Raw genomic sequence first — 72089 nt, forward strand, 5'->3', positions numbered from 1 at the left:
CCCGGTTCCGTAGGCACATCCGAAGTGAGAAACTAATCCTGGTGATTGTCGTCACCTTCGGCCTGACCTGGCTGCCTTTCCACATTATGAATATGGTGGAGGTGTGTGTAACAAAACCCCTCAAATGGTTCATGGCTTCAAAAAGTTTGAAAACTCCTGGTTTTAAAGAATTCAAATTAAGGCCAGTGAATCGGCAGCATGCAGTTCCTTTGTTTGAAATAAAAATGATAAAAGACATTTAAATTCCTCAACTATCAAACTCAATGTTTGTTTCTGAACAGGTGGCTGGTGCTTTCCTCCCAGAAGATTCTCCTGCAAAAGCCAGGTGAGTAATTAAAACTAGTGCCCTGTTTACAGCTCGTGTTAAGATGTGTTTTGTTCAATTGGATCACAAGTAGACAAGGGAGAAATATTACTGTTTACACCTGGTGTTTTAGGTTGTGTTCACACTTGGCATGTTTAGTTAGATTAAAACGAAGCCTGGTGTGTTTGCTCTGTCAGTGCGGTTCGTTTGAATAAGTGTGAACGCCATCTGAACCCTGGTGCGCACCAAACAAGCGGACCAAGACTGCGGAAAAGATGGGACTCTGGTGCGGTTTGAATGATATATGAGCGCAACACGGCCCAAAGACATGTAAATGAACCAAAAACAGGAAGATGAGACCCTAAAAAGGACAGATTGCTCACGCATATCGTTTTTTTCTCGTCATAGTCATGAGTTTGCCATCACAGTTTGGTACAGGCATCAGAACCGTGTCCCTCGCAGCAGATCTTTTTTGTGTGTATGACGGATTGAGGGATTCCTGCCACTGTTTTGACTCCTTTACACATTTTATAAGCTCCATGCGAGTTCTCAGCTGGTCAAAATAACATCATATGGAGGCTACGCATATACAATGAGAGCATTTAGCCCAGAACACAGCATTGTTTTGGATGTTCGGTAAGGGGAGGATCTATGGGCGGGTAAATGTATGGGTTTTTTCAGATCTTGCGATCTAATGGACAAAATAAGCTCACATGAATGCATACAGAGAGCATCAGCTTTTGTTTCCGCTAGACCAACAAAGTTTAAATGCCATCTGGCTAACGCGCTTCCAATAATTTGTCTTTTGTGGCTGTTCACACATTCGACCACATGAGCGTCTACACTATGAATGCAATCCGGTCGTTTTCGACTATCTCTGGAAGTGGCTGAAAGTGGACAAGCTCAAAATGTTTTAGACCGTGTTTACACCTGTATTTAGCGTTGTCCGCTTGTGATCTGATTGACCAAAATGCATCTTCATACCAAGTGTAAACAGGGCCTAAAAACATGCCATTCTGGATCTTTTAATTCACCGTTCACCGGGAGTATGACAGGAGATCTGACCAATCATAACACGAATCTGCCATTTTGTCCAACAAAGCAGTCAGGAGAGTTAGTAAATTAACGGTGGACTGATGTCTTTCTGCGGTAGAAACATGCTGTTCATACAAGCTTATTTGATGCTATAAATTAACTAGAATGAAGAGATTTTCGGTTCACGAGAACATGATGTGTGGCGTGAGAGCACCATGGCTTGTCGAACGTAGCAACAGTAAATAAGGGGGGGGGGGGGGGGGGGGGTTTGCAAACGCTCAATGTTTATATCTAATTTAATAACTAAGTTATCCTCATCCTCACAGACTCAATCAAATCTGGACATCATTCCGTGGCTTCACCTCCACGTTCACCTTCATCAGCAGCTCTATAAACCCTGTTCTTTACACTTTTGCTGGAAAGTCCTACATCAAACATGAGGGCCTGGCCTTCATGGCACGGCTGTTTGAGAGCTCAGGGATTGAAACCACACGAAAGATCCGGCAGAGTCAGAGCAATCGAGAACGAGAGAAGAAAGATGTTGACCATCTCAAAAATGCAATCAGATTTCACCACTAGCGCTAATGCTAGCTTGTACATTAAAGTAGAGAAACTTAGCAGAAAAGTTCTGTCTTGTTTAGGTTGTTTTTGGATCTTTGCATTTGCAGTCTTTGTAAGGGTGCTTTATGCATTTGTATAAGACTGAATGATGTTGTGCACTTAAGTAAATCTACAATACCACTTACATTGAACTTGTGCTATGTCTTTAAAATAAATGTCATCTGGTTTATTATTTTGTTATATAACAAAAAAAAGAAGAAGTGTGGCGTAGGTATCCAAATACTTTTTAGCATCACTGTATACAGTATTTCAAAGATTTGATTCAGGTGTTTATCCAGTAGAGGGCGCCACACAACTGTGAGAAAAACACCAAACAACTCCTTCCTCTTCACTGTATTTCTATATATTTTCGAGTTCTGAGCATAACCTGCACTATATTTTGTTAAAATTAAGAAGAAGACTTAATTGAAGTAGTACATTCTCAGAAAAGTCGCAACAGCCTAAACAGTTTGGATTCTTCACATTGATGAAAGGTTCACATTTTGTTCTATAACATAACAAGTCATATTTAAAAATTTGAGGTGGATTGTTAACATAGGTTTACCTTTTTTTGTGCTGACTGAAGTCATGCAGATGATGCAAATTTGTTAAATGTTAAGGAAGACACCATCTACTCATTTTGTGGAGTGTGCATCTTTAACAACTTGCACTCTTCTGACATTTAAACTCTTCGGAGTTATAATTTTGAACATAAGCATGAAATAACATAAAAAACTTAATAGATTTAATACTAGCAAACAGATCATAAAGAAAGAACACTTGTAGTACAGAATTGTTCAGGCAGCAACTTACTGACAGACTCATTTGTCGTTTAGCAAACAATGTTCCTTAAGTTTTAAAATCTCATTCTGGTGTACTATAAGAACAATGCAGTGCAAATAGCGACAATATAACAGCACAAAACAGTGTCTTCTGCACCAGAGAGAATAAATGAAAGATGTAACATTTAGTGAGAGAAAGTGAAACATTTAATGTAGCTGTGGCAGATAAAGTATTTTTCTTGCTGAATATTTTGGTCACTTCTTGAAAGTTTTGTTTGTTTTAAATGTTGCAATTCGTGAATACTTTTTTGAGAATTGTATATTTGTTTTGCATGATAGTTTGGCAATAGTGGCACCTGCAGGAGAAAATGAGTAACGTAAGACCAGTACAAGTCATGTGATTTGATTAGCTTGAACAAGGAAAACATGAGGTGCTGCCACACGAATTGAGAGGTGTAAGATTGAAAAGAGTGTTTGATAAGAAGATGTCTCCTAATGTCTCCTGAATCCTGATTGGAAAGCACACGGGGACCCACTTTATATTAGGTGGCCTTAACTACTATGTACTAACATTTTAATTAATCATTTGATACAATGCACTTGTTGTGTACATACATGTTTTTACATTGTATTACTTTTTTAAAAATACCTGCATGTAATTGCATCTGTAATTAATTTCTGTAATTACACTGTTGACCCTTCCCTTACACCTAAACCTACCCTTAAACTTGTCCATACCATCTTTTATGTAAGTACATAGTAGTTATAGCCACCTAATATAAAGTGGGACCGCACACGGTATGTTTGTTTATTTCTTGGTTATTGTTTGTTTATAATTTAAAGTACTATGTGTATTAATTTCAGTTAAGCTATGGGCTTAATCGAACGTCATGGAAAAATCACTTCATCACAAATTTGATTGTAATTTTTTTTTATTTTCAGTTTTTTCATGGTGTCCATTTGATGTGTGTGATGTTGATTGTCCTGAAGACATTAAATATTGAAGACATCTAAGGCATCAGTTGAAGTGTGGTTTTTCTGGTCCGGGGAAAACATTCAGGAGCTGTTATATTTAAACCTGACTAGTCATTTCTTTTATTACAGTAATTAATGAAGACGCACATTATAAAAAAATAATACAGCTGATACAATAAATATGATTTTATCCACTGGTAAATCCAGTGTGATAATGTCTCCACACTGTCTGCTCCTTTTTCTTCTCCTTGTTTTTTCTGTTCGGTGGATTTGACTTCTTTTTCTGCTGTTGATTCTACTACGAAAAAGTAAAGAAAAAACTACATTACTGCACAGTTATTAAAACAACAGATCAGTTTATAATTCATAGCAGCATTCAGACTGGTGAATCACTAGTTGGTCAAACACTAGTTGTATTCAGATTGTATTAAAATCCTCATACATTTAACCAGTTTCACGTACCGATGATGAGTTGTAGTAGTCTCCTTTTCAGAATAAGATGGGGTTTTGATGAAACAGCTGAACTTTCCTGCATCAGCATTTTTCAGATTGATGAGTTTAATGGAGTAGTTTCCTCTCTCATACTCGGATGGGAAAGTTTCAGTTCTGTACTTGTACCGTGGGTCCTGTTCCTCTACTGAATCTTCGCCTTGACTATATCATACACAATCTTGCTATTATTGTGTCTCCAATGCACATCAGTGTCTTGAAGTTTAAGATAATGTTCAGTGGAAGCACAGCAAAGGAGAACAGGACCACCAGTGACACCCTCTACTGTTTGCAGACACACTGAAATGACAGAAACTTGTAAACACACAGCCTGGAGTTTATACATGCATGATTTTAACTTCTAAATGTGTTCAGATGCTCACCTTTGTTTTTCAGCACTGCAAACACACAGATGAAGCACCATCTGAAAAAAACAGAACAAAAATACCTGATAAGATGACCTTGTTGTTAAATATATAATCTAATATTTGTCAGTGGACAATCAGTTTATTTTATGTTGGATATTAAGAGTTTTTATATCTATTTCTTAATGGATGTTAAAACCAGGGGTGTAGCACCAATTCTAACGCACACACACAAACAAACACACACACACACACACACACACACACACACACACACACACACACAAACACACACACACACACACACACACACACACACACACACACACACACACATTTGTTTAACTCTTTCCCTGCCAAACACAGAATTTTACGGGTTTCCATGTTTTCACTGTTATACAGTATAGGGTGTACTATTACACATATTCTGAAAGAGTGCAGAATCTCCAGATCAAAACACTGGAGAAAGCACAGAAACAAGCAATATCATATGTAATCATATGCATATGTAAAATAATGCAATCACCAACATTAAACCAACACAGTCTCACTCCCACTCGTCACATATTGACGCTTGGTCAGGACCCCTCGTCGTCACTTTTTTACGTACAGGGCACCCCTTGAAAGGCATTTTTCGACGTTAAGGGTACTGCAGTGATTCCAATGAGACACCTTTGGCGTCATACACAGACGTGTTGGGCATGTGAATGTTATCATGATGTAACTATTTATTGGGTTATAATTTTTCCATTATGACATGTTGGAGTATGATTCTCAATTTAATCAGCCAGCATTATTTTATTTACATTTATTGATTTGTATTTACGCTATTCAAACACGTTTGAAAGTAGCCCAACCCCGCCCCTTAACCTACCCATTTGCGTTATATGATATAAAACACAGAATATAACAGACAACATGCACACTTTATTGAAAAATGTCAAGTATTCCAACTGTTCCGAGGCAAACGATTGATTTATGTGAAGAAAAGACCCAAAAGCGATCTGCGTTTCCATCCGCACCGCGGCGTCACAATGAAGACGCCACATACGGCCATACCCGACGAACTGGGAACTCCATTGCTTTCAATGGGAAACCTTTGCCGGTATTCTATCGGTATGAACTCTCGCTGAAGAAGTCTCATTCAGAATACATTGCGATGTTTGGCATCAGTGCACGTGGGCCACATGTTGGTGAGTAGCCATGAATGTTTGATATAAAGTATTTTCTGTCGTTATTGATCAGATTATGTTCAGTCACTGCATTATATCTTTCATTTCCACTCAGGCTTCGCTTTTCTTTGCTTTCTAAATCAACACACCTTGCTAATAGGGCGATTAAACACTGTCACGTGACGTGCTATAGACCTTTTAAACAGTTATTCATATTTAATAATAACAACTAGTGTAGTTCCAACGTGGCATTTGTAGTAGAAGCACAAAAAAACAACACTTGCCATGCTTTTAGCTGTAACCTTAGTTGTAATGTGATGTTTGTTGTAAATAGACAGTAACCACAACACTTACCATGCTTTTACCACAGTATTGGTAGTTTTAATGTGATGTTTGTTGTAAATAGACAGTAACCACAACACTTACCATGCTTTTACCACAGTACTGGTAGTTTTAAATTGATTTTTGTTGTAAATAGACAGTAACCACAACACTTACCATGCTTTTAATGCCTTTTAATGTAAAATCCAAACATTGTGATGTAAATAGTACTTTGTCCTGTATATAATGTATGTGTTATATATTATGACTTTTTCTCTTTTTTTTTTTTACCTGAAAAGACCAAAAGGTTCTTCTGGACTGTTCATGGAAAAGTAATGGAGAAGACCGAAAGCAGCAACAGCAAATATTTGCAATGGTAAGTATGTGTTGGTTTGAACTCTTTATCAAGCATTTGTTGTTTCTCAAACATATTCTTACAAACCCCATGGCTCAATCAGTGAGAACATATTCTCAAAGTCTTAATAATTCACAAGATTTAACAAGCTGTCAAATTCATATGATACTCGTACATGTTTGTACAAATACTCGTACATAATCCTGCAGCTTTTACTCCGACTCCTGCCATTGGCTACAGCCTCAATTCCTGTACATATTTATCATGATTTTTGTAAATCAGTTGCGCCCCTTCTTGGAAAGCAGTCCCAGAAAGAAAAGTTTATATTAGGTCCAATGTATTCTTTAAAATGATTACAAATTGGGCCATTGGGGAGGTCTCTTCACACCTCATGACCTACCTCTGTTTGCAAGAGTGGAAATGCTCACATAACATCAGATATTCAATTATTTTGTCATCAGTTGCACTGCTGATAACGTCCCGTTTGCATGTAAATAATTTACGTGATCAAAAGATCAATTAAATAATCAACATTTTTAAACAAATGCATATGTGCTATTAAAAATATACTTTTAATAATGGAAATGCACAACTATCAGTGAACTTGTTTCATAAATGTATTTAACATTTAATTATGCAACACTTTTTAAAGAAAGAAACAGTTATGTATGAAATCACAACTTGCATGCAATGTAATGAAATTTCCTTTCTTTCCTTTCGTTTTGCAGGATTACTTGCAGATTACTTTTATGAGCCAACCCTCACAAGAGCTACTAGTTAGTTGTAGCGAATCTTGCCGTAATCAGGTAAATAATATTTTTAGAATATCAGTATTTACTCATGAAATGCTCCCCTGAATCGTATGTAAATTCATTTTATTTTAACTGTCTTAATTTATATGTTTCAAAAACAATAGTAATTGCACATAGAGTAAGTGAGACTTTCTTGTTTTACAGCAGAGAAGAAAGACCAGACCCTTATATCGAAGCAAGCTAATCGAATAAGTCCTTTGTTTAGGGTGAGGAAGGAACATGGCCATCTTGTGCCCAAAGACGACAGAAAAGTGCACAAGTCCATTGGTATGTCTTGTATTGATGTATTGTCTTGCTTTAATATGTAGTACAGAATTTGATGTTGATCTCTCAAAGGACAGCTGTGATCGTTCTTTCTACACTCTAAAAAAAAGGCTCGTAATCATAGGGGAACCTTTTTTAGTGCTATATAGCACCAATTTTGGTGCTTCAGTGGTTCTTCAGCGGTTCTTCAGAGGTGCTATATAGCACCTTAGTCAAAGAACCGGTGAAGAACCTCTGAAGAACCGCTGAAGAACCTCTGAAGAACCGCTGAAGAACCACTGAAGCACCAAAATTGGTGCTATATAGCACTAAAAAAGGTTCCCCTATGATTACGAGCCAAGAACCATTTTTGGTGCAATATAGAACCTTTTTTTTTTTAGAGTGATACTCTGATAAAATACACACCATTATTCATGTCTAAATCTTTTTATAACTCCTAAAATGAGCAAATTAGGTTCTGTATCTTGGATTTATCTAAAATGGTAAATATTTGTTTCCCTTTTTGATACAATTATTATTAAAATGATTGCCTTTTAGCATAAAGGCTGGAACACTTTTGGTCTTCAATTCTTAAAAATGGCACCGTCTGTTTGTCTTAGATAAAAGCAGACATGGATTGAAGGGTTAAAAAAAGCATTTAGTTGGTATAAACTCCAGGTATTTCTCTATTGTTTTGTAGACCATGGGTGGTTCTGTGTAGCTTTGGAAGATAATGAGTTGTGGCATATATTAGGAATCAAATAGTAAATGTTCTTTGAATTATGTGAAATATCTGGTTAGTTTTTTGGCTTGAAACAAGGCTTTATACTCCACAGACTAAAACACATTGCTTTTGTGTTTTAAGATGGATAGCAAGAGAAGGCACACACTTCAGAAGATTCTACAGGAAAAGACTAATGTGCAGCCAAGGAGGAATACAAGAGGCAAAAACTCCAGTCTCTGAGAACTATGCATGGCCATGGGTGCTTCATAAGCATGGTAAGTCTTGTGCCTCTGTACCTATTGTATTGCCGTATTTTAACAATTTTACATTGTGCAGGCTATCACAAGTGATGCTCTTGAAACAAGTGACAGAAGAGTATGTTGTCTTAAAAGAAATCTAGCATCACTGGCAAAGGCTAAGAAGAGACCATGCCTTTCTAAAATATATTTTTAAAGATCTGCTGTTTAAAAGGTTGCTGTTGATATGGGTAAAATATTTTTTGTCAGTACTTGGCTAATATTATGTGCTGCAATATTATATACATAATGCTTCAATGTGTATATTATATAATGTACTGACTGCGGCTTTGTAAATTTAAATTAGGAATGGGCAACTCTGGGCCTTTTGAAATGGAGAGTTTACCTCCAAGACTGATCGAGCATGTCTGGAATTTGTAACTAAAGTCTTCAGGTTTACTTATAGATAATTATAGGCAGGTGGGTTTGAGGTTGGAGCTAAATCTGCAGGACAATGGATGCTGAGGCCCAGAGTAGCCAACCACTGCTTATATCATGCAGAACATATGCTAACCTGACTACATTAAACTTAATTTGAATTGTGTTTTTTCTTTTTCTTTTAGACCAGGACTGGAGAATGCCTGACATTGGGATGTTACAACTTCTTCCTCTGGTTGAGAAAAGGCTACACCACATCAGTGACCACGTCATCTGTTTATCAATTATACACTGTAGGGTACAAGTGGGCAAACTGTTTAGAAGAAGAAGAACAGGATAGAACATGAACATGATAGAGGGAAGAGCAAGAAACCAGTCTAGCTGTAATAATGAATCATTATTTTTCAACACAATATCAAATCTGTTTTCTGTATCATAGTTGACTGGATGGGATTCTGTGGCACTCATTTGTGTGGCTTCAGCAACTGTGAATGGATTAATATGATACTGTATCCTCCAATAAAGAGTTGAGTGATAAAGTATGGTGAATATTGTGTATGGTGTTTTTAAAGTAAATACACATTTTATGAGTTGATTTAGGTTATCTAAGTAATTAACAATATTATTTTACTTGAAACATAAACATTTTTAATCTGGTTATATTATATTTGGTACAACAATGCACCAAAAAGTTGCATATATTTGCATGCTGTGACAATATGCCAGTTTTCAGTGAAATAAAGGGAAGGATTTCAAACACTTCAAGCTTAACTTACGATGATCCATGTTGATAAATCTGGTACATTTACTACTGCATTAAAAATTAAAGCATGCACATTACCGATGTCAGGTACGTGAAAATACATGAAATTTTGGCAATGTCTCTTTTGTTATTTTACTTAATGGTGCATTGTCCTATATTTAATAATAATAGTGACGTGTAAATCATAATATTTGGATTTTACATTAAAAGGCAATAAAAGCATGGTAAGTGTTGTGGTTACTGTTTATTTACAACAAAAATCACATTAAAACTACCAATACTGTGGTAAAAGCAAGGTAAGTGTTGTGGTTACTGTCTATTTACAACAAACATGACATTAAAACTACCAATACTGTGGTAAAAACATGGTAAGTGTTGTGGTTACTGTCTATTTACAACAAACATCACATTAAAACTACCAATACTGTGGTAAAAGCATGGTAAGTGTTGTGGTTACTGTCTATTTACAACAAACATCACATTTAAACTACCAATAGTGTAGTAAAAGCATGGTAAGTGTTGTGGTTACTGTCTATTTACAACAAACATCACATTTAAACTACCGATACTGTGGTAAAAGCATGGTAAGTGTTGTGGTTACTGTCTATTTACAACAAACATCACATTTAAACTACCGATACTGTGGTAAAAGCATGGTAAGTGTTGTGGTTACTGTCTATTTACAACAAACATCACATTAAAACTACCAATACTCTGGTAAAAGCATGGTAAGTGTTGTGGTTACGGTCTATTTACAACAAACATCACATTACAACTAAGGTTACAGCTAAAAGCATGGCAAGTGTTGTTTTTATTGTGCTTCTACTACAAATGCCACGTTGGAACTACACTAGTTGTTATTATTAAATATGAATAACTGTTTAAAAGGTCTATAGCACGTCACGTGACAGTGTTTAATCGCCCTATTAGCAAGGTGTGTTGATTTAGAAAGCAAAGAAATGCGAAGCCTGAGTGGAAATGAAAGATATAATGCAGTGACTGAACATAATCTGATCAATAACAACAGAAAATACTTTATATCAAACATTCATGGCTACTCACCAACATGTGGCACACATGCACTGATGCCAAACATCGCAATGTATTCTGAATGAGACTTCTTCAGCAAGATTTCATACCGATAGAATACCAGCAAAGGTTTCCCATTGAAAGCAATGGAGTTCCCAGTTCGTCTATAGACTGACGCCGAGGGGTATGGCCGTACCTGTGGCGTCTTCACTATGACACCGCGGTGCGGATGGAAAAGCAGATCGCTTTTGGGTCTTTTCTTCACACAAATCAATCGTTTGCCTCTGAACAGTTGGAATACTTGACATTTTTCAATAAAGTGTGCATGTTGTCTGTTATATTCTGTGTTTTATATCATATAACGCAAATGGTTAGGTTAAGGGGCGGGGTTGGGCTACTTTCAAACGTGTCTGAATAGCGTAAATACAAATCAATAAATGTAAATAAAATAATGCTGGCTGATTAAATTGAGAATCATACTCCAACATGTCATAATGGAAAAATTATAACCCAATAAATAGTTACATCATGATAACATTCACATGCCCAACACGTCTGTGTATGACGCCAAAGGTGTCTCATTGGAATCACTGGAGTACCCTGCACGTCGAAAAATGACTTTCAAGGGGTACCCTGTACGTAAAAAAGTGACGACGAGGGGTCCTGACCAAGCGTCAATATGTGACGAGTGGGAGTGAGACTGTGTTGGTATTAACTAAAAAAATCTAATGTTAAGCCAACGTCTCAAGCCAACATCATATTGACGTCAGATTCTAACATCATTAGATGTTGATCCTTTGTTGGTTATAGGTTGCGGTATTAACTAACCAAAATCTAATGTTGAGCCAACGTCTCAAGCCAATGTCATATTGACGTCAGATTCTAACATCATTAGATGTTGATCCTTTGTTGGTTATAGGTTGTGGTATTAACTAACCAAAATCTAACGTTGAGCCAACGTCTCAAGCCAACATCATATTGACGTCAGATTGTAACATCATTAGACGTTGATCTTTTGTTGGTTATAGGTTGTGGTATTAACTAACCAAAATCTAATGTTGAGCCAACGTCTCAAGCCAATGTCATATTGACGTCAGATTCTAACATCATTAGATGTTGATCATTTGTTGGTTATAGGTTGTGGTATTAACTAACCAAAATCTAACGTTGAGCCAACGTCTCAAGCCCATGTCATATTGACGTCAAATTCTAACATCATTAGACGTTGATCCTTTGTTGGTTATAGGTTGTGGTATTAACTAACCAAAATCTAATGTTGAGCCAACGTCTCAAGCCAACATCATATTGACGTCAGATTATAACACCATTAGACGTTGATCCTTTGTTGGTTATAGGTTGTGGTATTAACTAACCAAAATCTAACTTTGAGCCAACGTCTCAAGACAATGTCATATTGACGTCAGATTCTAACTAGCCTGGTTTTACCAGACTCTCGTACATTTCATTTGTACATAGAGTCTGGCCACTCTCCATTGACAAGCGTTTACTTCCTTGAAGGCGGGTTCTCTGTTGAAGTTTAAAACTATTGGATCTGCCAAGAGTCACTCTAGATCTGCCTAACCAATCGCTAACGTTTGGTCGTGACGTAAGTCACGCGCCGTTCGCCTTTGATTCTCACACATTAACTGAGCACACCACCTCAGTGTCAGTGATAAAACCTTGTGCATTCGGATTGTTATTTATTCACGGTGCTCTCGTGGTGCATATCTCGTGCAATCATAATATGATTGTATGCTGTCAATAAAATGTCATATGCTTGGTATGATAAGAATAAATGCTGCCGTGAATAACAGCCCAATTCAAATGTTTACGTGCTTTTCTTCTTTTATTTTTGGAGCGGTGATGAAATATTTTGCTCTTGTAAACACTTGCCAGCATTTAAAGAAATACAAGTCTAGAAATGCAAATTACAGCTCATGCAACCGCACAGTGCTTTGAAAGGGTCAATAAAGGATATAAACAGTGAGTTTTGAAGTAATATATTCTTGAAAACTCAGAGATGTGGATTCAGACAGCAATTACATTACCACACGACCTTGGTGTTTGTCAAAAGCAGTCGATAATTCAGCCTTGGTTTTTCTCGCGGGTGGTGGGAGAAGGACGGCTTCAGCAACTCCTTCACCAGTAACGGAGCGAGCTGAAAAATACTTTTCCCAGACCACAACATCAGCAGTACAGCAGTGATTGTTCTTGCTCTGTGTAACGGGAGTTCGTTTGTTCAGGGAAGAAGGAGGCGGGAACCTGCGAACGTTTAACAACTTTTAATCAAATAATAAACACAAAATGAAAGTAAAAGCGGCAGCCCCTCACGGACGACTGCCGCGCACAAACATAACAAAACACAACTTAAAATCCAGGCCTGGTCCTCTCTCGTCCTTCACCGGTGTCGCTCGTCCTTATATGCCTCCGTGCTCCCTCATGAGAGGACTCGAGACCGGTGTGTCTCGCTCGTCCACCTCGCCACACTGACTCCGGCTTTAACTTCTCGACATTCGTCAGCGCTGCCACACACTCGCATCTTTCACCGCCTCCATTACTGAACTACAACTCAAACTAGCGCACGACATCAACGTCATCGCTCTCAGCCACTCCCTCTGTTCGCTGATTGGACCGGTAAAAAATTGTTCGGGGAAAACCTAAGCATATACAGAATATACAAAATTTTCACTGGCCCCACCACAAAAAAGTAATAAATAAAATAAAATAAGCCCAGTATTGTTTTTGTTGTTTTTGATCCATGTAACCTTAATAAATAAGGTTATGACTCCAAAAACTACTTGCCTAAGTAATAAAATAAGAACAAATAATCAAATTACGAGCAACAGCACAAATCAATACAGCAGAACAAACATACAAATGATGTAGGCTAATATAGGTCTAAACTAGATTTTCAGGTACACAAATAGTAAAATATTACTGCATAGTCTGCATTAAATTATATATCACTGCATATAGATATAGATTAACCCTTATTAAAAGTTATTCCGTCAAGAGTCGTGAGTGATTTTTTTTTCTGTCCTTTGTTATCTCTACGATATTTTCCACTTTCCATGTTATACGGTAGGTGGCGCTATTACACATCTCCTGAACGAGTACAGCATCTCTTGATTAAAACAGGCGAAGAAGAAGAAGCAGCAGCAGCAACAACAACGGTGACTGGTGATATCACTGTGAAATATCCTAAACCATTGCTTTTGGTTCCTTCTAATAATTGCTCAGTCAGTTGTTTGTTGTTTCTTCTCTTTTTTGTGTACATATTCACAACAGACCTAAGTAAATGTTTAGAGATTTTTAGGTTTTAGATTGCATGTTATCACTTGTGTTGCCAGAAGATAAAAACCTGGCAATCTGGGTGACCCATGACCTTCCATCTAGCACCAGAGTATAACCAGTGTGACATCTGCATTAGATATGACGAACCTGACAAAAATTATGATAACCGGTTTATAATGTGTTAAGTATTATTCATTATTTGGACATTTAAATCCTTTTCTTTTTATATCCACAGGCTGATGACAAATGAGATAATGGCCAGTTTCAATATGAATGTAATGCAACGTCTGTCCAACGTTGGAGGTTGATATCAATCTGGTGTTGAGTTTAGAACCCAACGTCAGATAGACGTCAACATCCAACGTTGGATGGACGTTATATATATATATATATATATATATATATATATATATATATATATATATATATATATATATATATATATATTTATATATATATATATATATATATAACGTTGGGCGGACATTGCATTTTGGTTCAAAATGAAAATCGGGTTGACGTCAGAACCCAACGTCAGATTGACGTCAACATCCAACATTAGACGGACGTTGCATTTTGGTTGAAAATTAAAATCGGGTTGACGTCAGAACCCAACGTTAGATTGACATCAGAACCCAACATCAGATTGACGTCAGAACCCAACATCAGATAGACGTCAACATTCAACGTTGGATGGACGTTGCATTTTGGTAGAAAATGTAAATCGGGTTGACGTCAGAACCCAACGTCAGATTGACGTCAGAACCCATTGTCAGATCGATGTCAACATCCAACGTTGGACGGACGTTGCATTTTGGTTGAAAATGAAAATTGGGTTGACGTCAGAACGCAGCGTTAGATTGACGTAAGAACCCAACGTTAGATTGACGTCAGAACCCAACATCAGATTGACGTCAGAACCCAACGTCAGATAGACGTCAACATCCAACGTTGGACGGACGCTGCATTTTGGTTGAAAATGAAAATCGGGTTGAAGTCAGAACCCAACGTTAGGTTGACGTCAGAACCCAACGTCAGATAGATGTCAACATCCAACGTTTGACGGACGTTGCATTTTAGTTGAAAATGAAAATCAGGTTGACGTCAGAACCCAACGTCAGATTGACGTCAACATCCAACGTTGGACGGACGTTGCATTTTGGTTGAAAATGAAAATCGGGTTGACGTCAGAACCCAACATTAGATTGACATCAGAACCCAACGTCAGATTGACGTCAACATCCAACGTTGGACAGATGTTGCAATTTGGTTGAAAATAAAAATCGGGTTGACGTCAAAACCCAACGTCAATCTGATGTTGTGTTCTGACGTCAACCCGATTTTCATTTTCAAACAAAATGCAACGTCTGTCCGACGTTGGGGTCCAACGTCAATCTGACGTCATATTGACGTCCGGTGCCTGCTGGGATGGGTAGTTTATAGTTCATAAGCATTCCCCCAAATATTTTATAGGTTGTACACATTTATTATTATTTGTATACTATTATGGTATTAATTATCACTGTTAAAACAGTCATTGTGCTCATTATTCCAAATCAAATTTTTCAGTGTTTTTTCTTTCTAAAATCTACTTACATGCACCACCAGTAAAATGAGGCTTACTCTGATATGTATTCCGTTTATTAGCAGGGTTTTAATTTCACACAACATTGACAGAAATGACAATGACACTGAAATTGTTACAAGTTTCATCCTTAACACAAACACAGATGAATACAAGATGCTTGCCATGATTGAAATTAATAAGATATCTGAAATGAAATAATGTAAGGCTTCATAAAAGTTTCATGTAACAGAGTAAAAAATACTTCCAACATTGGCTGACTTAACTGATCTGAGCTCTACCCTTCAAAACCCCCTAAAGAACCGAACAATTAAATAATACCGAAAGCCAAGTAAGAAAAAATAAATAAAAATATGGTGGTTGTGTAGGTCCTTCATGGTTTCCTCTTCCTTTTGACTTTTCTGTGAGACAAAATGACAATGACAAATTTGTTACATTTATTTTTAACAGTTACTGGCAACTTTTTTTTTCAAACTGCCAAAAAAAATTTAAATCACAGTTTTTCAATGCAATCTTCAGATTATACACACCTTGTACATCAAGCTCTATGATGGTGTAATTCTGAGCTGGCCCTGTGATGATCAAATGAAATGTCCTTGAATCGTTTATTTGAAGATCTTTGAGTTTGATGGTGAAGTTGCCCTTCTTTTGGTCCTCTGGGAATATTTCAACTCTGTCCTTGTATTCTGGATCTTGAGCTTTACACATGTTGTTGCCCCCAGTTATGTCACACAAAACATGGTTTGCATCGTCTCTCACGTGTAGGCTGAATTTTTCGATGTTTTCCTCAATCTCACTTTCAGGGATAGATACAGAAAGGACAGCCGAATCTCCAACAAAACCAACAACTTTGATCCTCAGAGGAGCCGAGAAAGAACCTAAAAAAAGAGCAAATACACCATTTATCATTCTGCATGTGACATGAATTTCACAACAAACAAAAAAATTTAATCTCACCTGTGATATTCAGCAGAAACACAGAGATGATGTACAAACTGTAGAAAGAGAAGATAAAAGGTTTTATTTTGCTAACCTATTGCAGCCCTCAAACTTTTACCCTCAAATCCCTCCAACATTCTCAATTATTACAGTAACCGAATTAACCTCCATAGTCAACACTGTGCATCATGTTCTTCCTGTCATTCAATAACATTCTTCTATCTATGACATTCTAAACACTGTGTATCTCTCTGTACTTTGATCTCAATTTGATTAACAGCACATTATTTTCAGTTACAGCAGTAAATGTTGATCATCAGGATGCCTTGAGTTGTCAAGCATTAGTTAGTGAATAAAGCGTGGACCAACATGGAACCCAAAATGAATTTTTTACTGAAAATGTACGGAAATTATCAGAAATGAATTAAAAGCACAGGTCTTTATTAATTGTTATTGTTGTATATAACAGATCTACTGTGAAAAACAGCAAAAAGTATAATTTAGTTTGATCCACACACATAATTAGGCCGTTCTGTCTCTGGCCTATAAAGCCAGACCAAACCACCAAACTACATTCAAGCCTCCCAATCAATCGATTACCTAAAAACTGCTGTACCAATTCATGCCTATGGATATTAATCTCATATGTCTGTGTGATGAATATAATTCATGCTACCTTATGGGTAGTAATGGATATTTTCACAAACACTGCAGCTGTTAGCTTCAATGCTACACTAACGATAGCTCATGGCTTTGACGATCACTATGTTTTTGTCTCAAAACTCAAACATACCTGAGTCCCATGGTATTTTGTTTTTTCATAGTAACCACAAAAATCAAAATGTGGCAATTAAACTACTTAAAAAATTTAAAAAGTTTCTTAACAGCAACTAAGTTATCGAGAGCGGTCCACGTTGCGTCAGTTGCTGTCCACGAGTCACACATGCTTGTGCGCATGCGTATGGACGTGACGTTTCCAGGTGGATAAAGACGGAAGTATCTGCTAATTTAATCTACTTTGGCTGACAAGAACTATAATTTGATTAACCATTATTATTAGCATATTATTTGTATATTATGTACTTTTTTATCCACACATTGCTTCCCAAAAGATTTTTGATCCAAAGAGTCACTTAGAAAAAGAGCCTATTTTTTCTTACTACTCAAATATATTTGATGATATATTATTTAATTATTGTACAATATTGTTATAATATTGACAAATCAAATGTTCACTGAATCACTGCTCACTGAATCCAGTCTTACCCAGGTATTTTTTCATGTGTATAGTTTTGTGACAGGTACTATATTAATGAATGAGACAGAACAAACAGAACAGTTCAGCTTTCCAACAAACCTTTGATGAAGAACTGAGCTTGATTGGTGAATTGATGGAATAAATCCTTCTTGATTCTTCAATTGAATTTGAAGGGGAAATATTGTTTGTTTCAGAGGAAGTATATGTTGAATTTGAAATCAGTTTCATGTAGTTCTTTTCCTCAGGCGAAATCTTGCCTTGAAATACCGCAGTCTTTCTTTTTGTCATGTTGTCTTTCAGTTTTAATAAAAGCATAACAGGAATTCCATTTTGAAGATTCTATTTTGGGACCATCCAGTCTTGTTTTTCAAGTTCCTCAAAGTGACCTGCAAATAATGAAGATAATTTTTTTTTATTATTAAATTACTTACACACAGAACTTACACAGACACATTTTCAAATTGTCTTCAAAATGTTTATTACCAACATAAACACAGATGACAGCAGAATATGGATATATTCATATATATATTCATATACAGAAAGAATATGTTAAATTACTTGCTGCTTTCTGGAAACAAAACAACTCAAATAACAACTGATGTTGCTTACCTTGAGGTAATTCACTTTTTTAGTGTCCCATCTCTTTCTCTCTCGTCTTATGTTCCTGTCAGAGTTTTGACACTGCACAGTGGACGAGGAAACACAAATCTTATCTTGTTGTTGGGAGGAGCAGAATCCACCTGTGAAATGAGGAAATGCCAGTTTCTAGAGTTTTCTTGATTTTTAAATACCAATGTATTGGGTACTTTATGATATATTATTGACATTGTTTTAGAAAACATGATCCGAATGTAAGGCAGAGAAAGAAAAGGCCATACCCTGACTGTTTAAATCATAGAAGAATATCTTCAAAACAATACTCAAAGACTTCAGGAAGTCCTGGATGAGACAAGTGAGACCAAATGAGTCGAAGCTTGAAATCCCACTGTAGTTCAGTCCCCAAACCACCTTAAGCATGACATGAAATTTAAAGGTATAGAATATGAAAGACACGTGAAAATGAAAATGGAAAAATGCAAAACAGGAATGCAAAAATGGAGAAATGCAAAACTGGGGAAGGAAAAGCAATGTCAGAGAACAATGACACCATACACTTAAAGGTGGGGTAGGTAAGTCTGATCTAAAACACTTTTGTCCAAATTTGTTTAAACTGTCTTTATATGTCAATACATAATTAAAATTTAAGTACTCTGAAAAAGAGAGTATAAAAATCGAGTGACTCTAGACTTTTTAATCTGCAATAAACACCGCTCATTATTTTCGTTCGGGCTGAATCAAGTGATTGGCTTGGGCGCCTGTCACTCTCTCTCGCTACCATGGTTACCGCCGCTTTTGCTACAGGATCTGCCCACATGCGCGCGCTCCGGTGTTGCCAAGTCGGGCTACTTCAAAAACTGTTGCCGCGGCTGTTTTTCATGTCCGCGGGTTGAAGCGACCCCAATTATGTGATGTTTTGCCCCGGGATTTGCGAATTTTAGCAGGCAGCCCTACCAAAAAGACACATATTTTACCCCCCAAATGCGATTTTTACCGGAGAACGTCTCCGGTTACGTATGTAACCTAGGTTCCCTGAGAACAGGGAACGAGACGCTGCGTCAGCTTGATGCTACGGGGAACGCCTCCAGCGTGACAGGTGTCTGAGCTACAATCGAATCACATCAGTCCTACTGACCGGCGACAGCCGATGATATCATCAGGGTGCGACCAGGAAGTATATAAGGGCGCCTCTGCCAACATGACACCGCCCTTCGTCTTCAGGGACTGTCCGGCAGGCAAACCCTGAGGCATGGCAAAGCGACGCAGCGTCTCGTTCCCTGTTCTCAGGGAACCTAGGTTACATACGTAACCGGAGACGTTCCCTTTCGAAAGGGAACTCGCGCTGCGTCAGCTTGACGCTACGGGGAACGAAATACCAACACCGCCATGCCGAGGGGAGTGCATGCCTACTGGCAGTGACCACTGTCAGAACACACAAATTCAACTGAAATGCCTGAACCACTCCCCCTCTGGTCACATAAGGCTGTCAGTGACAGCATTCCCTACGGTCATAGCCCAAGCTATAAGCCCGAGTAGGAAGCTTCGAACACTTAGAGAAGTTCTACCCAGGCCGCTCAAAGGCCCGGATCCAACCCATTCGAAAGAAGGGGGCTCCTTTAAGGGAATGTGGCTAGGGGGCCCTAGGGCGCCCCAGCCAGCCACTACCGCCACCAAGGAGGCCTAGCTTGGTGCCTTTTTCAACGGGCACTTCAGCCGGGCCATCCCTGTCTGTTCGATAACAGAGCCTCTGGACACTCGCCTCCTGAAGAGGCATCCAGTCCCAGGGACTGCAGAATGGCAGTGGCCTCCTCGGACCGGATCTCAGAGACGGGAATCCCGGAGAGCAGCACTCAGCACAGCGCTTTCTACCCTTGCCAGCGAGGGGAGTAATCTGCTCAATCCTAGGATCTACTGAGCTATTATCAGATAGAAACACTCAGGAGGCCAGACTGGCCTAAAAACTGATCTAATTGGGAGGCCACCCTAGGGGCCTACGACCACCCGATCAGGCCCAGGCAGCTTTGGCTCACATATGACCCTTCCGAAAGGAGGGGAGCTTAAAGGGGGCTGCCCGGTAGGTAAACCAGGTTGCAGGCTGAAATCCCCTCCTTGGGGACCAAGTAGCAGAAGCGACACCAGTCGCGCTAGGGTGACCACTAGCTGTCAGCATCATGCCAGTCAAAAGTCTTTGAACTGAGATCCAAAGCCCCATTAGGGAGGCCTAGTGAGGCCCAGTGTATGCCAGAGAAGCCTGAGAGGTCATGCTCAGGAACTCGCTTAGAGGGAGGCCTGGCGAGGCCTGCTACCTGATAGCAGTTGAAGCCGACTGTCAAAGTAGCTGGAAAACGGAGACTCGTTTTCTCAGGGAGGCCTAGTGAAGGCCTACTACCTGAAGGTCAAGCTACACCAGCTAGCCGAGTATCCTGACTCGGGAACTCGCCCTCAGGGAGGCCTAGTGAGGCCTACTACCTGATAGCAAGCCTCAGGGAGGCCTAGTGAGGCCTACTACCTGATAGCGACCCGTGCTAGCTGTTTCTCAGGTGACTGGAGCCCAGGAACATGCCGTTAGGGAGGCCCGGTGAGGCCTACTACCTTACGACCAGTCTTAGGGAGGCCTGATGCGGCCTACCACCCAACAACAGCTTAGCAGCCCATGCTAGCTGACACAGCGACTGGCGAATGGGAGCCTGCTTCCAGGGAGGCCTAATGGGGCCTACCACCTCACAGCAGGCCTGCAGGGACAGCTTCCTGGTGACAGGAGTGAAAAACTGCAATGTTATAACCTTGGGCTGACAGTAGCTTCTCTGCTGGCTGACAAAAATAAACATCCAACTGCTGACAAGGGTTATAGTTGGGAACTGCTACTTGAAACCGACATCGTTGGGGAGTAATATATATAGTGTACACAAGGGGCCGAACTTTGCAGAGGCCTACCAAGGCTGACTACCTATGTTCAAGGTTGCAGCTAGTAATTTGCCAACCTCCCCAAACGTCGGGACTCACTCGCAAGGAGGCCTAACTCTGAGGCCTACCACCTGACCTGGAGTCTACTGCCAAGACTGCCCCAGCTGGCTACTCACAGCCAGCTGGCCTAAAAATCATCCCAGCCTAGCTGGGTGACCCATCCCGAAGGCCTCCAATTCCTTCTGGAGCCAACTGTACAATGGTGCAATCTTATCGGCAGCGCCTACAAACACTGGAACCTAATCACATTGTCCATAGCAGGGTACTCGGCAAACCAAATGCCCTGTACCCCCTAAACGGGGGGAGTACCACATACGCCACCCACCTCATGAAGGTCCTAGCTTTAATAGCGCCTATCATACCATGTGAGGGCGTCAGCCATGGAAATGCTCTGGCTACAAGGGAGCTCACAACCAAACCTACATAAACAAAAAGGTTGTGAAGTGCTGCTCAACCCGAGCCATGGGTGAGGCAGAATGATACAGAGCTGGATGTGGAGGTACTCAAATCTACCCTGCTTTGTCAGGGGAGTACGACCAACTGGCCATGAAAATTTATATTAAAAAGGCCAGCGCCTGCCAAAAAACTGGCGGCCTCTAAACACTAGCTCTGGAGGGCCGGGTTGAATATGCATACGGAATTTTCGTACTTGCATGAAAAAACGCCTTAACCCTGCCCCACGACTACTGGCTAAGTCGCTATCAATTCTGCACAGCACCAACCTGCATTACTAGCAAAGGCCCCAGAACGCAGGCAAGGGGGCGGGCCTTGGCCGGACTACTCTGCGTAAGAGGAGGCTGCATTAGGGACAAATAATAAAGCTAAGTTCAAAAAAGGAACAGCTACCCGGAGCGCTAGCGCTTCTTGGCGCGCGACTCCGTAATCCCTAGAAAGCCTAGGCCAATCTAGATCTATACCCGAGATCCCGAACAGGGCCACTATTATTGCATTATAGCAAAAAGGGCACTTGAGTAAAGTGCCAGTCATTACATAGATCTGGCCCTAGATCTAACTGTAGTTCTAGCATAGTCTGATCCTGCATTCTCCAGAAATTTATACTGAGAGAAAAAACAGACCGCCTTACCCTGAGGCCGCTACCAGTTAGTAGTTTAATACTAGGAGAAAAAATGCCTAGCCTTTCCTCAGAAAAACAAGCCCCTCTTTTTTTTCTTTTTTTTTTTTTTTTTTGTTTTTCGCTACAAACCCTCAGGAAAAAGCAGCAAACCCAGCGTTAATTCTAACGCATTTTTAGAACTGGGAAAAATAAAGAGGTGTACAGCACACACAGCGTGTAGCATATATAGTATTTGCTGGCCTCCACTAGCACTACTAGCTCAATTATACCAAGCTTAAGCAACTGGTAATCGTTCTAGCCAACCTAACAGGGGAACTACAGGCCCTTTTAGAAATATCCAGCGATCCCCGAAGCCCTCAGCAGGGAGCATAAGTCAGAAATATATGAAATAATTTCCCATTTATAGGGGACTTACCCACTCTCCTGCGGCACACCATGATATCGACCCACAAGCTTTATTCCCATATGAATGCTTAGGTGTAATACTACCACGGGGCTGAGGGAGGCGCACTCACGCACCAAGCCAGGCAGGCCGTCAGAGTCTGACGGATTCTCCGCTCATCATGGGCCCGCCCGGCCTGGTGTAAAAGCACCTGGGGAGAAAGAACTAGGAGAAGGACGCCTCCCTAGTCTCAGCGCGCCCTAGGGGGAGGAGACCTGTCCCAGCGTGGTCTTCTTCGCTGGAACCGACCTCGCTCTCCAGCGCCCTTCCGACTCCTAGTGCGGGAGTCCCGCCTCTTTTGCGCCCTACTCCGCCACTGAGGGGGCGCACGAGAGGCGACACTGGCTCGCTGGTCCTGTCGCTGGTCCTTGGGCCATGACGGACCAGGGCCTCCCGCCTGCCTGGGTGCGGCCCCGGATCTCCGCGGAATGCATGATTTAAATGCAGCTGAGCACGCCTTCGCCTCTCTGAATCTTTCCACCACCGCCTCGACGGAGGTGCCAAAGAGTTCAGAGGGCGAAACCGGGGCATCGAGGAGAAAGGCCTTCTCTTTCACCCCGATGTCCGCAAAGTTCAGCCACAGATGCCTCTCCGTAGCTACCATAGCCGCCATTGAGCGCCCAATGGCGACCGCCGTTTGTTTGGAAGCACGGAGAGCCAGATCTGTGGTGAGGCGGAGCTCAGCCATCGCGTCAGGGGGTAGGCCCTCCCCCTGATCAAGATCCTTCAGCAGGTCGGCCTGGTATGCCTGCAGCACCGCAGTGGTGTGCAGTGCTGCAGCGGCCTGACCCGCTGACGTGTACGCCCTGCCATTCAAGCGCGAGTTGTTTCTCATCGCTTTAGACGGCAGGGTGGGAGCTCTAAGTGTCGATGGCCTCCCCGATGCGAGATAGTTCGCAAACGTCTCATCGATAGGAGGCATCGACACGTACCCAGACTCGGCCAATCCTTCGACATCAGCGAAGCTTCCACGCTGATGCCGAATTATCCTGGCCGAGTATGGGTTCTTCCATGCCCCCACGATCTGCCCGTGCAGATCGGGGAGGAATGGAAGGCTCCCCAGAGGTGATGGGTTATGGCCAGAGAGAAAGCGATCATCCAGTCGACCTGGACGCTCGGGTTCTCTCCTAGCACGCCGCCAATGTAACTCCAGCCTGTTGGTGGCGCGCTCCATAACATCCATCAACTCCGCATACACGGGGCAAGATGGCTGAGAGGGTTCGGCCTCAACCGATTCATCACCACCCTGCCCAGCCATCCTCTGCTCGATTGGAAGAGCATCAGCTGACGAGGAGGAGAGATCCGACTCCTCCTCCGCCAGCCGCCCCTCGCGACCTGGCTGATCGTCTGTGAGGACCACACCCTCCTCCAGGCGATGAGCCAGGTCCGTCTGGGAACCCCAGGACCTACGTCGCCGCTCAGCCTCAGCGTGAGCAGGACCGTCCCCAGACGCTGGCCCCTCTTCCCTCGAGAAGAGGGCCAGGCGAGAGCGGAGCGTTCGGATGGGAAAACGCTCGCAATTCGCGCAAGAGGCTCCCTCGAGAACCTCCCGCGCGTGCTCTTCCCCCAGACAGTACACACAGAGATTATGCGTGTCTTCAGGCGTCAGATACCTCGGACACGGATCCGCGCACTTTCTAAAGTGCCGCGTCTTCTGTGCGCACTTCATCCTTCAACTAACGTGATTCTTTTCTATGTAGTACACCAGACAAGACAGTCACTGAAGACGAAGAAGCGGTGTCATGTTGGCAGAGGCGCCCTTATATACTTCCTGGTCGCACCCTGATGACATCATCGGCTGTCGCCGGTCAGTAGGACTGATGTGATTCGATTGTAGCTCAGACACCTGTCACGCTGGAGGCGTTCCCCGTAGCGTCAAGCTGACGCAGCGCGAGTTCCCTTTCGAAAGGGAAACACGATTGGGCTTGTTTTGGGCTAGTTTTGAGTAGCAATTGGGCGGATTTTGTTGTGAAAACCTGGCAACCCTGACGCACCCGTTTGAGTTCAAGAGGCTGTATTTCTGCTGGACAGGTAATCTTTCATTTTGATTATAAATTTTTTTGGTTTATGTTTTCATGAAGCATGTCTCACTAGCACATGTAGCTGCCTAATATAGCTAACATAACATTACTTAGCATAAAGTTACAATGTTATACACTTAGCGAGCCATTAGTAGAGATGATAAATACTCAATATGCTTAGCTCAAGTTGATCGCTGTCGTGTTGAATTTCGCAAAATGTAACTTTAGATAACAAAATGCATGTGTAAAAGCTAGTACACCGGATCCAGGAACTTTTTTTAGAACTAAGTTAGCTTTAGCTACTACCCTCTGTCTAAACTCTTCTACCATGTTCACCGGGAACTTTACCTGCACGTTTATTTCGGCCCTTGGTTTGTTTTTATATTCTCTACCAATGTTTTTATCTTGTATATGTGTGTGTCATAGACACTGTGTTGTGTGTGTATTTTAAATTTTACCAGTATCGTTATTCTAGCTTGAGAGTGAGTACTAAAATACATCTTATTTGTTTATATTTATAATGATAAAGTTAGATTTTTTTATTACATGTGATTCTGACATGATGTCACTACATGCACTCCGCTCCTTCTTCTCCGCTCGTCTCAGGTAAATAATGCGTCTTTCAGCTGATCGTGGTCGGCGTAGCGCGTTCATGTGTTTTGGGGCTTGGCTTTGGAAAGAGCCCAGAAGGGAGAAGGTGGAGTGAAGGGAAATAATGAGCTGTCTTTAAAACAGTCGTGAGAGGTCTACAGACACTCAATTTTCATACTTTCTTTTTCAGAGTACTTACATTTTAATTATGTATTGATATATAAAGAAAGTTTAAACAAATTTGGAAAAAAAGTTTTTTAACCAAATCCTACCTACCCTACCTTTAAGCATTAAACAACAAGTTTAAAGTGTCTGTCCACACTAAAAGGGAAAATTCCATATAACATATTTGATGTTTAATTAGTATTTATGTGGAGTGGGATTTTATATCTACTGGTGGGCGCATTTGAAACATGAAAAGATCATATCATGTTGTAGATCATGTCTATTCATAAAATATTAAAATATTGATGAGTTAGGCGTTTATTACTGCATGACCACTGAAGCACCTCCAAAACTCAGCGATGGCATGAATCCTCATTACTCCCATTATTACACTTATTTTTTTCATTACATGTTGCTCCAAGAACACATCAATATGCAAATTAGATACAGTGTAGATACATTGTATTGAATGGGAGTACCCATTTATGGCCATTTTACCCACATATTAAATAAAGTAAATTAGTAAATCAATTCATTCCATTATGCATTTCATAACATAGGCCTAGTTGAGAATCATCTTTATTCAATATTTGGTTAAAAGAAATCCTAAAACATAAAATGTTTTTATTATTATTATTATTATTTATATATTATTATTATTTTATTATATTAATTTTTTTTTAACCTGGGGCCTGTACCATGATGGTAGTTTAACAAACTCAGGGTTACAGGATTAGTTCCGAGTTGACAAAACCAAACCAATCTATTCAGGCTCTGTTGGTCCCATGATGCTTATCATCAGCTTTCTCTGTCAACTCAGGCTTTGATCCTGAGTTTTGGAGTTTAGCTGTGACATCAGTAGCGAACAGCCAATCACATGCTGTGGATCAGTGAAACTGAGATTCACTTCTCGCGAGAGAAGCAGTGAGATTGATTTCTCTCTTCTGCAGAATATTAAATGATTGAAAAATATTAAGCATTTAAACAAATTTACACAGCAATAAAAAAAGAGCTGTCTATACAAGAGTACAAATTATTCAATACGTCAATGAAAAAGTTATGAAGTTAGTTTAGTTGATATATAGAGTGAATTGAACATTTAAGCTCACATGTAGTAATTTTTATAACTTTATTTATTGATTTTAAAGCTTATTTGTATGACCTTTATATAGGCTATTTATATTTATTTTAACTATGTGCCTATTAATGATTGATTAACTAAAACGATACATGTGTAATTGATTAAGGGTATAATAATTACATAAATTATATCTAGGTCATTCAAAATTATAATTATAATAAATAAGCATTGTTAAAAGCCAGACACTTTAGTCTTTAATAGCCATTTGCTATGTAGTGACCTTTAGTTTGGAGTAGAAAAAGGGGGAGTGACTTTATTGCATCCGAGGTGTGTCACTTTGCTGACAGCTGATTGGTCCAATTTCAGTTTGATCTCTTATCCAGAACATAACCTGCCCTGGAGCAGGTTAGCCGTGGAGTGTAAGTTACTATGGAGATTAACACTGCTAAAAGCCAAACCACTTTAGTGGTACCTAAAACCCAGGATTAGCACAAACTAAGCTTAAACATATCTGGCTAGCCAGCTAAACCGGCTTCATGGTATAGGCCCCTGATGTCACGGTTCATGGATTCGTTGTGTCACTCTCGTGTGTGTGTGTGTGTGTGTTTTGTGTTTTGTCATTGGCGGAGCCTAGGATTGGTGGCTCTTATTGCACCTGTTGCTGCTGATGGCGCACCAGCTGCGGGTGATTATCTCAACCTATTTAGTGTCTCTGTTTCTTCCTTGTCTTTGTCAGAGCGTTGTTGGATGTTCCCTCGTGTGTCTCCCTGTCGTCTGCTGTGTGTCTGAATCCTTGGTTATGTGTGATTCCTTTCCCGGACCTTCCTCGCTGAGTCCTGGCTGTCCACAGCCCGCCCATGCTGCCAAGGGTCCTCACGTTCTCGAGACCCCTAGACTCTGTCTTTACCTGCGATCTTCTGGTCAATAAAGACTGCTTTTTACTTGCTATTGAATGTCTCTTAGTATCCATCACACCTGAGCCCTGGTGTCAATTACAGTGGGCATTGCATAACATATAAATTTTCTATATATATATATATATATATGTATATGTGTGTGTGTGTTTCTTATTCTCTAAACAATGTAATGACATGAAAAAAAAAAAAACTGTTTTCTGGGTCTCAGAAGGATAAGTTGTTTTAGCCAATCATAATTGAGCTAAATTTGCTTTTGTTATAAATTAAAACGTAATGCAACTCAACTTCAGAGAGACTTAACCTGAATGTAACCTGCTCTGGAGCAAGTTATCCCTGGAGCGTAAGTTACTATGGCTATGAACACAGCTAAAAGCCAAGCCACTTTCTATGTACCTGAAACCCAGGATTGACGCAAACTAAACTGAAACTTACCTGGTTAGCCAGCAAAACTGGCTCCATGGTACAGGCCCCCAAAGTTGCTGTGTTGCAGTAAATAACTGTCAGTGTTTACATGACTAGTCAGCCAGTTTACAAGAAGAAAAGTCTCGACCCCAAACACGGCATTTGGTGGACTTCTGCTACATTGTGAGTGAGGCTCAAAGTAAGAACAAAGTTTCATGAAGGCTATACATTAAAAAAATCCACACAAAAAAGTCTATGTGGTATATTTATATCTTCGTTATATTAGGATATTTGTTTCAATCGGATAGTCATTAGGAACATTTCTTTTTAATAACTCTGTAGGTATTGTGGTCTTTTTTTTAAAGGGGTGATGAATTGAGAAATCAACTTTCCCTTGAGCTTTTGATATTTAAGAGGTCATGGCAAATATAAGAATATCCTGTAAGTTTCAGAGCTTGTTAGTCAAAGAAAAGCTTTTATAGACACCAGACCCTGAAAAAGATCTTGTGCTTCACCCTTACGTCATTGTGCGACGAAACACCGCCTCTACAGAATAATAAGCATGTGAAATTCAGTAGCCCGCCCACCGACTCATGGAGCTGGTCGGATTGCTAGCCAGCAGCAATAAACATGCAGAGGATATCATGATATTGCGCTATTCCTGGTTGTGGAAGAACACAGTCACTGCATAAGCTTTCTTCGGATCCTAATATTAGGAATATGTGGTTGAACTTTATTTTTAATAAAGTTCCAGCTCACGTGTGGATTTGCAGACATATTGAGATTGAAACACAATGCTGTGCCTTCTATATTGGACCCGACAGGAATGGTGCAGCACACTTATGTGAGTAAAACATGTTTTTTATACGTGATAGTATTTCATTGTTACAGATCGTTTGATATGTGTACGATTGTGTATTGATTATGGTTAGAGAGGCTTGTTGTAACGTAATGTGTGTGTCCGAGCGAGGGAGAGTGTGTCTGCGTGTGTGTGTCCGCGTGTGTGTGTGTGTGTGTGTGTGTGTGTGTGTGATATTTTGCGAGTTCTCTGAGCATTTCCCCATGATAATTCCTGGGACAGACGGTAGCTGAAGCTCATTAAATATGCAAATATTATCCAATCCTAGCCGTGGGCGTTTACTTCCAAGTCTTCAGTTCGGCACACCCATCAAATACTAGTGTTTCTCAGAGAGCCTCAAAACCAAGGCAGAAAATAGCCTATTATCATTATGATGTTTTTGAATGTAAAAACCACATAAACGCCATAAGTTGACTTCAGACAACAGTATAAAAAAATAAAAAAGCCAGTTCATGACCCCTTTAAAAAAATTTATTGGCAGCCTTTGTGTTGACAGACCAACATTAACCTTGATGTTAAGCTTTGATTTTTTTTGCTGTAACTTAGATTGTTGAAAAGAAAAGCCCTAAAGTATTAATACCAATGTCACTTTTTAGATGATCTCACATGAGGCGTTGATGTCAAATGTGGTCTGAGTGTCACTTCCTTGTATTGGTTGGTATAAAATCAACCTCTCTTGGTTTCAAAGCTCCAAAATTCAGTTCCATCGTGAAGCCTTTTTGAAAGCAACCAAATGTCATCATGTTAATGCATTTTAGGTGTGGAAACAACACAAAGCTCACCCAGCATCTAATATGTAAGTATTTTATTAGATATTTTGATTGATTTAGAACTCGATAGTATAGAATGTTTCCTATCCTATTTTTTTTTTTATTACTATGTATGTACCTTTATTTATTTATTTTTTCTCGTAGGTCTACTATTATGGTGTCAAGCTGTAGAAATGTTAACAGAACTTACTAATTTGGGGAAAAATGTGGCTATAAACTGTGATCTTGATGAAAATGAGATTTATTGGAATGCGACTGAAACTACCAAACCGTCCAGTTATGATATTGCGGTTATTTTCAACTTCACCAACTCCTTTTTACTATGATTTAAAATTCAGACCGAAATATTCAGTTCAACCTAAACATAGTCTATTCATAAACAATGTAACTGTTGACGAGTTAGGCATTTATTACTGCATGACCACTGATGCACCTCCAAAATTCAGCGACGGCACCAGACTTCACATCATTGGTGAGTGAGAATTCAGTGATCAGGTCATATGGGTATTCAGTGCTTTAGTTGTTTAAATGTAGGCTATGGCTTTTTTTTACAGAATCAACTAAATTACCCGAGTGCCATAATCACACTGTGGTGAAGTATATTGAGCAGAATCATACCGTGGTGAATTATACTGAGCAGATTCAGAGACCATGGATGATTATTATCCTCATATCTGGTCTAATGCATGGTGTTCTGATCATTGTCGTCATTGGTGAGTTCTGTTCTGTAATATAATTTAATTTAACCTATCTATAAAATATGACCATAATTCTAGTCTCTTAGGTGTATGTTGCTATTCTGGAGAAAATGTAAAACATCAAGAGGCAGATTTAGAGCGGACTCATTTTATGCTTCTGGAACAACTTCAAGAGACAAAGACTGGTAAAATGCCGAAAAAGCAAGACAAAATATAGATTTTTTCATTTGCATTTATTTAACTATTCATTATTTTAAGATTTGTTGCTGATTTTTATTCTTTATCACTTTTTAATTCATAAAACAGATGTAGAATAAGAAGATTTAAATGCTAATACTGGTTGCCCTGTTGCTCTTTCAGTATACTGAGGTGTTTTTTGTTTTGTTTTTTGTTTTGTAGATATCATGTAGAAACAAAAATCATTCTATCAAACTGGTAAAACCCCACTGACTGCACTGCCATTCTTTTTCCATTTGAGGTTAAAAAAATTGTGTGATGCCGATATGTCTAAAGGAAATGTGAACTCTGCTCAAGGGTAAACCAGAAAACATGACATCATATGAGTTATTTTTTGTCAAGGGACCAACTCATGGGAACTGATGGTTTAAGTACTGAGCTTAACTTTACACTTTATTTGAGCTAAACCTCAGTACTTCTGCTAAGGAGAACAAAAGATTTGCATGCACAGATTTAATGTTGATCATCTTAAGATTCAATAAACTTCAAAATGAACAACTGTACTGACTGCAGCTTAGTAAAGCAAACAAGCGAACACTCTGAAATGTCCAGACATGTACAACTGTAAAGAAAGATATGTGTTACCTTCTTACAAAACATTTGAAATGCTTAATGACGTGTAAGAACTCATAGAAAAGAAGCTTCAACATCATGCTGCTGTCCTTCACACAACAAAGCCACACCACTTACAGGAAGTCAGACTCTGACCACATTACATGGCCAAGGGCCATGTAAAAATACTACCTCCGTACAAGTTACATATTTAAACATTTAGTTAAACTAATTTCAAATTTAAAGGGTTAGTTCACCCAAAAACAAAAATTCTATTAACATTTAATCACCCTCAGAATGTTCCAAACCACTAAGATTTTCATTTATCTTTAGAACACAAATGCAGATTTTTTTCATAGATAAATCATAAGACTAATCCATATGAATTGAGCAGTTTGGTTCAAATATTCTGAAGAGACACTATATGATGATCATTTTCTTTTTCTATCTACTATAATGCAGTACCATCGTTGGCCTCCAGGGGGAAGACATAAGCCATCATCTATCCAGCCATACATTTTTTAAACCACTTGTCCTGTCACATGGATGCTGGAGCCTATTCCAGTACTTCATCATGCCATAGGCAGAGAAACACTGTGAATTGTTGTCTAGAAGGATCTATTGAGTACAGTGAACTCTTTCCCTGCCATTGACAGAGTTGTCTGGCTTTCTGTGTTTTCACTGTTCATATTCATATGAACAAAATATTCTGTGGGCCAGGACATTTTTTCTGAAAATTATAAAAAATGCTAGTGCTGGCAACTTAAAACAAATGCTGGTGGGGTTAAAAAAGTGAAAATACCCCAAAAAATCAACAGGATACAAGTTTGGAATGACATGACGTTATAGTAAATAAATAATAATAGAATTTTAAAGTCACCATGATATCAAAATTGGCAATTCTTATATTTTAATGGAATTTTTCAGTATAAATGATTTATCTGTGCATATCATTGTTTTTTCCATCGCTAAATTTTGGGTAATCTTTCCTTAAAGTCCCTGTAAAGGCAATTCTGAGATTTTTTTCTAAACACATTAGAAATGTTAGAAATGTATTGCTGAAACAAATTACAAAGACTGTGAATACCTATGTAGTACTGAATTCAGAAGTTAGACCGTTAAACAGTTTTTCACAGTTGCTGTGTTCAGGATTTTCTGGGCGGCGCTAAAACGGTGGCTCGATGACGCACTGGAGCCACCGAGCCTGGCTCCTCCCCTAACACGATCATAACTAGAGCACATTCGCATCAGTTTGCCCGCTCGATCGAAACTCAGAACACATGTTTAGTTTTGACTTTACAGGGACTTTAAACTTGCCTGCCCCTTTAACCGTAAAAATGCCCACCCGAAACGCTATGCAACGGTCATTTTATTACATCTAGTGTAGATGGTGTAAGGTATTAATATGCACCCTTTAGGGGTTGATAAGGTACAAATGTGTTCTCTTGAGCTTACTACCCCAGTGACAAGAGACAGGGACCAAGAGTGCTGAAAAGATGGGTTTCGGTTCCAAAATAACTCTGGTGCAGTTTGAATGATATATAAACACAACATGAACCAAAGACATGGTGAGACCCTAAAAAAAGGACAGAATGCTCACTCATATAATTGGGGGGGGGGGGGGGGGGGGGGCTCCGGACCAAAAGAACCAAGCGAACTGAACTACACCCTTAATCCGTCTCTTTTGTCCACTCTCAACCACTTCTGTCCGGATTTCTTCAAGGGGAGGATAAATGGGTGGGTTTTTTTCTGATCTTGCGATCTAATGGACAAAATAAGCTCATATGGCCGTGCCTGGCAACTTTTGTTTCTGTTCTGATATCCACAAAACCAGCAGAATGCTGTGAGTGTGTGTTAGAAATCAGGAATGGTGCAAGATCATTGTGCTTGGTACTTTTTTCATCTTCAACTTGAGACTTGGGTCTTCAGATGACAAAGTTTAAATTCCGGGATAGTCTGCTTCCCATAAGGAGGAGGAGAGTATGGGGTCTTTTGTGACTGTTCGAACACATTCGACCACATGAGTGTCTACACTACGAAAGCAATCCGGTAATTTTTGAACAAGCTCAAATGTTTTAGACCCCGTTTTCACCTGTATTTAGAATCGTCCACTTGTGATCTGGTTGACCGAAATGCATCTTAATACCAGGTGTAAACAGGGCTTAAAAACAGTCACAGAGGGAAATGTCATCCTTTAATTCAACCTTCGCCATGAGATTGATTGACAGGCGATCTGACCAATCATGACAAGAATCAGCCATTTTGTCCGACAAAGCAGTCAGGAGAGTTGGTAGATTAACATCGGTGGGCTTGAAATTGGTGAAAAAATATGGTGTACTGATGTATTTCCGTGGTTGAAACAACATTCCATGCTTAGTTGATGATGCTATAAATTAATTAGAAAGAAGAGATGATCGTTCATGAGCCACTTGAACAGCGTACAGCGTACTTAACTGATCTTCTCATTTAACCGTGCGCATGACATGTTGATTGTCAACTACTGTCAAAGATGTCCAAAAACAGACATTAAGCAGCTTTTTTTGGCATTTTGCCCCCAAAAAAACTGGAGCCCGAGCTGAAGAAAAGATTTCAAGATGTGCAGTGGCTTGAAGCTAACGATGAGCGCACTGAAATGTGGTGCAAGATTTGCCGCTCAAATCCACATCTAACAGACAAAACAGTTGCGTTTTATAAAGGTTCAAAGAATTCCAAACATCCTTTATTTGACTAACATGAAAAGAGCAAGGAGCACACGAATAGGGTGAAAGCCATTGCGAATTTACAAGCTAGCCGAGAAGAAATGCCCAGTCGCCCACATGCCAGATGGCGAGACAAGCTGAATGAAGAACAGCAGCAAGCTCTGTTTAATATTTTTCTCCTCGCCTTCCATAAAGCTAAACACGCACATCCCATGTTTTCCTATTCCGAGCATGTTCCTTTACTGAAGCGGCTAAGAGTAAATGTCAGATGTGCATGTTATTCACGTGAAGGATCACACGGATCATGCAGAGAGACATTTAATCGCTCTGTGGTCAAGCTGCTGCAGTTTTATTTATAAAAAGGTGGAGCAAAAAAAACTGCTGCACTGGATAAGCTCTGTGAAGAAAATGGGATCTCCTTTGTGAAACTGGGTAAGATGGTCTGCATGGAGGCATGTTAAACACTGTTAAAAATATCAAGGCTATTGCCAGCCATTCAAATACAACTATGATTGATAACAGTGACTTGCACCATTTCTGCACAGAGCGTTTTCAGTGCTTTCTGCTGGACATTAGCAACATTTTGAAGAGCACATACTTTAGGTTTCAGAAGGAAAAGCTGACCATTGGAGAATGTAAGGATGAATTCATGGTGGGCATTGGACAGTTCTCACTTCTGCTTGATGGTGAAGGCCACAGGGCAAACACTATTTTGAATGCTGATGCTCAGGGCCGTGCACAGACCTTTTGAGGGGCATGTGTTGAAACTGAAAAAGGGCACCCCTTTTCACCCCAAAGATTATTTATTAAGCCTACATAAATGGAAGAAATGGTCATATCTTCATGACAAAATCAATAATGCAAAATAATAGTCTCAAAAGCTTTAGATTTATTCACTATTAATAACAACCATAATAACATAAATATGCAGGGTTTCAGGGCTTAAACCTAATTACAACAGCAACCTTCTGTGAGCCATGTGCTTGAAGATGTTTATGACTTCACTGTGATCCACTGGGATGTCCCTCTCTATGGCTATGAGCAGAAGGTCTGAGAGTCTCTCCTCTGAGCAGAGGCTTCGGAGTTGGTTCTTAATTAACCTCATTTTTGAAAAGGATCTCTCCACAGTTGCTGTTGATACAGGTAGGGTGGCATATACTTTAAAGGGGTCATAGAATGCCATTTTTGTACAAGTTAATATGATTCTTTAGTGTCACACAGTCAGACGGCTCGATTTGAGATAGGAGAAAACATATAAGGAGATTAAAAAAAAACACTGGATGTATTTTTATCATTATAGGATGGTTGTGTACAGGCACTGCCAACACACATTTCCGTATAATCAACTTGTAAAAGTGCATGTACCATTATATGACCCCTTTAAGCATTTCTACCAGTGTAGGGAAAACGTGCTGGCCACTGGTTTCTTTTAGAGTGGAAAGCATACTCTTCATGCCACTTGACTTGAAGGTGGTATGGTAAACCTTCAGCTCTGTCTTCAGTTGCTGCTCCTCCTCAACACCATAAAAGTCACACAGTGTGTGTATGGCTTGGGCAGCCTCTGTGTTGGGTGTGCCCACCCAGTTGTCATGAACTGTCAGGCTGTGGAATGACTGCAGTATTTTCCCTGTGGGCATCGTCCCATCTACTTTAAATCTTCTTCTGAGTTCCTCTGTGATTGTATCCAGGAAAGTGAAAAATACCTTGGCCCGGTAAAACTCCTCAACAGTTTGGAAAGAATGGCTGTCTTGAGCAGCTGTGGCGCTATGCAGGTATCGTGCTGGCACTTTCCTTTTCCTTTCCTGGCCAGGAGGTACTGTGGGAATGTCGATACCTGCATCTTCTGCCTTTTCAGTGGCTTTCTGGAATATGGCTTTAAATTCCTCCTCAGACCTCAGATTCTTTACTGTGTCCAGCACACCACCAGTTACTGTGTAGGCAGTTGAAAGATCCAGATCTTTTTGTTGCAGAGCATCAGAGGCCACTCCAGTTACCTGGAACACTGGGGTGGTGATTTCTAAGCAGACAAGGAATTCAAAGTCGATAGCCTTCAGGTACATCTTTGCATCACCAGCAGCTGTGTCAGGTGGGTCTGACTCACTGATGTCTGTCAGGAGCTTGATTAAAGGTTTCAGAACTTTATTGATGGCTTTCAGGGAACTTTCTCGGCAGGCCCATCGAGTGTCAGACAACTTCTGCAGCTCAATAACACGCTGACCCGGATACAAGGACTGCTGGCATTTTAAAAATGCTGCATGCCTCTTTGTGGAGCCAGTGCAGAAAACATACAGTTTCTCCACCAAGGAGAAAAATGTCACAAAGTGAACATTGGACTTTGCACTCTCAACCAGGATCAGATTCAAGCAATGTGCCTGGCAATGAATATAAAGAGCCTTTTCATTGTGTGCACGTATCCGGGACTGTAGACCTTTGTACATTCCACTCATGTTTGCAGCCCCATCATATCCTTGGCCCCTGATGTTCTTCAAGTCAAGCCCATTTTCCTGGAGGAGAGAGATGACAACATTCTCCAACTCTTTTCCTGTTGTGGACTCAACAGTGCAGACCTGGAGAAAACGTTCCTTAATTTCCATGTCACTTACGTAGCGAACTACAAAGGAAACTTGCTCTTTGTGAGAGACATCTGTGGTCTCATCCAGAAGGATGGAGAAGATTTGAGCATCTTTGATTTCATTCTGTATTTCCCTCCGAATGAAGGTACCTATGGACGTTATAATGTCATTCTGGCTCCTGTTTGAGAGAAGGGACACTTGGGGTCTTTTCATGGAGGCTTGTTTTTCCTGGATGGCATCCAAATGCAGCTTCATTACGCTATCATACAGGGCCAATGTTTTCACAAGTTCAAGGAAGTTGCCTTGGTTTGCACTTGAGCTTGACTCATCATCTCCTCTAAAAGCCAGGTGCCAGATACAAGGTAATATCAACCAAACGTGTTAGGATTTCCCTGTTCCTTTGTCTTTCTCTCTCTTGTGTTGCTCTCCCCTCAATATCTGATGTATCAAACGCAGCTTGTAGAGCTTTTTTGGAGTATATATTCCATCTCACCATACTCATCATATGGGCCTCTGTGCTGGCATGCTCTTTAATTTTTCCAGTGGCACTCCTCCATGTATCTATGCCTACTGTCTTCCAGGCTGTTTTGTTCTTGAATTTTTCTTCTCTTAGAAAAACGCGACAGCTAAAGCAGTACATGGCATCATTTTGGGGTGAATACTCCAACTATGGGCGATCCATGTACCATCTTCTCAGGAAAGACCGTCCATCTGTGTTTTTTGGGAATGTCATAACAGGCTGGCAAGGTCCGACTTTCTCACACATTTCAATATATCTGTCACTATAATTAATATTAAATGTCTGCATGTGGGCAGGATCTGTAGGACAATTCAACACCACTAGTTTGGCAATTACATCCTCTTTATTTGCAGCAGTTCCATACTGGCTTTCTTCACTTGTTTTTTTCTGGAGGTAACTCTCCTGCACTGGTCTCCATCACATTCTCCTCCTGATCTACACTAGCAGTTCCATGCTGGCTTTCTTCACTGGTTTCTTCTGGAGGTAACTCTCCTGCACTGGTCTCCATCACATTCTCCTCCTGATCTACACTAGCAGTTCCATGCTGGCTTTCTTCACTTGTTTCTTCTGGAGGTAACTCTCCTGCACTGGTCTCCATCACATTCTCCTCCTGATATACAGTTCCATGCTGGCTATCTTCTCTTGCATCTCCTTCTGGTAACTCTCCTGCAGGGGCTCCTGTATCTTGTTCACCAGCAAAGTCTTGCACATCATCTATTGCTTCTCTTTCTAAATCTGAATTACTACTTCCTTCCTTTTGTTCTTCCCTGCTACAAACTGGCCTGATCCATGAAGTGAGTGAGCTGCTACCCTTGGCTGCCTGCTGTCGCTCCCTCTCCTTCTTTTTCTTATTTCTCTCTTTACGGGGCATTGCACTGCAACCACCAAGTAATCAAAATTCATATAAGTACGATCTTTAAAACTGTCATGATTGATATGTAGAAGTCACTAGAGGTAAGCAATGCAATGATGATTGAACAAGAGGTCTACATGTTATACACTAGTATAATGCATTGCATATGATATAAGCAAGAATGGCTTTTAAAGACTACCTAATTTCTAAATCTCAAAGGTGGAAGTCAAGACTAATAGTCTGGAAAAAGGACATGGTATGATAGCTTGGCATTATACAAGGGATATCTGGCCTTCTAGATGTAAATTTGGCTATAACAATGTGCCTCCTGGGTGGTTGTCAGTATTATTTGTAGGGTCCTGTGTTTGTTAATTGCTCTTGTGTACTCCTTTTTAGAGTTAGCTAAAAATATATGTTTATTGAATTTTATGTGTGCAAAAGAGAAAAAAGTGTGCGTGTTTGAACATACACACACACTTTTTTCTCTTTTGCACACATAAAGTTCAATACAAATATATTTTTAGCTATTCTGATTTAGGCTAATTTGTATTATTTGGTTAACATGTTTATGCATGACATTGAGAAGAGGGGAAGGTAGAGCAAGTATGAGCCAAGTATTTTTGACAAACTATTTTGAAATATAATTTAAATAATTATGTCCAACACAATTCCAGATTATAAGAAACTATAGCCACATCGTTACTATAGCATATCCAACATGTATCTGATCTACCTACCTGACAAAAACTTGATACTGTGGAGGACCAGGGATGTTTGGTCTCTTGAAGGTCTCTTATTCACTACACTTTCCCTAAAATAACCCAGCACTGAAAAAAAAAAATAGAGTGAAAAGTACAGTTGCCGTGAAAAGCAAATTAAAAAAGATTTCTGAAGGACCACGTGACACTGAAGAGTAGCTTTGGTCACAGAAAAAAAGACATTTTAAAATATACTCAAATAGAAAACAGTTATTTTAAATTGTAAAAATATTTCAAAATATTACTGTTTTTGCTGTATTTTGGATCAAATAAATGAAGCCTTTGGAGAGCAGAAGAGACTCTTTTAAAAACATTTAAAAATCTTACCGTCCAAATATATATATTGCATTCTACATGATAAAATATAAATATTTCACATTGATCTGATTCTGTAATTTTTTTTTGTTACTACTACAACAAACCATGTTTTACTACATTTATACATGACAAGCAGAGAGAGTATAGAACAATGTAGATAAAAAAATAGCTAGATAACGAATAATGTGTGCATATTAACAGCCTTGAATAATAACCATCATTTTATATTATTACCTTAACACGATTAAATGTTAATAAATCAAGTGTATCATCAGCAATCATGAATCAAAGATATGTTACCTAGGTGACGACGAGGATCACACTAGTCGCTTTGTGTAAGTTCCAGTATGAAACAGCGCGGGGCGAAAAAAAAACAAATTATATGTTGTTCAGATGTTGTATTACTTATCAATATATTGTTAACATTTTACAAAAGTCAAACTCAAATGCTATGCAGTTAAGGGGGTTTTGACCAGCGAATGTGTGCAAATGTGCAATTTGTCCGTCATTAAAACGGCGCCAGCGTAACGTTACATTTTTATCAGCAGGTTTCAAACTAGTTTGTTGTAGCTATAATGGGCAGTTGGGCACTCTGTCTTTCCGGTTGTAAAATAAAATACATTTGGCCAAAATCTAATTTTATAAAAGATGAAATGCTACTATGTATGCACAGGCTATTTAAGTGTAGGCAAGTCTACATATGTATTGACTAGCTAGTCTCTACTTTTCAGTCTCAGGTGGTAGGCGGTATTGGTGGTCCCACCACGTCTTAGTCAGACTCAAATTCAAATAAATAAAATATGAGCCTATAGACATAGTGTTTGTTTAATACTTATTCAAACAACAAGATCTTTATTTACCCTTGCAAAACTTCGTCCAGCTGCGGTCTGCTGTGCGGCTGTTGCGGAACGTCAGTTCGTTCAGTCGAGAATGATAGAGGGGGAGTTATGGTTAACTGACAGTTTGAGGATCGTCGAATAATTTTTACTCAAGCTCTTTTTAAGAACTTTCATTGGCTAAATATTTGTAAAACAGACAGACGTGAAGGGTGACCAATAGCATTGATTTATAAAAATAAAAAAAAACGCCACCAAAAAAAAAGGTCACTTCGGCGTGGGCACAAAAAAGGGCATGTGCACTGCACAGGTTGAGCCCTACCTGTGCACGTGCCTGCCAGAGATGGACAGTAACTAAGCACATTTACTTGAGTACTGTACTCAAGTACAATTTACTTGTATCTGTACTTTACTTGAGTATTATTTTTTCGGGAAACTTTTACTTTAACTTCACTACATTTGAAAGATAAATATCATACTTTTTACTCCACTACATTTCTATCAAGGTCCGCAAAGTCAAAAGTCATTTCTGTTGCAGCTTTGAAAGTCAGTGGATGATTTTTTTTCTTCTTTAAAAGTTTTTTATAGTTGTTGTTTTTTGCAGACAGCCTATCAGTAATCATTCTTGTGTAGGGTCATGTGAAGTTTTCCAAAATGTTTTGAACACTGATCAGTTTATAGCAAAATGGAAGAAGGCAGTTCCTCTGCACAGTGTGTGCACCCATGGGCATACTTAAAAAGTATGTTTCAGTTTTCTGAAAAGATTAAAGATTAGTTTAGTTGGCATACACTTGATGTCTCATACATTTTTCAAAAATATAAACGTCTGGGAGAAAGAAAAGAGTACACAGTTGGGAGAACATCGGATGTGTATCAGTGTATTGGATCTGTGCATTTGGCCTTAAAGTGACAGCAGCTTTGTAAAGTCTTCGTAACTTTTATACAAGTATTTAAATGAGTTTAATGTAGTCGTATGCTAGCATGTCGAATGGAGCATCACTGACTGGCTTAAACCAGCATGGTGGCATAATGCGCATTTATACAACAATGCAACAATAATAAAATAATGCATTGACATAAAAAAAATTATTTACTTTTGATACTCAAGTACTTTTAAAAGCAAATACTTCTGTACTTTTACTTAAGTAAAAATCTGTTTTTAGAACCTACACTTGTAACGGAGTAATATTTGACTAGAAGTACTTTTACTTTTACTCAAGTAATAGAGTTGTGTACTTTGTCCACCTCTGGTGCCTGCTGATGCTGACAGACAAGTTAAACTTACTCAGGGAGTTTATTCAAGAGTTTGAAATCAGATACGTCTCCCTCAAGTCACGTGAACATTTCTTAGTATTTGGTCATTCAACATGGCCTCAGGAAATGCAAGACCTCCACAGTTTTGGAAACCCAACAGTTTGCAGCATTCTCAAAAAAATATGAGGCCACTTTGCAACTTGACAAAGACACCACTGTGCCACAAAGACACGATTGCGAGCCTCTTATGTGTATGACTTGGTCCAAATAGTAAATACAAGTAACCCATGCTTACTCCTACATCAACAAGGTGGTTAAGCTGTCTCTTACACTGACTTTAAGCAGTGCAGCTTGTGAGAGGGGATTTTCACATCTCAACATAATAAAAACCAAGTACAGATCTCATCTGTCACATGCTCATCTCTCAGCCCTGACTGAACTTATTAAGACCACACTACATATGGAGTGAGTACCAAACACCATCTCCTGGTACTTACCTGAGTAACTCACTGAAAAAGTTATGTGCACCCCTGTCTATAAACCCTGTTCTTTACACTTTTGCTGGAAAGTTCTACATTAAACATGAGGGCCTATGGCCTTCATGGCACGGCTGTTTGAGAGCTCTGGGATGTAGACCGCATGAAAGATCCGGCAGAGTCAGAGCAATCGAGAGCGAGAAAAGAAAAAAGAGGTTAACCATCCCAAAGATGCAATCTGATTTCCCCACTAGCGCTAATGCTAGCTTGTACATTATAGTAGACAAATGGAAAGATACCACAGTATAAACTTGCATGGGCTCTTAATAGGAAAGATAAATCTTGTTTGGGTTGTTTTTGGATCATGGCATTTGCAGAGGGCTTTATGCATTTATATAAATTAGACTGAATTATGCTGTTACAGGGAAACAAAATGACAATTGCACTTAAGTAAATAAACATAATCACTTTCAGAATCCTTGTGCTATATTTCTTTAAAACAAATGTTATTTGGTTTAATATTTTGTTATATAATAACATTTTAAAGTGTGGCTTAGGTGTCCAAATACTTTTAGGGTGACTATATACAGTATTTCAAAGATTTGGTTCAGGTATTTTTACAGTAGAGGGCGCCACACAACAATGAGACAAAATAGAAAGAGGCATTTTAATTTAGTAGAGAAGTAAAAAGGTTTGTAATTGTAATGACAACCGTAAATAAATGACACAAATCAGTGAATTGCTATTTCAATATTCTTCTTTTATCAAGTAATCTTCTTTTTTCTTTTTTTTTCTTTTGAGCATAACCTGCACTGTATTTTGCACTGCACTGCACTACACATTATTTAGCCAAGGAGGTTTCCTGCTGGATCAACAAACTTGTTGGTTCTAAAAAAACACATCAACCAATCAGATTTTAGAGTTAGATTTACGGGCCAATGTTAGGTTTAGGCTAGGGGTCTGTACACCTTCTGTACAAACCCCTAGCACCTTTGTACACTATCTTTATCAACAATTTATTGTCCACTGATTTTAGGGCTAGTTTATGGTTTGTGTTAGATGTGGTTCTGGTTAAGACTGTTTCTTTAACTGTTAATATTGTTGATCCAGGAACACTGGATGGGTGGGAAAGAATGCATTGTACATTTGTTCCTACTGGAACTTCCTGTGAGATTTTACAATTTGTCAATAATAAAAATGTCTGTGATTAACATTTTGTTCTATAACATAACTTACACACAGTCATACATCAAAATGTGAGGCGAATTGTTAACATAAGTGAACACACGTTTGTGCTGACTGAAATTAAGCAGATAATGCAAATTTGTCAAGGTTAAGAATAAAGACCCTATCTACTCAAAGAGTGTCTCAAGTCAAGTCACCTTTAATGATGTTTTATTAACAAAGTTCGGGAGGAGCACGTTCAAATGATCTATCCAATAAGCATGAGAGGAGACCTATACTGTACTGTATACGGAAGAGCAAGGATTTTAATGTGATTAATGTCCATGGTAGAATTGTGGACCTAGGTGTTGATCCAGCTGAGGACCAAGTCAAACTCACTTCAGAGCAAATAGTAACAAAGACTCTATAGGGCCCACTTGATTGCCAGGCAACTTTTGGCTTGGGTTTACCACAGGCCTTTCCTCCTGACCCCTGGGCCAGGACAGCTCCAACTCGTGGCTGAAGCGTGTACCTGCAACCAAGAATCGCAGGGAGAAATTCGGACTCTGCAGGATGGAGCGTGAACACAGTTGGTTCTTGAGGTTTTGGAAGGCTGTTTGCTAGTATTAAGTCACGACAGAAGAGAATGAGGCAGCTTGAATTTAATTTTTTACAGTAAATTAAGAAAAACACTATAATAAAAAACAATAATAATACAGCAGCTGATCCAATGTAAATCCAGTTTTGATGATGTTCCCACATTGCATGCACCCATTTCTCTGGTTTTCTTGTTCGGGGATTTTATTTCTTTTTCTTCTGTTGATTCTGCAACAAAAAAGTAAAGAAAAAACTCCATTACTGCACAGTCATGAAAACAACAGATCAGTTTATAAATTTGACTAGTTGGTCAAAGACTTATTGCATTCAGATTGGATAAAAAACGTGAATTAAAATCCTCATATATTCAGTTTCACGTACCGATGAGCAGTTGTACAGTCTGTTGTTCAGAATTAGATGGGGTTGTGATGAAACAGCTGATCATTCCTGCATCAGCATTTGTCAGGTTGAGGAGTTTGAGAGAGAAGTTTCCTCTCTCCCACTCAGATGAACACATTTCAGCTCTGTTTTTGTACCGTGGGTCCTGTCCTTCTACTGAAAATGTACCTTTAATTATACTATACATAATTTTGTCATTATGGTCTCTCCAATGCACATCAGTGACTTGAAGTTCAAGATCATGTTTAGTGGAAGAACACGGCAGGATAACAGAACCACCAATAACAGCCTTTACTGTTTCCAGCAGACACACTGAAATGACAGAAACTGTAACTGTAAAAACACAGTCTGGCATTTATTATTGTGCCATGATTTTAACTATTAAATGTGTTGTTCAGATGCTCACCTTTGTTTATCAGCACTACAAACACACAGATGAAGCACCATCTGCAGAAACAGAACAATGTAGATCATGAATCGCAAAGTTTGATTTCCACACAGGCGGGATAAGATGACCTTGTGGTTAAATGATTTAATGTTTGTCAGTGGACAACAGTGATCTGTCAGTTTATTTTATGGATATTAACAGTTTTTTTTATATCTATTTGATAATGGAGGATAAAACCAAGGGTGTAGCAAACCATTCCAGTGGTGTTTACCATGTTTACGTGCGGAAATCTAGACTTCCTTTAGTTTTATCAGGTAAATTTTCTATTGCCTTTTGCCTTCTGTTGGCTCACTTTGGCCTGTTTTTGGGTCACAGGCTGGGGAACAAGTGTGGAAACATCTAGAGGAAGCATCAATGTCCCAAATGGGACCTTAAGCCTTTGCGGAGCCATGTGGATTATTTTTATAACGGATGGATACACTTTTTTTGGGCTTAAAATTTTGGGCTGCCATTCACTGCCATTATAAAGCTTGGACATTTTTTAATATAACTCCGATTGTATTCATCTGAAAAAAGAAAGTCATATACACCTATTGGATGGCTTGAGGGTGAGTAAATCATGGGACAATTTCCATTTTTGGGTGAACTATCCCTTTAACTCTAGCATTCTAGCTCTAGAATTACTATTTGCAGGGGGTAATAAGTAAAGTAACAATATTACTCTTGAAAAGAGTAATGAGTAATAAATTATTTTTTTTCTTTGGTAATGAGCCCAGCATTGGTTAGCTGAACACCCCCTGCCTAAACACAACCCACACAGAAACAGAAGGCCTACATTTGCACTCAAAAAAGAGACCGCCATCACGCCACACACACACCAGATTTGAAAATTAACTGGAGCCTGGGGTGAAAATGCCACCAATATTTATTTGACTATTTATGTGAGGGACTGTTTATTTGTATGAGAGACTGTTTATTTGAAATGGGCCTCCGAACTGCTTAGGTCACCTCGGCTCACAGTCAAACCTGCACACACACACTTTTAAGTGATAATAAGTATGTTTAGGAAATTATAGGGAAATAATGAGGGAAATAATTGTACCCATATGTGCTTTAATTCTATATCCCTGCCCACCAATTTGCACATGACATGTAATAGGTAAATAACATTTTATATGTTTTTTATATGTTTTGCATTGTCACAGATCATTTGATATCTACTGATTATGTGTACGTGGAGTATTCTTTGGATTTGAGGTGCTGTTGGTTCAATGTCCTGCGATACGGGATCCGATTCTGGGTCGAACATGTATGTGCGAATCATTCCGGTTGCCATTTTTCCACATTGGAAGTTTTCAAAACAATTCCCCACATGTACTGACAGGGGAGTTGAAGCTCATTATAATATGCAAAACTGTTATCCAATCATAGCAGTGGGCATTTACTTCCAAGTCTTCAATTCAGCACACCCATAAAAACAGAGCGTTTCAGGAGCTAGGCTCAAAATCAGGGTAGAAAATAGCCTATTACTCATTCATTATGATGCTTTTGAATGTAAAATCCATGCAAACGTCATAAATTGACCCCAGACAACAGTATAAAATTTTATAGCAGGTTCATTTTCCATTGCCTTTTGGCTCACTTTGATCGGTTTTTGGGTTACAGGCTGGAGGATGGGGGAGCGTGGAAACATCTCGAGGAAGCATCAATTTGGCCCTGTCCCAAATGGCACCTTAAACTTTCATAGTCTACACTTTTGTGAGTTAATGCCACTTTGACTGTCAGGTTATTATTACCACAGATTTTTCTATGAATTTTATTATAAAAATTCATAGAAAAATCTTGAGGGAACCAGAATTAGTCTTCTGAAATTAGACATCACTTAGAACACTTAGAACAGACACTTAGAAACGGGGCAGAAGTTCTTACAAATGCTATTACTATGTTATTACAGAAGTTATTACTGTTTTATAGTTCCATGAGTTAGATTTAAAGAAGTTCATTATGTATCATAACCTATAGACCCCCAATTGAGGAGAGTCATTTAATTCATTATTAAATTCATAATTCAGTTTAGGCCTATCACTTAGACTAAGATTCTGTCATTTGATTTTTTTTAACATTATTCAGCTTAATTGTCTAAGTTCATCAGTTGAGTAAATTAATACATATATCACCGAAAGACTAGGCAAATAAACTAAAAATAACTTCACATGCATCAGGAAACAAAGACGGTAATATATCGTCCCCTTGGAATTATAAGGTTCTATCTGACGTTTTTGTCAAAATTGAGTTATTCACATATTCTTATTCTGTGACAACTTATTTACACTATGTGATGTTTTTTTTTAAGTTGTGTACATTTTGGGACTTTTTATTGAAAAAACAAAAAGGTTCTATCTACAAAGTCGAACTCTGACTTGGCTCTATAAGGTTCTATCTGTGTGAGCCAATCAGCACTTCGAATGCACAGAAGAGGACCAATCAGGATCAAATTTATATGTCTTGTCGCCGGCTATTTCCTTGACAGGAAAGATCGCAGACACACAGGCTGTGTCCGAAAACCTAGGCAGCTGACTCGTTGCCTCGCTGCCTTATCAGACAATGGCTTGTAAGGCAGCGTTTAAGCATGAAGGCACCTCACAAAACTAATTTCGGACAGACTTCTTAGGCAGGGTAACAGTTTAATGATCTACAGCAAAATAGAGAGAGCTTTGGTGAGAACTAAACACATATTTAATTACTACATTAGTAATTTCTCGCTAGAAATGACATCAGAAGTGGAAAATGTTGGTAAAAAAACGTACATTTACACACAAACTGACCAACAAACGCAACTTTCGGACACCTTCTATTTTTTTCCAGCTCAACTGTCACATAATGGGAAGCACAGGATTGTGGGATAGCAAAGGGAGCGAAGGATACAAATATGCTGCCTTCAAAAATCGATCAGATGAAGGCATCTCAGGAGACAGGAAGTGAAGAACCTTATAATTCCAAGGGGACGAAATGCTAACTGCTATGATGACTTCATCAAAAAAGTAGAAGATAAATCATGCAGATAAATTAGATGATCAGATGATCAGGTTTAAAATAATTCATGTTTAATGTATTAATGATGCTTAAAGTGTTTCCTTTGTTATTCTAGTTCAACCAAAACACAGCCGGCCAAACACAAGTACAAATCAAACCATCATTGCCATTTCATTTTACGTACCTGATCATCATCATGGTGGCCCAATATATATAATTTATTTTTTTTGACTATATTTCTGTCTGAAATTAAGTAATCAATGAAATAATGTGTAAAGCTAAAGAAAGCTGGCCTATCGTCAATCGGAAGTGGAAGCTTCAATACGCATGCGTACGCATTAGACGTAATGACGTCAACAGTAACTAGGTGAACTAGTCAAACCATATTTTATTTCTAGTCTTCATTGGTTAGACTACAAAATATCATGCTAGTTTCACTGAAAAAAAAACGTTATACAGGGGAGAGCGGGGCACAACCTAACGCTTTTTGACTTTCTCAGCTTGTGTAAATCCACCTTGGGGTTTCTCACATTAATTTCACACATCTAGTACAATTATGTGGTTTTGTTTCATTAATACAGTGTATACTTTTTTCTTTATTTACCCCAAAAGAATGGAAGTACAATGTGACAACATGCCCCATAGGCACAATGTAACATGACAAAATAACAGCTAAAAATGCTATCTGATATACATTTTTTTTATATATATATATTCAAGACAAACTACAATATTTTGTCAATAAAATACAATTATTAACTTTTTTAAATAAAATAGTGGGATTTTGTAATCATTAAAAATAAATAAAAAATTTGAGTTTGAGAACAAACACACCGCAAAACACAGCTCTACAGCATAGTTAACACATAATAATAATGAATCATTTCTGAACATTGACTCTAAGTCTTTATTCACATTTTTTCTCAAGGTTTCGCAATAAAATTCATAAAAGTATAGAATATAATAGCATATTTCTAATAGGGGCTCATTGTAACGCAGTGTTACAAGCAGCAGTGAATTAAATGAGTAAATGCACTCAGACTTACATGAATATCTGAGTGAAGCTTCTTTCTTAAACTCCTCTGGAAAAAACACTGGAAAAACATTCTGGATCCTGATCCTCAAGTGAAACATTTCTGTGATATGATGTCTTGTATATTCCCACTGATATCACACTGTTGTGTCCTGACTTCAGTTCATTGTCACTGAAACAGCAGAACAAGATCACAGAGTTTCCAGCCAAATCCTCATTCTGACCTATAGAGAAAAATGAAAAAGAGGGAATTAAAAACAACAGGAAAATAGAGCCTGTTTTCTTTATTTTTTATTTTTATGAATTTGCCTTTCGATTGGTTTGAAAAAATGTACATTAACAAACAGTTGACATTTTTCTACAACAAGAAATTACCTGTTTTCTTTTTCATATCTGGGCTCAATGGAGAACGATCTTCCTCAGTTCTTCTCTCTTGTTTTCATCCAGATTATTAAAGTCATGTGGAGAGACTCTAGTTTGATATTCTCTGATGATCTGATTGGAGGAAAAACTCAGAGAGGATTGTTGTCAGACTAGATGAGCAGCTGAGAGGGGTGGATACACTGTTGTGTATGCGCAACATACTTTGCATCATATGCACTATGTCCTGTTTTTTCCACCAGTTACATCCTCATTATGACCTACAGAAACTGAAAAAAAGAGAAAGCAAAATTCCCATTTGCCTTTCAAACTTTGCATGTTTATAGGCATATCAGTAGCCATGTTAGAGTGTGTGTTGTGTGCTTGTTTTAATTAAATTGCACTTGAATTTGAATTAATTGGCACACATTTGTTTTATACACATTTTTTCCATTGTTAAAATGTTAATATTTCTCTTGATTTTTCTTTTGTATTGTATTATAGCATTTGTGTTCCCTTTCAAAAGCTACACTCAATGCTGCATAAGCTTATGCAAATGGGGATGTCTTTGACATAACCAGCTGTGAAAATAGTGTGAAAACACGTCAATGAAATTGACCCGGGAGGTATTTATAGCCTCGGCTGGTGACGTCATAGGCGCACCTGCTGCACGAGGCTATAAATAGATGAGCTTCAGCTGGAGCAAACCAGGTCTTTTTGTTTTCAGACCAACTCTGTGTTATGGTACAAGCATACAAAGTTACAAAGTCTCTGAAAAAAAAAAAAATTCTCTCTCTCTTTCAAGACTCAACTCGAGATCTTTGTTAGGAGTTAGTTTTCAACATGGCAGTGTGCAGATTTCTCTCTCTTTCTCATCTCTGTTACAAAGAAACATTAGTGGAAAGAGTTCTACCAGGAAGACTCGGGAGACCAGATAAAGTATGATAACACCATTAGTTTATTAACAGACCAGCAAGTATTAAATTAGAGGTTCTTTGGCGTAGGCCCCGTCCGTAGCGCTCGTCACGAGGGTAACGGACTCTGCATTTCCTGCCTGAAGATGAAGGCAGGGGAGCAGCCGACCCCCGGGAGGTATAGACAGGGACCGACCTGGTGGTGGTGGGGAGGATGGAGGCAATGCTGGCGTCAGCATCTGTGAACTCAGACATGTGTTAATTACCGATCTTTTATACTCTGAGAATTATGACTTGATTGGATAGGTCTGAATGTGATAAGTGACGTAACATTGAATCTTCCTGCCAGAACTTGCGCATTAGCTTCATTTCTACCAGGAAGACTCGGGAGACCAGATAAAGTATGATAACACCATTAGTTTATTAACAGACCAGCAAGTATTAAATTAGAGGTTCTTTGGCGTAGGCCCCGTCCGTAGCGCTCGTCACGAGGGTAACGGACTCTGCATTTCCTGCCTGAAGATGAAGGCAGGGGAGCAGCCGACCCCCAAAAATTGGTGGAGGAAATTAGTTCCTCCAGGACGGGACCTACTCACCCCCAAAAATTGTAAAAGAATTTTATACTCGCCCGTCGTAAATGCTGCAATTCCTTGAACGGCCACAGATGGGCCTTGATCAGCCAGGTAGAGACAAAAGCCTTGAACGGCCGCAGACAGGCCTTGATCAGCCAGGTAGAGACAAAAGCCTTGAACGGCCGCAGACAGGCCTTGATCAGCCAGGTAGAGACGAAAGCCTTGAACGGCCGCAGACGGGTCTTGATCAGCCAGGTAGAGACAAAAGCCTTGAACAGCCGCAGGCGGGCCTTGATCAGCCAGGTAGAGACGAAAGCCTTGAACGGCCACAAGACAGAGCCTTGATCGGCCGCATGGAAATGAAGGCAACGTTAGGCCACCTGGAGACGAAGGCCACGTTAGGCTGCATGTAGACGAAGGCCACCTGGAGACGAAGGCCATCTGGAGACGAAGGCCACCTGGAGACGAAGGCCATCTGGAGACGAAGGCCACCTGGAGACGAAGGCCACATTAGGCCGCATGTAGACAAAGGCCACGTTAGGCCACCTGGAGACAAAGGCCACGTTAGGCCACCTGGAGACAAAGGCCACGTTAGGCCACCTGGAGACAAAGGTCACGTTAGGCCACCTGGAGACAAAGGCCACGTTAGGCCACCTGGAGACAAAGGCCACGTTAGGCAATTGACGAAGAATAAGAGCAATAGAGACTGACAAACGGCATGAGTAATAATCTGAGAATGTGACGCTGTGACACCACCACCAGTATTTGCATAAGAATTACTTAGAATATGGACATTGAACATGCAATAGATATGGATATTGACATAGGGGTTGACCAATAAACAGAGGGAATTGTTATGCTACTGCAAAAGCCGCATAGGCTGTATGAACTGCCACGTTGGCCATATATTCACTGCCTCAATAGGCCGGGGTACGAAAAGATGCGTAGGCTGCATGTTCTGCCACGTTGGCCATATATTCACTGCCTCAATAGGCCGGGGTACGAAAAGCCACGTAGGCTGTATGTTCTGCCACGTTGGCCATAAATTCACTGCCTCAATAGGCCGGGGTACGAAAAGCCGCGTAGGCTGTATGTTCTGCCGCGTTGGCCATATATTCACTGCCTCAATAGGCCATGGTACAGAGAGCTGCGTAGGCTGTATGATTGCCACGTTAGCCGTGTATACTGCCTCAATTGGCCGGAGTACGAAGAACCGCGTAGGCTGTATGACTGCCACGTTAGGTCGTATATACTGCCACGAGAGGCCGGGGTACGAAAAGTTGCGTAGGCTGTAAGGACTGCCACGTTGGGCCGTGTATACTGCCTCGATAGGCCGGGGTGCCAAAAAAACAAAAACAAATGGGCTGTATGACTGCCAAGTTAGGCCTTTTATACAGCCTTGATAGGAGAGGGTACAAGAAAGACGCTGCGACTGAGAATGATAAGCCGGTGCGCAGAGAAGGCTGCGATAGCACATAGTGAAGAGAAGACAGCGTGGGTGCATGAGTTGGTCTCGATAGACCCCATGAAAAAGTATTAGGAGTTAAATGATAAACTGTAACTTACCTGATGCTTGTCAAGACACGTAGGCAATCTTAGATTACCTGAAGGTTTGCGCATTCTATAATATTAGAATGCTGACAACCATCTTGACCACCAAACAATCCTGCATTCAGTTGCTGTTGTAGCAGCACATAACCCTGAATGAATGTCCGGTATACTGAGGAGATGGTCTGTAGGTCTGTCTCTAGGTGAGTTAACCACCTTGATATGGGAGAGCGTTGGGGAATATAAAAATTGCAGAATGATTAGGGGTGCAGGGATGTGCTTAGAAATATCCTCTTTTACCGAGACGAAGGCCACGCTGATGAAGCCGCAGTAGACCACAGAGATGAAGGCTACAATAGGCCACCTGGACAGAGACCACGTTAGGCCACAGAGAAATTCATGAAAGGCATAGAGACTGACGAAACAGGATTGATGAGTAGTAATAAAGGAGAAAACATGCCACCGCCAGTATTTGCATGAAAATTATTACTTGAAGTTGCTGAGTGTTTGAGTCAGATCTTGCTTGTACTATAATGCGGAGGATGACCATGTACACGGCACCTTGATAGAGTATGCGGACTCCACGCATTGAGCTGCGTTCGTAGCAGCCCCATGCCAAAGAATGACCTAGGCATAGAGGAGTTGGGGAACTGCAGTTCTTAGCATCTGCAGTTGGAGGATTCGAAACCATTGGGTGTGACTCCAGCTCACAGCTAGATAGAACACCATCTAACCATCAGAACCTGTTGAGAGAACCCGCAGAAGAAAATAAACCAGAACAGCATGACAAATACATAACCGAAAATTGAAAACCAAACAAATGCCCTTACGGAAGGTTTTAGAAGACGCTTTACTAGCTAATAAACCATAGCTGGCTATAGAACCCTGCAAAGCAACCGAACCAATGAAAAACATTAATCAATGTGAGAGTCATCGTTTGATAACCTGAGCCAAGTTCATACTGTATGATTTTTTATTTTTTTTGGTCCACGTTTGGCAGAGACAAATATCGCAATCCTAAATTCTTTTGACCATAGGTTAAAATCTTGTGTCTTTGATAACATGTTTGACATACTCACCAACAGCCATGATAAAATTGTAACCTGAAGTAAATTAAACAAATGTGAGTGGGTTGATGTAACCTCCAGACAAATTCTTGTGCGTTTGATTATCATGCAGTCTGACATTAATGCAGCGGAGTTCCCACTGTGTGACATCAGGATCACAGTCTGAAAAGCAACGAATCACAATGATTATAAGCCGCACCGTGTGTGCCAGCTTTGGTGACGAGAAAAACAAAAAGCTCACTGCGAGAGAGCTCGTCATTTGCAGAAATCAGTACGCATGTGCAGACTTTGTCAAACAGTCACGCTATATTTACTCCCCGTATATTGTGTTAGTCTCGATAGACTGACGAATGTTGGTGTTTACAATGCGAGCGTAGCCAATCACAGACACGTCTTTCCTGAAGCTCAAACAGTAGAGCGTAGCACCAGCAACGCCAAGCCATGGGTTCGACTCCCAGGGAAAGCAAGATCCGACAAAATACCAAATGTGCACCCTAAACACGATGTAAGTCACCCTGAACCAAAGCGTCCGCCAAATGCGCAAATGTAAATGTCTGTGGAGCGCCTGAATGCAATGGCCAATTGGAGGAGCCAACACAACATGGAACATACACAATCAGGATTGAATGGCTCAGCGCTTGTTCACTGACCAATTCTGCCTTCTAGTGCATACGTTTGACCAACGAAGAGTAGAACATGCTATAGATTCATGATTTGGTGTAGTCAGATTGACCGAAACGGTTTCAACTAGTGTCAGAGTTTAGTTGAACTGAAGCATTTGATGGTTTCATGCATTTATAAAGGGAACGCACTCTGCTCACTTACTATATTCATAAAAGATTTGAATAATTGTATTCCCGTGCTGCGATTTAGTTGCTGTAAAGGATGCAATCTTTATGAAAAATGGGTCGGATTGTGTACGGAATTAAATTGCTGCTATCGAATATCCAGTCAAACCTTGTTTATTAAGCAAACCTTACTTGACATATGGTGCTTTAAGTACTAGCGAGATACACTTTGTTTAATTCATAATTGTAACCATGGCGTCGTAGTACAGAAGGACCGAATGACATAGCACTAAATTCTAAAGTTCCTAAAATAGACAGAAGCATCCAGATATCAGTAGCGGAATAAAACACGAATAGAGTCATATTAACTGGAGTAACGCAAAGACAAAAGCACAATTACTATACATGTTTGCTTTAATGAACTAATTTATTAATATGAAGCGCATATTTATAAAGCAATAAGCAACGGCACCTTTATAAGAGCACATAACGCTACGGTTCTTCCTCATAGTAAAGGAAGCCATGTCAAATCACACAAGGAAGCCATTTCAAGACTGGGTGCCCCGTATGTTTGAGCAAAATATGTACTCTGCTGATGACAGGCCCATAACACTTCTAAGCTTAAAACTATGGTGTCAGTTTCAATTGCATTTTGTATGTGACGAACTCACAGCGTTTGCAAGATGAATAGCACCATTGAATGAGAACGGATCAAGCACTGATGTCGGTGCTGTACTTAAAAATATATGCTGAGCAAATTAGCATAGTTAATTCGACTTTAGCGATCTGATAACACTGAATCCATTCGCGATTTCAGCTTAACTTCTTTTAATCATGAAGCCCCGATTAATGGGTGCATGTCGCTTTAAAACCCGTATTGGATTCCTTGCATTCATGGGGAGAATGATAGAGGCTAATATGCTGTGCCAGCTGTTCGGTTTCAGCTTTTCTAAACAAAATACAATCGTTAACGGTAACCGGTGTCATGCGAATCATTTACGAGGCACTGTGGATAGTTTACAACACGAGCAAGCGATAACGAGCAACGCACAAGCAGATGCGCGTCTCGTGCACGCATGCTTGCGACAATTTGAGAAAGAGTAAAATACTACACCCGATCGATATCGGAAATGCATAATCATATACATATCACTGTGATGAATGGTGATGAAGTGATGACGCCAGAATGGTGATGAAGATCACAGCCGTGTCTTTGATAACATGCCCAGATAGTCCTCCATTGAAAGTGACTGCACTGGATCTAAACGCGTGTCTGTTGCCGCGAGAGCCCAATGAACAGAATGATAGGCTGACATGGACTTTGAACGCCACTGTATTGCACATTAGGACCAGCGATCGACCGCCACGGAACGTCCGGATCGTCAACTGCAATGCTGGCGTCAGCATCTGTGAACTCAGACATGTGTTAATTACCGATCTTTTATACTCTGAGAATTATGACTTGATTGGATAGGTCTGAATGTGATAAGTGACGTAACATTGAATCTTCCTGCCAGAACTTGCGCATAAGCTTCATTTCTAGTTAAATCTGATCAGTTGGAAACGAGTCAGCAGAGTAAAACGCTGTATATCCATGTTCTCTTTCAAATAACAGAACTGGATGCACACGTTTATTGCTGTGTGTGTTTGGGGAAGAGCATGCGGTCGCTGCATTGAGTCAGACGAGTGCGAGCATTGCAAGCCTTTGCAGTTAGAATGCTTTATGCTCGTCTGGGCTACTTTCAGTCCGCACCAGTTTTCGGAGCTCTCGAATGGGTTTGTTGACGAGCAAGAGATGAGTCCGTCCCTTTCGCTTGCTCGCTCAACAAATGCATGTTTCCCCGCGTTATCCCGAAGCGCGCTCCAGCGTTTCTTCGGCTCGTGCGGGGAATGATGATGAATCTCTGGGTCCGCGGACCTCGAGCAGCCGGCCTGCGATCGTTCCTCACATGATAGTGAATCCATACGAGGAATTTATCGAGGTGGTTGTTCGCGCGGTGGCCAGGGCAGTTTGTCTGGTACCGTGAATGAGAGATCCCCGAACGCAGTGAGCTTGAGGTTTCTGTCTAGAAAAAACATTTACTTCACATGTTTTTGTACCCTTGACGTCAACATTTTCGAATATCATGGGTGCGAAATCGCGTTGATATGTGAGAATACCCCAGGTGGGAGACGCTCACGAGCTATCTCTCGACTGGGTCTGCATTTTCATTAAAGAGACATACCTCCCCACGAAGCCATGTAGAAAATAAACGTCGGCTGTCGTGGGCAAAGCTTATATATGTATGAATTATATATTGTATATTATTTTATATGGAATATATATATATATAATATATATTGTATATGATTTATATAAGAATTATAAATATAAGGGGACAGGCTGGTGCTGCGCTGCACACAATGGCTGTCTTGCAGGCATATCAGGCTGACCTTCTGAAGGATTTGAGTGGTTCATTTGGTGACTCAGTTAACTCTGTAGTGGCCAGATTTAAAGGAGTGGAAGAAACATGAGGAAGTGTTCACTCAGTTTCTTCCTCAATGCACTCAAGGGGAGGGGCTGTCAGCCACATAACCTCTCTTCGGTCCTTCAAGATTTAGTCGTGCTCTCCCTCGTAAAGACCAGCTCGTCATCCTCAACAACCTCCCAGGGCAGACCTCGGGACTGTCATCAATATAAGAAGTCCGGTGGTCTGGTGCCCAGTCTGCCCCCACGGGACAGGGCATGTCAAACATTTGCTTGCCCCACCCCGTTATCCTCAAAACCACTCCATCCCCGCCGCCTCTGGTGATTCGGGGGGGCAGTGGTTTCCAGTGAAATGTTAGACGTTCAGTGTTTAAATCCTGCTATCATCCAGGACATAGAACGTCTAACATCCCCTCAACAGGAAGTGTTAAAATTGTCACTCTCAGAGTCTCAGGCAGCGTGTGAACTTCTGCCAGGCGTTTCTGCATGGGTGTTAAGCACAGTAAAAATTAGTAAACTAATTTATTTGTCGTCCTCCGTGTTTGAACGGCGTGGTCTCCACTTCCGTGAAGGCGGAGTTGGCGTTCGTACTGTCACAAGTGACAGCAGTTACTTCCTGGTCCCCAGTAGGGTGGGGGGGTGTCCAATCTTAGTTCTTCGAGTCTTAAACCGTGAAGCAGTTAAAGTACTCAAGGTTAAGATGTTACAGTGAAGGCGGTCGTGTCGCATATTCAACATTGTGATTGGATTCGGCACGATTGATCCGAAGGACGCATGTATTCGCATATAAAGACTGCCACAACACAGGAAGTTCCTGAGTTTCGCTCTTGGGGGCAAAAGCTTACCAATTTCGGGTCTTCCATTCGGCTAGCCTTGTAACCGCACGTATATGAAATGTATGGATGTATTACCGGCTCCATTGGGATTTCGGGGCATTCAAATTTTGAATTACAGAGGCGATTGCTAAAATTAGCACAATCACATGAGATGGTGCTTCAACACAGTGTGTTAGCTCATCTAGTTTCTCTAGGGTTGAGACTCAACACCAAGAAAAGTGTTCTTTCTCCTGCCCAGAGAACGACTTATCTAGGGTTTGTTCGGTTTTTGGTCACCAAGGTGGCTTGAATCAAGACCATTCAGTATTCCCTGAGCAAAGTTAGGCTAGACCAAGATCTTACTGATCATCAGCACCAGAGTGTTAGGTCTAATGGCATCAGCATCCACGGGTTTCCTTTTGGGGTTGTTGCACATAAGACCGTTTCAGTTGTGGCTCAAAGCCAGAGGGCTTAGGGCCAATCCTCAGGCAAATAAAGTGGCGCGCCATGTGGCTTCGTACACTAACTATGTGGTTCAGACCCCGGTTTTTGCCTTGGGTCCCACTCTAGGCGTACCTTGTCGTCGCAAGTTGCTAACGACGGACGCTTCCCTGACGGGCTGGGGTGCGGCCTTGAGTGGTCGTCCAGCCCAACGGGAATGGGAGGGTCATCAACTCAGTTGGCACATTAACTGCCTCGAGTTGGCGGCTGTATTTCTGGTCCTGAAATAATTTCTCCCCCAATTGAGGGGCTGTAATGTCCTAGTGCGGGTGGACAGTACAGCTAAATATCTCATATATAATCACCAGGGGGGTCTGTGCTCACGCTATCAGAATAGCGAGACAGATTTTTCTCTGGGCTCAGAACAAGTTCCTGTCACTCGAGCAGTGTACATTCACGGGCGGTTGAATGTGGGAGCAGATTTACTGTCCAGACAGAGTTACAGATGGGGGGGTGGAAACTCCACCCAGAAGTAGTCAAGCAGATCTGGATCAGATTTTACAGAGCTGACCACAGGGATTGGACCTCTTCGCCTCTTCTCAGACAGCTCAATGTCCCTGCTTATCTCTGTCACCCAGCCCCGCTGGGTCTGGATGTGATGGTTCATACATGGCCCAAAATGCGTCTGTATGCCCTCCTTCCAGTCGCAGAGCTCCTGGGAGTTCTAGCCGGGGTTCGCCAACAAGGGTCTTGCTTCTTATCGATAGCGCTGTGTTGGTCGAACAGGGTTTGGTTCCCGGAGATAGTGTCTCTCCTCAACGGCTCGCCTTGGGCGATTCCGGCGAAGAGAGGGACCTTCTGTCTCAGGCAGAGGGCACGATATTCCATTCCAGGCCCGACCTGTGGGACCTTCATGTTTGGCCCCTGAAGGGCACCAACTGCGCCTGCAGTTATTGAGACCATCCTAAGTGCTAGAGCTTCCTCCACTCGGAAAGATTATGCTAATAAATGGGGTGTCTTTGAAAGGTGGTGTACGACACAATGTAGATTCAGTCAACTGCCAGGTTACTTCAGTTCTGGATTTTCTGCAAGAAAAGTTGTCATCAGGCACCTGCCCCTCCACTCTCAGGGTTCATGTGGCCGCTCTTTCGGCTTGCCACGGCTTGGTGGATGGGGTGCCGCTCGGGAGACATCCTCTACTCGCTCGCTTCATTCGTGGGGTAGGCGGTTGAGGCCACCTGTTAGAACCAAGATCCCTTCATGGGACTTAGCTTTAGTCCTCGAGGGTCTGGTTGAGACCCCCTTTGAAACATTAGCTTGCCCCTCCACTCAGGGTTTATGTGGCCGCTCTTTTGGCTTGCCATGCCCTGGTGGATGGGGTGCCGCTTGGGAGGCATCTTCTGCCTGCTCACTTTGTTGTGCCAGGCAGTTGTGGCCTCCATTAAGAGCCAAGATCCCTTCATGGGACTTAGTTTTAGCCCTCGAGGGTCTGGTTGAGACCCCCTTTGAACTTCTAGAATCAGCGTCTGACAAACTTCTGACTCTAAAGATGGTTTTTCTTATGGCTATAACTTCTCTGTAAAGAAATGGGGACATGCAGGCTCTGTCAATATCGCCATTCTGCTTAGATTTTGCCCCAGGTTTGGTGAAAGTGATTATGCATCCCCACCCTGACTACCTGCCTATGGTTCCTTTGTCGACTGTACATTCTGTCACTCTTGAAACCTTCTGCCCTCTGCCGTTCACAACGCCGGATCAGGAGAAACTTCATAGACTGTGTCCAGTCCATGCTCTTCAGGCCTACGTCCACCGCACTAGCCAGTGGCGTAAGTCAGAGCAACTGTTTGTTTGCCATGGGGGCCGTAACAGAGGTTCTGCCTCCACCAAACAATGTCACATTGGGTCAGGGATGCTACTGCTCTTGCCTATGAGGCGCGCGGTCAAGCTTCGCCTATAAGATTAAGGGCTCACTCCACCAGGGGAGTCGCCTCTTCTACTGTGTTAGCAAGGGGTGCTCCCTTACAAAGTGTTTGTGATGCGGCAGGTTGGTCCTCTCCGTACACATTCATAAGACTTTATAGCTTGGATGCTCATGCCACTCCGGGCTCTCATGTCCTTGAGTCACAGGCTAATGCCGAGGCTTCTTGCGTTCTTGTGCACACCTACACAACCGTAAGGGGTCCAGGCACCATCAAGCACGGCGGCGTGGGTATTCTCGTTCTCATTTGCATAAGCTTATGCAGCATTGAGTGTAGCTTTTGAAAGGGAACACTTGGGGTTACTTGACTGTAACCCTGTTCCCTGATAAAGCGGAACGAGATGCTGCATTGCTAGGCCGTGCTGATGATGCTTCAGGACTGGTCTTCAAACAAAGAAGATCTGGTTTGCTCCAGCTGAAGCTCATCTATTTATAGCCTCGTGCAGCAGGTGCGCCTATGACGTCACCAGCCGAGGCTATAAATATCTCCCGGGTAAATTTCATTGACGTGTTTTCACACTATTTTCACAGCTGGTTATGTCAAAGACATCCCCATTTGCATAAGCTTATGCAGCATCTCGTTCCGGTTTATCAGGGAACAGGGTTACAGTCAAGTAACCCCAAGTGTTTTATAGTATATGGACGGAATGCTTTTGATGCCTATTCTCATAATTCAGGTTCTGTAATACAAAGACGCATTCAAAAAAAGGAGTGATGTTGATGTGGAAACTCTGAGCACCAGGATGTTTGTCATGTACACACACGAGAATAGCCTCATGTGTGTATGATATTCTGGTGCTGAGATACGGCTGGACCCTTAGAGGCCATTAAAGCCCTCATTGGGCCCTAAAAGCGCCCCAGTGCACTGCCTCAAAACACACCTACAGATTTGGCTTTCTTGTTTTAACAAAGATTAAATTAGCAAGCTTTTTTGCAAATATGTAAATGTTTTGACAATTGTGACCGTCACTCACTGAGGTCTGAAGCAGGACATTTCATTTGGGATATTCCAACTCTAACCTCTACTCTAACCATATTCTAACCATATTCTGACCTCAGTGAGTTCCAGTCAATCACATCATGTCACATTCACATGCTAATCACATGATGTCACCATGACACAACGAGAGCATTTCATGTCATTTATATCAAAAACAAAATAAAAATAACATAAAATGCTGCCATTCGCATTGAAAACAGCTGACAAAGAAAAACTAATATTAAAGTAGCCTATTACATAACCTTAATGACTAACCCTAAAGTTTGCTTTTTTGATTGACAAAAGTACGATTTGCTCAATGGAAGCAGGGCTTTGTATTGCACTTGGTGTTGTAAGGCTTGGATGCAGCTGCTCGGCCATGGAAACCCATTCCATGAAGCTCTCTGTGCACTGTTCTTGAGCTAATCTGAAGGCCACACGAAGTTTGGAGGTCCGTAGCTATTGACTCTGCAGAAAGTTGGCGACTTCTGCACACTGTGTGCCTCAGCTTGTGCTGACCCCGCTCTGTGATTTTACGTGGCCTACCACTTTGTGGCTGAGTTGCTGTTGTTCCCAATTGCTTCCACTTTGTTATAATCCACAAACAGCTGACCGTGGAATATTTAGTACTAGTGAGGAAATTTTACGAATGGACTTTTTGCACAGGTGGCAACCTATCACAGTCCATGCTTGAATTCACTGAGAGCGACCCATTCTTTCACGAATGTTTGTAAAAGCAGTCTGCATGCCTAGGGGCTTGATACTGTAGATTTAAAACATAAACTTTTTTTAAATTAAAATCTTAGTACACTAATTACCGAATTTCACACATATTTGAGCTGTACAGTCTGAATCTCAGATGAGTTAGTGATGAAGCAGATGTATTTTCCTGCACCAGCATTGAAGATTATTGAGTAAGAAGAAGTTTCCTCACAGATAATCACCAGGGAAAGTTTCAGTTCTGTTCTCATAATTTGGATCCTGTTTCTCTAAATGACTGCTGGGAATTATATAACACACAATATTTGCTGACTTTATGTCTCCAGCTCACATCAATGTCCAGTTAAAATCCCCTATTAAAATCATTAGAATTTGTGTATTTTTTTGTAATTAATAATAAAAATGTAACCTTTTTTGTAAACACAGATGTGTTAATAAAACATGCTCATAAATGGATGTATTGCAGAAGGGTTTCCCAAAAAGGGGTTCGGGAACCCCTGAGGGTTCGCGAGGGAATTGCAGGGGGTTTGTAAGTTGATGACAAGCAATTAATTAAATTATAATTAAATAATAAAAAATTAAACTAATAAGCTAAATTATATTAATATTAATATAAAGCTTACTTACTAACTAATAAATGTTTTTAAAGTAAACATGCAAATGTGCCATTAAACTATTTAAATACATACTTAAAATCTCAGGGGGTAATTCAAGTAAATTATTTTGGTCAAAGGGGTTCGGCTGACAAAAAAGTTTGAAAACTCCAGTATTTGTTACAGGCACCAACTGGCATGCCCTTGAGAGCCACCAGAGGGTCCTCCACCCCAGACTTGTATCTTTTCATCACAGACTACATTACCCATAACCCACTGCCCAGACTAATCAGCCATTGTATTCAGCTGTTGTATATTAGCTTGTTAGTTTCTGCCTGTATAAACCTGGTTTATTCAGTCACTCTTCGCTAGGTCTTGCATGTCTGTAATTGCTGCATTTCTGAATCTTTGTTTATTGTCTTCCTGTGTCTTGGTTCATTCTGCCTGGTGTTCTGGATTACTCTTTGTTTGTGGTTCTTGAACTTTTAATGTTTGGACTGTTTTGCTGGTATATGTAGTGATGGGCAGACCGAGACTTCGTGAAGCACTGAAGCAGGTGAAGCAAATGTGCCGTATTGTTTCTAAGCTTCGAATCAATCTGACACCCGTCTCTACGGCGCCATCTAGTGGTCATTTGCATGTGTTGATCTGAAATACCTTGACAATGATCCATGTAAAAAAATTGATTTTAACATCTGTCTGACAACTACATGATCTTGGTTTTGTAACCGGTAGCCTCGTCATTGTAAAGAACTATATATATTTTGTTTGTTATACAAAATGAACATTAATAAAATAAATAAAGCCACAATGTGTCACATTTGTCACAAAACATTTTTATTCAAAAATATGAATTGCTCTGCTGTTGAAGGACTCAGCCGACTTCTTTTTTTACATATAATTTCTCCAGTCTTTGAAAAAATCCTCTCACAAGGGACACTTGTTGCTGGCATGCACAAATATTTTTGGATGATGTAAATACATGGATGATGTATTGTTGCAGAAGGCTAGCTGCCTATCACAATACACACATCTCACTTTATTTGGTGCTTCCAAATGGAAAAGCTCCCACACCACAGATGTACGGCATCTCTTGCGTGCAGCCTCCATTTTTATATATTCTATTAATATATCTATCTATATATCACCTATGAATCTATATCTATATAATTCTATATATCTAACATATGCTGTGCTATCTATCTGTCACTATCTAACTTAGCCTATATGAATGTGTCACTATATCTATCCTAACTATATGTCACTGTCTATACCTATCAGTCAATATATCTCATTTAAATCTAGCCTAAACCATAGCGCACTATAAATCTCACTGCTATCACAAAATCACTGCTATCAAAAAATCACTCTCCTCTCACAAAAACCCACGAGGTGATGGATTTACTTCACTTTTAAACTGTGGGAAATTAGTTTCATACAGATGTGTGACTGTGTGGTTTGTTCCCGCCCCCTTTAATCAACGCAGTTTCGGCAGGTGCCACCTGATGAAACACTTTGAAGCTTCATTTAGCCATAGTCACGTGACACGGGTGTTTCGAATCACAGTTCGGAGCAGTGTTTCAAAACATCTGCGCTTCGGGATCTCGGCAAAGCCCCGAAATGTCTGTTTCGCGTCTGCCATCCCTAGGTATATGGCCTTTGCCTGTGTTTGGATCATGATTGTGGATTGCCCTCTGAAAAAATACTGTGCTTGGATCCTCAACCTTTGAGTCTCGGAGCAGTTCATTACACTATTACAGAAGCCAGTGGTTCTCAAACCTGTCTCAACCCCCCACCGCTTCACCTTTTGTATGTCTCCCTCATCAGACACACCCAATTCCAGGGTGCATTCCATTCGACCTTAAGTGGACTGCGAAGTGGACTTCAGAGGGTATTCCGCCATCTTAAGTGAGATTCCAATTCAAAGGGAGCGAACATGTTCAGTTCGAAGGGCACTGCGAACGGCGTGGAGAAGAAGGGAACATCGATACATCACTTCACAGGAAGTGGAGAGTTAAAATCACCCAACTGCCGTCGTGTTACTGTCTGAACGGAGCAGCGCCGTTGGATGAGTTTTTACACAGCTCTGCAATGGGGGAGTTTACATATGCCTTTGAATATTCATAGTTATTATACAAACTAGAGTATTTATGAATGGTTATGGCAATAACTGTTATATTCGCTAGGGATATCCAGATCCGATCACGTGATCGGAAATCGGGCCCGATCATGTGGTTTCAGACTCGATCGGAATCGGACGTTACCTCCCGATCAGGATGTATATATGTACAGGGCTGGATTGACATACGGGCTAGCTGGGGCTGAAGCCCCAGGGCCCGAGCACGGAGGGGGCCCGTGATTGGCCAAGGAAATGATTGACAGTCGATCGGGAGAACCTTAACTTTTCCTGGAGCACCGCTCGCCAAACCCCACCACGCCCCCACATATTAAGCGATGTTATTTACTCGAGTGCTGCAAATGCATGGGATTGGGAACAAGCATCAAAAGCCAGGTGAAGAAATGGCATTACCTGATTAAACCGCGAGCGCATCCAACAGACTCGAAGCGTGAGAGCAGCTGGATCGTCTCACGCACAGAGCTGACAAACTCGTTCGGCGATTTTGCCGCTCTACTGAAGTGATAACGAGTTACAAGCACCAGGCAGTCGCTTTATCCATTTGAATTTGATACAAGCGCAACATCATGTGTACAGTAAAGGCTCTGGTGAAACTAGCTGAACAAGACTGAATAGCTCCGACCATGTAAACTGAAGTGTTGAGGTAAACTAGGCTGCCTACACAATGGCCGTAGCCAGCTATGAGGTCAGGACCTCTGTATTTTTCCGAGGTGTACATAATACATTTAGTCATTTAGTAGAAACTTTTATCTTAAGTGACTTACAAATGAGAGCAATAGAAGCAACTAGAACAGTCAAGGGCAACAATATGCAAGTGTTAATCTGTGTTAAATGCAGTGTTGGTCAAGTTACTTGGAGATAGTAATTAGTTACTGATTACTGATTACTTCTCCAAGAAAGTAATCCAGTTACTTTACTGATTACTTATTTTCAAAAGTAATTAATTACTTTACTAGTTACTTTACTAAGTTATTTTTCAAAACATGATGCACGACCTGAATACGCTATAAAGCAATAGACATTTCAGCCTAATACTATTCTTTCTGCATATTCCATCATCTTAAATTGAATCAAATGAAACATCCATTTTTTAAACTTGTTTTATTAGTTTCAATATTTAAACTTTATGCATATTGCATCAAGCTAAAATTAAATTAAATGCAACAGTCTCAGACTTGAAGAAAATTGTTGAACATTTAAACCTATTTTCTGCACATTCCACCATATTTTAATGAAATAAAGTCCTTCTTCTGTTAACTTATATTTCTGCATAAAAAATAAAAATATTTTTTTTTGTACAATCCTTCCTTAGATGTAAATAAAATACAGCAATAAAATAATTAAAATGAAAGTCTCTCCTGACTGTATTACAAATTATTAACATTCACATCTTTTAACAGTAAAGTGCAGAGAGGACTAAAAATGAGTTTACCAAAAACAGAAAATGCTGTTGCATGCCACATTTAGGCTGTTAGTCCAGTCTCATTTTATGGCTACCCTGACAAGGCCCTATGTTTGTTTGTTTTTTATTTCGGAGTGAAACAGTGGTTATATCGCATCAGCAGAAGCTTCTCAAACCTCCTATCACACAGTCTGTTCCTTTTCGGGGAAAGCACCAATCCACCTACACTGAACAGCCGTTCCACTGGTGCACTGGATGGAGTTGGAGTGTTGTATTTCATGTACATCTTTTTGAGGTTTGGGAACTGATTCAGAATCTCAAGCTCATACCCTGACCTTAAATAGTCAGTTACTTCATTCTCTGCTGAGAAGCTTTCTGTGGGCTGGTTCTCAAAATCAAAAAAGTCCATTTCAGCTGGGCTGGCTGCAAGTTGGGCCACATTAGCATTGTCAGCTGCAGGAGCAGCTTTACGACACTCTGTTGTCAGAAGCTCCTTCAAATGGTCTCTCCTATGCTCATCTTTCATCCATCGAAGTTTGAACTTGGGACAAGTGGCCGCTGCAAGAAGTCCTTCTCGGCTATCCAGTACAGCATCAAAACGAATCTTGATGGCCTGTAAAATACAATATATATATAACTTAACTAATATATTTATTTTACTATATAAATTGGCAATTTTAACTATTTTGTGGGCTCTACTGACCTAAACCATCTCATGTGCTATCAATACTGTATGAGATTTAATTTTGGTTGAGGCTGTTTTGACCCCTTTATTTCAATCTTCTATTGATGTTAAGATTAATATTCATGATTAATGATGATCAATATCCCTGATATTGAACAGGGGATGAATAATTTAAATTTTATTATATTCTATAATTTTAATAATTGTACTCACTCCTTAAAACAAAATGTGTTAAATCTGCCCACCATGAACGGTATAATAAATTCAACAAATCCAACCAAATCAATTATCAAATAATAATCTTACCTTTACAATAACATCTGGAAGGCTGGCTGTCATTCTAGAGAGGTCATCTTTCAGGGCAAGTGTCTTTGACATCAGGCTTGTGAGTGTTGGTAGTAAAGCCCCATAGGTGCACTCATCCCCTTGTAAGATGTCTAGTGCTACGGTCAGGGGCTTCATCACGGTGCAGTACTCTTGTAAGAATAGGTACTCCCTTTCATTAAGGCACTTGATTCCCAGTTTTACGCACAGGGGATTCAGCTCATTCATTGGAATTGTGATGATTCTGGAAATGGCCTCGTACAGGGAATTCCACCTTGTGGATGTGGGTACCATTAGTTTCCTGCGGCTGACTTCCTCCACCTGTTCAGAGGCTAATGTTGATCGACTTGCTTTAGTCCAAAGAGCAGAGCATTTTGCAATACTACTCCTATATGCAGCCTTGGTGTCTGCACAGGAATTCAGATGTTTGTCAACATCGCTTGTTGAAATGAGGTTAATTGTGTGTGATGCACACCTGTAGTGTGGAGGGAGGCTAAACTGTCCATCACCAGATGCGGTTGAAAGAGCTTCTATGACATCTGTAAAAGTCGGTTCCTCATCATCACCTTCTTCATTTTCAGATTCAGACTCCAAATTACAGGGCTGACACACTCTGAATGCTTTGGCAAAATTAGATGCATTATCAGTTACAGTGGCAACAACTTTGCCATGCAGTCCATATGATGAATGGATTTCTTCAATCTCTGCTCCAATTACATCTTAGGTGTGCCTGCCTCTAATTCTCTTACATGCTAGGGCGGCCTTGTTGTGCTGAAAAGTGGAATTAATCCAGTGAACTGTTACACCCATAAAACTTTTGTTATTCACCGTCCAGATGTCAGCAGTGGTGGAAACAAATTCTACATCTCCGAGTGCAGCCTTCAAATTAGCGTCCATTATGTCGTATTCTCTCTCAAGGTATGCTGCAAATGACTTTCTCTGCGGCAGCTTAACACCGTGTTTGGTCGGTATTTTTTCTATGATGCGTCAGAACGATTCAGAGTCAACAGTGGAAATTGGCAGCATGTCCTCGACAATATAGCCAGCGACAAGCTTCTTCAGTTCATCGGCATTAAGTGCTGTTGCTTTTAGATTTAAGTCTAGTTTCACCTGTTTAGCACGAGAGGGGCCGTCGGAGGTTCGCCCGGTTGAATTGGATGTTGCCGCGGTGGTCATGTCATTTGGGGGTTCATGGGTTTTTTCAGTAAGTTTAACATTACTGTGCCGGCTTGCTAGGTGCTTGCTCAGATTTGAGGTAGAATTTTTCGCTGTGGATAAAAGTTTTCTTCCCACGCAGAGTGTACAGCGGACGCTGATGTTTTTGTCACCTTTATCCGAGTCAAACTCAAAGTAATGTCGGTACTTCCAAGCATTAAACGCTGAATGGTCCTGCTCTCTCCCGCGCTCCATGTTGTCTTGTTCAACACTACACATGTCGCTGTTACCACTGACGTAGCGGCGCTCACACGTCATTGTCACGACTCACGCCACGGGACAGTCTCATGAAACACAATCACGGTTAACGCAGTAACGCAGCCTGCTTACGGGAAAGTAACAGTAATCTAATTACTGTTTTTGCAATTTTAATCCCTTACTTTACTCGTTACTTGAAAAAAGTAATCGGATTACAGTAATGCGTTACTTCTAACGCGTTACTACCCATCACTGGTTAAATGTAATACATTTTTACATTTAGAATTAACACTACTTTAATGCTGCAAGGATATCTTCTTGTCTGAGCTGCCCTGCCTGCGGTCTGTCACCGTCACCACTCATCAATGTCAAAATATTTGAGATGACCAATCAAATGAAAGTATGCAGGCTTTATACGCAGAAGCTGCAGTAAACGGTGCGAGATGCAAGTAGCCAAACAAAACATTTCATATTTGACAGCTGTTTTAGTATATAAAATGTTAAACAATGAAAAGACTATCAGCCAGAGCTCAGCTTTAGGAGGGGAAGAGACAGGGCAAGAGAAGGAGAAAAAAAGAAAGAGTGATAGAAATGAGGAGGCTTATAGAAATGAGAGAATGATGAAATAAGGAGAGAAGAGGTATGACAGATAATCTACTGCCCACTAACAAGTAAGTAGTATATACTTATATTATAGAAGTATCGGATCGGGACTCGGTATCGGTAGATACTCAAAATCAAATGACTCAGACTCGAGGGCAAAAAAACCTCAGGTTTGACTAAATGTATTATGCACACCTCAGAAAAATACAGAGGTCCTGACCTCATAGCTGGCTACGGCCATCGTGTTGGCAGCCTAGTTTACCTCAACACTTCAGTTTACATGGTCGGAGCTATTCAGTCTTGTTCAGCTAAATTCACCAGAGCCTTTACTGTACACATGATGTTGCGCTTGTATCAAATTCAAATGAATAAAGCGACTGCCTGGTGCTCGTAACTCGTTATCACTTCAGTAGAGCGGCAAAATCGACGAACGAGTTTGTCAGCGCTGTGCGTGAGACGATCCAGCTGCTCTCATGCTTCGAGTCTGTTGGATGCGCTCGCGGTTTAATCAGGTAATGCCGTTTCTTCACCTGGGTTTTGATGCTTGTTCCCAATCCCATGCATTTGCAGCACTCGAATAAATAACAGCGCTTAATATGTGGGGGCGTGGTGGGGTTTGGCGAGCGGCGCTCCAGGAAAAGTTTAGGTTCTCCCGATCGACTGTCAATCATTTCCTTGGCCAATCACTGGCCCCATCCATGCTCGGGCCCTGGGGCTTCAGCCCCAGCTAGCCCGTATGTTAATCCAGCCCTGTACATATATACATCCGAGTCCTGATCGGGAGGTAACGTCCGATTCCGATCGAGTCTGAAACCACATGATCGGGCCCGATTTCCGATCACGTGATCGGATCTGGACATCTCTAATTACCAGTCTTCTCCACTAAATGTCACCCTCTTATTGGCCTTGCGCGATGTTACAAAGGAGCGAGAGGTGCGCCTGTCATTCCTTCATTCAGTGCTTAAATGGCGCCTCACAAATGATAAATCAACAGTCAATAGAGTCAATAGACAGCGCAGGACCAATAATTCAAACCTAATAGCTTAGCCTATATTATAAACAGATTTCCTCAAATAAAAGTTAGTCCACATAAGTCAGCACGTTAAGGTATTGTTAATTACCACAGCAACTTCTTGTGTCCAGGAACGCGCTTCTCGTGTATGAAAAGTAACGAGTTGTGCAGAGGGAGGCTCGGGCGCCGGGGGCTCCGTCTCATCCCCCGGCGGAGAGATGACCAAGCGGCGCGCCCCGCAAAGATAGCACCCATTCCCGGTTACGACCTCGATCCTCGAAAGGCCTCGTCAGGCACTACGATTGACCCGAATTACAGACGGTTTCGCCGGCGCGTTTACGAGATATAGCCGGTTAAAGTTTCAACTTGTCTTGTTCGATCCGCCCCGGTTCTCTGTCCCGGTGGTTTCCAGTCGATCCTGCCCGGTATCGCATATATGTTTGTCGCAAAGATAAAATCTAATGGCAATCGCATCTAAGGAAGGCACGTAAATAACAGAGATAGTGACGAAATATAATGCATCATCCGGGGCACGAATCAAAGCACAGATGCCCCTGGAGGAAAAAGCCTTCATAAAAACGGACAGAGTCTGAATGACGGTCAGCTAAATCGCAAGAAAAGCTTGTCCTTTACTGAAAATTGCTGAAAATCATCCAATATCCTTTTTATGTTTTAGAATAAATGTATCAAAATATCCATTAAAACACAATTGTATTGTATTGTATTTAACATAATTATATGCATTTGAAATATAGAGATGGGTTCTGTTTTAATGTACACAAGTGTACCTAAAATAAAAAGAGTTTAATATACAGGTTTGTGGCTCTTAATTTCTTTTTAATTACCCACTTGTAAACTTGTTCACTGTTCTTTTTTATAAATATAGTATTTGTATTAAATCTATAAACATTGACTTGAATCAAGAATCGAAATTGAAAATTGAATCGGTTTGAGTTTGCGAATCGAAATCGAATCGAATCTGATCATCTGAATCGATACCCAGCCCTAGTGCTCAGGGAGTAGGGAGAAGTGAGAAGTGAACAGTGTAGCGACCCTGTTGAATGGAACGCACCCCAAGTCTTGCAGTCTTTACTAATGAGCTGATAAGTTGAATCAGGTGTGTTGGGTGAGGGAGATATGCAGTGGTAAGGGGTCCCCATGACAGGTTTGAGAACCACTGCAGTAAGCAAATTTTTTTTTTCAAGATATCACTTTCACTTAACACTTTATCCAGACATTTTAAATGTCACATTTCAGATATTAAAAATATTATCAATCTTGGCTTCTGTCATATAAATTTGTCTTCAGTTTTTTTTTTTTTTTTTTTTTAAACATTGCGTGCAAAAGCAGAGCATTTGAGTGGTGTGCATTACAGCATTGTTCTGTTGTGTTATGTATTCTATGGACACAATGCTAATTGAAGCCTGTTCTCATAGTGATCAGTCTGGTTCCAAAATTTATTGATGAGTCTCTTTTAGTTTACAGAGGCGTGTCATATGTTACCATTGTTAGATTTTTTTGTTTTGTTTGTTGCTGTGGCACCAGTCCCGTCCCATTTCTCCACAGATTTCTGGTGCTGAGATACAGCTGGGGCCTCCAGGAACCATCAAAAGCCTCATTGGGCTCTCAAATATCCCCAGTGCAAAGTGGTGACATAAACACTGTGTCTCTATGACATTATGATAATAATTTGTTTAAAAGGTTAGTTCACCCAAAAATGAAAATTCTGTCATTAATTACTTACCCTCATGTCGTTCGACACCCGTAAGAAATAAATGAAGATATTTTAGTTGAAATCTGATGGCTCTGAAAGGCCTCCATTGGCACAATGCACGGTTCACTCTCAAGACCCTTAAAAGGTACTAAAGACGTCGTTACAAAGTCCATCTCACTACAGTGGTTCTAAAATAACTTTATGAATCAGCGACAATAGTGTTTGTGTACCTTTGTTATTTGCACTACCGACTGTTTATTACAGTCACAACTGTTTACTTATTAATTTTGCACTACCATACCTTAACTGTATTATGCTCATTTGCACTGCCGACTGTTATTTACAGTACCTACTGTTTACATTTGCATTTTGCACCGTACTTCTAACTGTAATATGCAATCACTTTCCACTGCACTTTTACACTTTTTTTTTCGGATAGCTTCTGTCCATAATTTATTGCACTACCTTAATCCACTGCCATATTCCTCATTTTAGCCTAACATATCATTGTATACCTCTATCTGTAAAATTCTGTTTATAGTAATAGCCATCTGTATATTACATTACATATCCACCTGTAAATTCTGTTTATAGTAATAAACATCTGTATATTATTCACTGTACATATTCACCTGTAAATTCTGTTTACAGTAATAACCATCTCTCTATTTATAGATATATTTATATATACTCAGTACATATCCATGTCCTGCACTTATGCAAATGTTGTATATCCTGCACTTGCTGCTATTGCACTTCTGGTTAGACCTAAACTGCATTTCGTTGCCTTGTACTTGTACTTGTGTAATGACAATAAAGTTGAATCTAATCTAATCTAATCTAAATAACGACTTACATAGTGATGACGATTTCAAAACAAGGCATCATGAAGCTTCGAAGCGTTATGAATCAGTGAGCCGAATGATGATTCGGATTGCGTGTCAAACCGCCAAACTGCTGAAATTTGGCGATTCAAACCGCTGATTCGACTCGCTGATTCATAACGCTTCGAAGCTTCATGATGCCTTGTTTTGAAATCGTCATCACTATGTAAGTCGTTATTTAGGGTTTTTTTGCGCACAAAAACTATTATCGCCGATTCATAAAGTTATTTTAGAACCACTGTAGTGAGATGGACTTTGTAACGACGTCTTTAGTACCTTTTAAGGGTCTTGAGAGTGAACCGTGCCATTGTGCCAATGGAGGTCTTTCAGACCCATCAGATTTCAACTAAAATATCTTCATTTCTGTTTCGAAGATGAACGGAGGTCTTACGGGTGTCGAACGACATGAGGGTAAGTAATTAATGACAGAATTTTCATTTTTGGGTCAACTAACCCTTTAAGTTCTGTTCACTCTGTTACTTGTCTGAGCAGTTATCATTGTGTGTGAGAAGTTACTTGCCAAAATTCGGCAATATTCAGCACACAAGGACGAAGTAGCCTGGGATCAGACAAACTAATTTCCTTTAGATACAGCAAAAACACGTTCCTTATTCAGTGGTTTTGTTGTGTCTTTTGCTCCAGTGAGAACCAATGAAAGATGTTTATCGCTGGAACCAAT

The 72089-nt window shown here is 40.5% G+C and overlaps 1 protein-coding gene and 1 long non-coding RNA gene across 2 annotated transcripts in view; one reads left to right on the forward strand and one right to left on the reverse strand.

The window, feature by feature from the left end:
* The window catches only part of LOC307120169 (leukotriene B4 receptor 1-like), a gene marked incomplete at both ends in the record, with an annotated part of 2997 nt that extends 1079 nt beyond the window's left edge, over window positions 1–1918 (forward strand). The window contains 3 exons of the mRNA XM_079807056.1: window positions 1–101; window positions 282–325; window positions 1666–1918. The exon at window positions 1–101 is cut by the window's left edge and continues 100 nt beyond it. Of these exons, the coding sequence (XP_079663182.1) occupies window positions 1–101; window positions 282–325; window positions 1666–1918 (398 nt within the window). The remainder of the gene's footprint in view (window positions 102–281; window positions 326–1665) is intronic.
* A 40260-nt stretch (window positions 1919–42178) lies between these two features.
* LOC307121022 lies at window positions 42179–48491 on the reverse strand. The gene is made up of 5 exons (XR_013815919.1): window positions 48370–48491; window positions 48008–48218; window positions 43947–43987; window positions 43523–43852; window positions 42179–43369 (listed from the first exon to the last, which is right to left on the reverse strand). It is a non-coding gene; the product is annotated as an uncharacterized lncRNA (long non-coding RNA).
* Between the last annotated feature and the right edge of the window lie 23598 nt (window positions 48492–72089).

This window comes from Gobio gobio, assembly GCF_949357685.1.
Source record: "Gobio gobio genome assembly, chromosome: 24".
In the NCBI taxonomy this organism is placed as follows: domain Eukaryota; kingdom Metazoa; phylum Chordata; class Actinopteri; order Cypriniformes; family Gobionidae; genus Gobio; species Gobio gobio.